General features: G+C 43.2%; 1 protein-coding gene across 1 annotated transcript; it reads left to right on the top strand.

Moving 5' to 3' along the window:
* Positions 1-21,499: 21,499 nt before the first annotated feature.
* Positions 21,500-36,888, top strand: ETS2 (ETS proto-oncogene 2, transcription factor). Its single transcript, XM_054166012.1, has 10 exons — positions 21,500-21,850; positions 25,186-25,257; positions 28,231-28,351; positions 30,525-30,644; positions 31,100-31,300; positions 32,143-32,226; positions 32,872-33,114; positions 33,254-33,517; positions 34,574-34,692; positions 35,575-36,888. The coding sequence occupies exons 2-10, from the start codon at positions 25,186-25,188 to the stop codon at positions 35,788-35,790; spliced, it is 1,440 nt and encodes a 479-aa protein (XP_054021987.1). The 5' UTR covers positions 21,500-21,850; the 3' UTR covers positions 35,791-36,888.
* The last annotated feature ends 32,876 nt before the right edge of the window (positions 36,889-69,764 follow it).

The raw sequence follows: 69,764 nt of genomic DNA, 5'->3' as shown, positions 1-69,764 counted from the left end.
GGGTATCAGGATGTTGTTGCTACAACAACAACTAAGCCTCATGTAATTTAATGTATAAAAATAAACACTTCCTGACCAACGAGCTCTGTCCATTGTGTTTCAGGTCTAATTTTTAAGTTGAACTGAGTATGGAGACATGCAATAGGCACAACTGCATTCATAAAGGGAACAATGGGTAATGACAGGCTCTGACAATGGGCTCTGACAAAGCTTGCTGCTGCAGGTTTCTTATCACCCCCATCTGGCTGGCCGGCCCATGGCTGGAGATGGGCACCCCACAGTGAAGGGTGCCAGAAGCCATGCATGTATGTCTCTCAGTAGTTTGCCTACTGCAGTTCACAGCCTACAACTACCAAAGAGCCTGTTTCCCAGGAAAGCAAAGTTATAGGAAGGCTGTGAAGTGGAGCATGATCCCACATTCCCTTCTGCTGGCACCATTTTGAGAGCAGTAACCTCCGTCAGAGGAGTAGGAGCAAAGCAGCTAGAAGAGGCAAGAACCTCTTAAACCACAACAGCTGTTTTCTCAGGGAGCATGCGTCAGTCTTTAATATAGCCTTTGTGACTTGTCATTATACTCTGGTTTAACCCTAGTCCTGCTGAAAAGCAGCAACAAACTTTGCAGCTGACTTCAGAGGGACCAGAGGTCCGGTCATTGCTGTGTACTACAGGAGACTGGATGCTAAAACTATTGACTTTGTGCTGTTTTCCCTGCCTTCTTCCCACAGCTAAACAGAAGCACCCTTCATGCTTGCTTGCAATTCTAAAATGAGTAGTAGGGACCATAGGAGCTTAAGCAAGAGAGCTTAGGAAGGCTTTATGGCCAGCTTTTGAACGTCTGGTGACCACTCACTTCAGTGCAAACAGCAGCCAGCTGGTTCTGGGCTCTCCTAATCTGATGTTTGCAGTGCTCCTCACTGCCAGATGACATTTTAGGTCTTGGATGGTTTCATTCCATTTGCTTGGTTTGGTTTCAAGTTTACATACAAACAGCCACTACATGAGACTCCAACAAACTTTGACTCAATTCCTCATCAGAAAACAATTTTATACTCCCACACCAATCCCACAAATGCTTCTGAGTCTTAATAAAACAGCATTAAAAGCGTGTTCCCTGTCAAGGGCTAAGTCATGTCAGCACTGAGAACTCCTGAAATGAGAGGGGGCAGAAGGACCCCAAACCACCACTTCTTAAATGAAGCGCCCACTGTTGCTGCTATCTTCTTGCAATGTTGCCTTTTAGTAGCCTTATGGGGCAAGTGAAACCTCAATGACATGCTGCTGTGAAACACCTGCCATTCTGCCTTTTCCAACCCCACAAATTAATTCTTACACTAAAAGACTACTCAGAGACCTGTGAGCATTACCACACACTTGATTGGTACAAATGTAATTATGGCTGAGGTAGAGCTGATCTAAAAATAAAGCTGTGACTTAAAGCTACAGGAGATTTCATAGCAGGAAATAACTGGTCCTGAATGTCAGAGACCAGTTCAGGCAGCTGACCATTTTAAGACTCTTGGTAGGACTTGCAAGGGTACCAGAAGGAGGTCCAGGCTCATTTCTGAGCCCTGTCAGGCAGACAGATAAATTGGTTAGTCTGATTGCCTTCATATCCCACCCGTACACAACACAGTGCTGTTGTCTTCTCACAACTCAAGAGTGTTTATGTGGACCATGTAAAGGCAGATGTGAGCTTGCTCTGCTGAGGCTCAGCACTGCCCACAATCTGTGAGGTCATATAAGTGTAGCATAGCTGGGGAGCCACGACCTTTCTCTAGCTTCATTATTTACAGCTCTCTGGGACAGAGTCTATTTGTCACATGTTTATGTGGCGTGTAGGACATGGGAACAAAAATATCCTTTGGAACTTTCCAGGTGACAATACCCCACAAAAACAGGCCCAACAGGCTATCCATTAGGCAAGGTCTGGGAGGCTGAGGCACAGAGATGCCCAGTATGTAAATCCACCCAGGACAGCCAGCAGTCCCCACTGATTTTTCCAAAACCTAGTCCTCACTTCAGCAGCACACATTCCTGATTATGAACTGAGTCTGTGATTCTCAGAAATACCAGGAATATCAATTCTTTGCCCCCTCCCAACCCCCAATTCCCTGTTAGCCCAGAGAAATAGCCCAGACAATCTCTCTGTCCCTGAAGGGTCAGCATAAGTGGGGAGACGGGGCATTAGTTCAGCTGCTATGTGTCCTGTGTTTCTCCAGAAGGAGCAGGGAGATGGAGGCATTCAGAGAATGCCATCAACAACAAACACCAGGAGCTTTCTAGGCTGTCTCTACACATATCACAGACAAACAAACAAGAAAGGCACTCAGAAGTTCCCTCTAGGTTTTACAGAACACTTTAATGCCAATACGAATAATTCCTAGACACTGTCATGGGGTGGGGGGGAGGGAGGGAAGCATGAGTTTTGTCTATGATCTAAACATCAAACTGCAGATTGGACCTACATCTGTGCACCTCAATTGATAAAGTCTTTCTGGCCCAGGAAACTGAAAAGTTCACCCTGTCCAGATGTTTCCACACAAGGCTATCAGCCCTTCACAGAGAGAGACCTTTGAGAAGACTCAATAAAGTTTAGAAGCGGCAGAATCACATCCAATGTTCCTAGCACTGGTTTGAGAAGCTGAGAAGCACTCATACCAACAGTTTAACACCTTGGGTTCGGAAACAAAGAAGAATAACAGTTTAAACTGAATCCAAAGGAAGCTAGGCAGAAAACAATTATCCAACTAGGATTTGGCCAGGACTGCCTGCATGAATAGTTCTACTCTCATGCTCACACATAAAAAATGCCATGAGAGAGTGTCCTGAATGATGAGTGATGAAGATCTCAATTTTTCATCCCATCCAAAAGGCTGCAGAGTCCTATCAAGGCTTCTATGGGACAGAGTTTCATTAATGGTTGAGAGAGTGTCAACTACTTAATCACCAAACTGCTTCCTGTAGCACCCACGGTCTCTGTGATGAAATCTCGCCAATTATTGATTAGTCCCAGCCCTGTTGAGCATGCAAGATCAGATAAGGTCACAGCCTGAAGTGATTCACTGGTAACCTGGAAAAAAGGCTTCATACAAGTAGCAACATTCATTAGCTACACTACTTAATGGAAAATATGTGTTTTAGGGGGGGAAAAAAAACATTGCCAGGATTACTGTTCTAAATCCAGTTACACATAGCTAAGCATGAATGTGTGCTTACACACAGTTCTAAGAAAGTTTCCATTTTGGAAAAAGAAAGAAAAAACCACATCAAAACCATACTAAAATCTCTGCCCCAGCTTGAATAGAAGATCTGAAAGATGTATACCATTAATACTGTAACACTAGAAGATAGTCTCCAAAGATTGCTGAGACTCTTCAGCAGTATTTAACAACTTCATTCCTCACAAGTACGTGCAATAAATCTCATCAGATCACCCACCCAGTTGTTTATACAAGAAGTCTTCCTTTCAAAAGCATCAGATACTACTTACATTGACTCATCCATCTATTCCTTTTCATTTGTGTGGTGTCTTCTTCCAGATTACAAGCAAAGAACAGTGACTTTGATTAGAGGATCCCCACTTAAACATTTATTGAACACAATATTCACCAGCTATCATAGTAAAAAAAAAATGGTCTCATTGAAATGTATTTGGTGACAATCAAAACGAGTGAAAGCAACAAAAAGTACAACAAATAGCAATATCCAGCAGTAATATAACAGCATTTTAGTGCAGTACAGCTTGTATGTATCCCAAAGAAGAGATATGCCAAGAATGTTTACAAATACAGAGACTGGAATGCTCAGGCTGGAGTTTATTGACACGTGGAGGAATTCTCCGGGGATTACAGTTTTACTGTGGCAGATGTCCTTCACTGCATCACAGGGAAAAGGGAAAGTGGCAAGAAATGTGAGTGTCTCTCTCAAAACAGGAGGTTTTCTCCATTATGTATCATTCACAGGTTATGTTGGCCTGTTGTACCCAGAACTGCACTGTTAATAATGCATGGGCATAGCAGCAGCTGCATTTCTCTGATGGAAGGGTGGGCTCTTTATAGTTTAAGGATAATTCCTTCAGATTAAGACAGAAACTGTCTTCTGCTGCTGTCACAGCCCCTTTGTACCTCTTGGGGACCTAATGGGTCTACAAAACTGACTTCTTTGCCAACTATAAATTCTTTTTGCTATACAGAGTCTTTACATAATGCTAAACACACGTGCATATCCTTGCCATTGTTTTTGCAGTCCCAAAATAGCTCTGTTTTTCTCAGGAGAGGATGTATGGACAAGGGAACTTGTATCTAGGCAACTTCTCAGAGTTTTCTTGCAGGCCACTATTCTTCAGTTTTCTTCTAGGAGTTGAGGTGCCCCTCTGAGCACGCTTGCAACACAGGAATATCATCCTTTCAATATTATTCTTTCTGCTGAGGGTCCATGCAGCTCTGGGGATGAATGTGAATCTTCTTGACTAAGCAACTCAAATAATCTCCCACATGGGAGTCAGAAATCTCAGAGCACTTCTGGGGTCAATGGCAAGGAAAACTGAACTGATTGTTTTGTCCAAGATTCTTTCTCCGCTATGGTGAAGAAATCCACATCTTAAGAACTACCTTCATGGTATGCTTGGAATCTACTGACTCTGGTCTTCCCTGTACTGACCTACAAGCTGTTATACTGAACAGGGAGCATACTGTGGACAGCATCACACTTTGCTTGTCTTCTTGGCAGGTTTAACTGAGGCAAGAGTTTCAACTGAAAAAATACTAGCTCTTTCCTCTCTTGTAAGTGCTGTGAAAAAAATCTGAAATAACACTGATGCAAAATACCTTTATCTGAAGAGCTGAGCACATCCTGCCCTACATCACCAGGATTATTAAAATGTAGAAGAAAAAAAGAAGTGCAATACATTTAGGTTTCTTCCACTGGGTCACACTGGTGTGGACTGGCCAAATTCTATGAGAACAGCCTAACTCAGTTGTCTTGAGCATACAATATAGAAGATGAGTAAATATTGCTTTAAATTTAGATCTGAGCATTTCTGTACATTTTAGTACCTCCTGAGACCCTATTCTCATTGGCACTGAAATTATTTATTTCATCAAACTTGGGCTTGCTTTCTCCTTCTCTTTCATTTTGACAAAGGTGGTCCTTTCCCAGCTCAGCTAGCAAGTCCCAGGGTGCCATTTGTATACACTCACCCCATCCCAAAGAGAACTCTCTGCTCACTTGGAAGCCACAAGACGAGCAGGGGTCACAGCCTACCTCACCAGCTCAGCATGCGTTGATATCAGAGATGGGAACATTTCAGCTCTAGCAAGGTGAATACATGCTTCCTGTGAAAAACAGTATGCCTTACATTCCAGAGAGAGTTGAATTCAAACTAACAAGTGTGGGGCATAGCTGCCCAACAGTGCTTTTCTTATTCCCAGGTACTACCTCTAGATGGAGAAAGTTGAGCCCAACTTCATGAAGTGAGTCTTTGCTATGGTAATGACCACCAATGAGTGCCAACTTCTCCTTAAAAGTAACAGAAGAGCAGCAGAAAGGCATAAGCTGGCAGTGCTTTGTGAAAAATGCTGTGTGACAGTGCAAGGAGACAGGTTTCACAGGCACACGGCCCTGTAAAAGCAGAGACAGGAGACTTTCCCCTCTCTCCCTGCCTTTACACAGCTCCTGGTTCTGCAGGGAGCTGGGCAGAGCCTTTGGGGCTAGGAGGGGGAGAAGCCTGACATCGGCCTCCCTCACACATTCAGGAAGAAAAGTGGCCACTTTGCCAGAAGCAGGACCAGGAAGAGTAGGAGATGGAGGGGAGCTGCCCATGGCAAGCAGTGCACAGGGAGGCACAGCACTGTCTGCTCTAGGAAGGATATATGCTGCATGCTGCCAGGGCAGCTGTGCAGACCAAAACAGCTTTCTCTTGGAACGTCCCCGTGCATCTCACAACTCCAGATGTAAATGGTGTAACCAGCAAAAGCCATTTCTGTAAGCCATAAAATGACCACATTAAATAGCAAGGAAGTTAAACAATTATTCCTGTCGCTTACAGTATGGGCTGACAACATCAAAAGGACTGATAATTCAAAGTACAGTAATGTTTTCCCAAAGTCTCTTCCTCCCTTATTTCCTCTTTTGAGCTGCCTGATTAGCGCTTACAAAGCAACATTTTATCAATGCCTAAAAATACCTCTAAACTGGTTAGAAGCCATCCCCCCCCCCCAGGACACTGAATCATTCCATTTGCTCTTAAAGCACAAAGCCTACTTTGGCAGAGCCTTGGGGCAAGGAGATGAGTTAGGTGCCCTGTTAAGGTCCCATCAGTGCTGCTTTGTGCACATGACCAATATTATGCATGCAAAGCTTCCACACAAGTCACGGTTTCAAGAGTGCTCCATTTGAATAGCACCTGGGGGGGAAGAAAAAATAAATAAAATAAGATAAAATAAAATAAAATAAGAGAGAAGAGAAGAGAAGAGAAGAGAAGAGAAGAGAAGAGAAGAGAAGAGAAGAGAAGAGAAGAGAAGAGAAGAGAAGAGAAGAGAAGAGAAGAGAAGAGAAGAGAAGAGAATAAAAGAAAAGAAAAGAGAAGAAAAGAGAAGAAAAGAGAAGAGAAGAAAAGAAAAGAGAAGAAAAGAAAAGAAAAGAAAAGAGAAGAGAAGAAAAGAAAAGAAAAGAAAAGAAAAGAAAAGAAAAGAAAAGAGAAGAAAAGAAAAGAAAAGAAAAGAAAAGAGAAGAAAAGAAAAGAAAAGAGAAGAGAAGAGAAGAAAAGAAAAGAAAAGAAAAGAAAAGAGAAGAAAAGAAAAGAAAAGAAAAGAAAAGAAAAGAAAAGAAAAGAAAAGAAAAGAAAAGAAAAGAAAAGAAAAGAAAAGAAAAGAAAAGAAAAGAAAAGAAAAGAAAAGAAAAGAAAAGAAAAGAAAAGAGAAAGGAAAAAGAAGACATAGGAAAAACATAGAAAGCAATTATTCAAGTTCTGGAAAATACACGTGTGTACCTGAGAGCAAAATTTGCCAATATCCTTTTAACTTTCTTGGGCTATAAGCACAAAAGCTAAGCTCTTGCAATGAATTATTTCACCAAGCTTTCAATCAGATAATTGACCCAACCTATCTTGTATAATGGTCTCCAGTTCCACAAGCACAGCAGGTGTTAAAAAAAAATCATAAAAAAATAAACACCCAAACAAAAATCTGTGTGAAATCAAGGCTGGTTTACAGCAAGTTCACCTCCCACACACATCCTGGCTGTTGTACATCCATCCCTCTGTTCCTGAAAACACAGACAAAATTCACTAGCCCAAGTTACAGCTTCTCAGCTCAGCTACAGAGAGGAACTAAAAGCTGGAAGCACAAAAGGTGCTAGGCAGCATGTGCTGGGGCAAGGGTATTACAACTACCCATCCTTAATGAGGTCCTTCAGCTCACCCCCAAAGCCCTAGCCCACAGAACTCCCCTGTGCCTGGGCTGGGATTGTGACAGGAGGCTGGTGCCACCACAGCCCTTGGAAGTCCCCAACCCTTTCTCAGAAGGGTGCCCAATTGATACTTGTTGGTATCATGACACATTTTTTCAGCAACTGAGTTGGGAAAGATGCAGATAGTATCACCCATCACCATCTGATGACGACGTTTAGTAAGACAATTGGCCACAGCCCTGCAAGGCTGGGGGCAGGTGCTGCTCTGCCAGGGCTGGCTTGCTTGGACACATTTCCATTTCCATCCCGTTCTGAGTCACCCACATTTCCTCAGGTAGAGGCAGGGTACTCGTATCAGGCTGGAGGGCTGCCCTATCTAGGCCATCTACCTGGAAGCTAAGTGCCAGCAGGCTGGGCTGGGACTGAGTGAGCCCCTTTGTCAGACTCAGCCAAAGTTGGGGAGGAGGGAGAGATGGCTGGGTCTGTTTTCTCTACAGCCAGCTGACATCTTCCTCTTGATTTCTCCCACACGTGGCGTGCTTGCTCCAGCCATAGCCTGCAAATGAGCGCACAGTGACGGGGAGGTGAGTTTGCCAAGCGTGGGTGTTAGATTCCCTCACACCTTCCTGAAATAAATAATCAACAAGGATCTTGCTAATGGAAGTGTGGAGCTTGTATGCAGTCATATGGACAAGAGCTGCTGGCAGCAGGCAGAAGAGCAGGGCATGGAATAAGGACTGTTACTCTGAGTGGCACTGTCCCAACCACACAAATTAGGGATTATAAATAAAAATTATGAAAGCCAAGAGAGGAAAATGTTTTAATAGCTTGAGGACTCATGTGGACATCCTAAATGTACTGTGCATCCTGAAATAATCCACTGAGTTGCACATGATTTACCAGTTCATATGACCTCTGAAAATTTGGGGGGTGGAGGGGAAGAAAAAAGGATTTTATACTTGCATCACCTCACCTAATTCATATTTACAAAATTAAATACCAGGCTGATGTTCTGTCCATCTCTGCCTAGAAGATTAGCAATTATTCCACATTTTCAAGAAGCCATATTACAAACAGTCAGTTCTAGCTAATTGCTTTAATTATTCAACCCCTGATTTAAATGCAAGTTTTTCAGCATACTGCCGGTGACTTAATTAATTGTAATTATGTACAAGTCACGTTCCAGATATATAATCTTTATAAATGATAGACAGATGAGTAAGGATAGGAATCCAGATCACCAAATACAAGTTCAGCCCCCAATTAAAGAACTGTCTGCAGCCCAAATTTAAATGCTGCGTAATAATTATTTCTATATATAATAGTATCTCGAGAAGGAGCTGATGACAGAGCTGTATCCCAATAATTAGGAGTGACTCCAGCTTTGTTTACTATTCCCTGGAGATGCATGCCTATTGATTTTGTTTTCAAATGACCAGTTCATCCAAACATCTCAGAGTATGCTATCAAAGATTCAAGCTGTCTGCTCAAATACCTGCTCTGCAGAAGTACCGCTGTTCCTCAGAGAAGTCATGACTGGGGCTGAAGCAGTGTGTTTCCCCAAGAAGAGAACGAAAACATGGGACAAGAAGACCATACATTAACATTTCTAGAAGCTCTTCTGTTAATCACTGGTTCACCAAGAGCCATTCCTGGTATATTTTTTTTGAACAATAAATTTAAGAGTGCTGCATTTTTCAAGTGAAACATGGAGCACATCACTCCCTAAGGTACATTGTACTGATGTTTAAAAGCTGTGGAGCTAATTCAGATATTTTGCTAATTTTTTTTTTTAATATGTTTTCATAAGGGAGTAAGAGATCATGGTATGCTCCAGGTGACTCTCTGCTTTCTTTTATCAAATGTTGGGCTCTTAGCCAACTGCAAGTCACATGCGACAGAAGACAATAGGGTTCAACTGTATTATGCTCCTACCCCTACCAAAAATGAGTGACTGGGTAGAGGAGAGGGACCTTGTCAGTGTCCTTACTGAAAGAGAACCCTTGTGAAGCTTGAATTAATCATGAATCCACCAGGGATAAACACAGGATAACAGCCTTCATTTGCCTATTGCCAGGCTTTAAACCAATATCCTGCAGAGGAATAACAGCAGACATAATTCTTCAAATGGCCATTTCTCTTTCCTTTGAACTGGGGCAATCTTTCCTCTGTCGCTTCCACCTTCAACCCTTCCCCGCACAAGCTGTACTGAAAATACTGTTGCTAAAGTCATCCTTGTGGTTTGTCACTTCAACACCTTTCCCCCCAAGGCTTTACATCATACTAGCCACAGGCTTCCAGCCATTGCCAGAGACATGATTCATAAGACTTAGTCCTCCCTACATGCCTGCTTTTGTAACTTCTCACCTGGTCCCATTGCACTCTAGATCAGAATGACTTCACTGCTTCTTCCACCTGAAAAATGCAAAGCATTTGGTTATCCACTGAGTTTCTTCTGGAGGGCATGGAAAACACGTTTGAAATAGTGGAGTTGGTATCTTGTACAAATTAATTCACTGCTTCTTCTGCAAATCTTGGGTTAAAACCTGCCACATGCATAATGAAGTACCAACCACTCTTGGCCTCTGCTTCCTTCTTTAAACTAGGTGGCAGATCCTTGGAGAAGGAATAAACTGCTTTGCTTTTACAAAACCCGATCTAACTTGGAGCCTCAAAGGCCTTGGGAGCAAAAACAAGCATGAAAATGGAGACCTAGAGGATGAAAACAAACACAGAACATAATTGGTAATTTGACCTTTGCAGCTTCTAAGGAAGATTAGGGTTCAGAGATTTACAAAGCTTAGTCTTGAATTCAACGTTTACAAAAGATATCAAAAGGAAAACTGGGAAGATGTGCAGGTTCCAAGTTCCACAATGCTAAGCACACATACTTAAATCACATAAAATCATCACCTGCATGATGAGTATCCCAAATATTAGAAAACTGAATGTATCTTTTATCCCATCACTACTGGGTATGGAGAGTATTCTCCAGAATGAACATATATGATGCACTGTTGTATCATAGCTGCATCCATACTGAAATACTGAAAGCATGGGAAACTGGCAAGATTTAGGTAGAGAACACTGAAATCTGGAAGACTGACACAGCAGAGAGAAGAGTGATGAAGGCACTCTGAAATTCTTCCTACTGGAACTTCTAGCATGAGCTGTCCATGTTATATCCAGACTTGGTGCATCAAGAAAAAAACAAACACCACAACAAAACAACCCCAAGCAGAAGGAGGCACTAATGATCTGCTGAAATGAAATAAAAATAACATACCTGATTCACTCTCTAGGGATGGATAGGTGCCCATTTTCCATGCCTGCTCACTCATTCCTGGTAAGATTTGGCAAACTGAAGTATCAACAGTAGTAGCCATTTGTCAAATAGGTTCCCAAATAAAAGTGTCAACTCACTAATTAATAGAGTTTGAAGAGCCTTTGGGCAGTCATGACTTTCAGCCACTGTTGATCTTATTTAGACGTGAAGGGGTCTGTTCGGCTTCTCCCTGTGAAGCCTGGGAGTCACCCAGCCCCACCACTTGTATGTTTGGCAGTGAATTTAAGGTTACTCCTAGCAATTCTGCTCTTCAAGCAACACTGAAACAAGTCTCCTTTCACATCTCACACATATCCTGTCACTAGCTCAGACAGAGCCTGAATAGTGATTAGAAACCACCAAGCAGAAGTAAATATTACACCCTACCAAAGCAACAAGTCATTCTGTGAGCAGAACAAATGACGCTTGGCTCCTGTGACTTTCATCTTAAGGTGGCTTATCTCATCTCTAGTAAGATACAAACTCTTACCTCAAGCCTAGTCACATGTGAGCACTGATCAAAGGTTCTTGTTAGTATCATTTATTTTTTGTGAGATTCTCTGGAAACAAATACAGTTGAGCTCACATTTCTGCCTTCATCTCCACAGGGGCACTAGCTCTGGTGTCTTTTATCTGCTGTGCTGTCTCTTATTTCTAAGAAGTGTAAGAACTTTATTTCACTCAGATCATGAGATCTTTCCAAGCTTTGCTTAAAGTTGACCAAAGGGTTTAGAAGTTGTTTGGGCAAAACAGGAAGCTAGATGAAAAAAATGGCTGAGTGACTCCGTGACTCTCATTTCCTTAAGCTAAATCCAAGCTAAAACACATCCTTGCAGAGAAAGCACAAACCCGTGTAACAAATGCTTGATAAACAAACTTTTTTTTTTAAGGACATGTTCTTTCCAACTAAAGCAGAGGGTATACATACAGAGGAGTGAGAAGGATATATCCTAGAAAAATACCTTTAGGTGTTTTCAATATCTTTGAAAATAGCAGGAGTGAAGTATGCTCATTTAAGAGCTCTTCACACCATCCTCGGTACCTAAACTCTACACCGAAGCATGTAACAACACAGGATACAGAGACCTAAAGACAGCGAGGGAACCTTTTACTGTCAAAATGTCTGATGTAGAAAGCAGATGTGTTACAATTTATGGGACATTTTATATGCAACCTTCAACCTTTTTTATTTTTCTTTTTTTTTTTTTTTTTTTTTTTTTAAACTATAGGAGATAGAGCTGCAGAAATCCTGGCCCTTGTGAGTGAGAGTCCAGCAAGTCCCTTTTGGGAAGTGTCTTTAAGCACTGCCCCACATTGCATTTGTTGCTTAGAAGATGCCAGCAGCAAACAGCAAAAGCTCAACCAGCCTGAGGCAGGGCTGCAAGCTCCAAAAACAATGAGAAGAGATAGAGAGTCCAAGTGCAAGGAAAATCTATTTAAAGATGACTGCCGACCTTAATTCATGGTGTACACTGGGTGTGGGTTTGCAGAAACACCGGGTTTCTGTGAGAGCACAGAAGGAATTGAAAGAAGGTGAGATCAAAATCCCGTTTAAAAAAATCTCTCCAGTTTGTTTCCTGCATGGTCAAAGTGTGTGTTCCCCTGAGATAAGAGCTCCACACAACAGTTAGGTTTCTCCTGGGTTTACTTAGGAACATTACAAGCAACACAGGTTCTGCTTAAAGAAACCAAATGGAAATCAGCAGAGCTCACCCAAGTGGGACCTGAGAGCTTATTGCTTCCAAAGTTCAGTTTCCATACATGGACAGAGTTAACACCGTGATGTGGGTAGCAATCAGTTGCATGACATTGATTAAAAAGCGAATGAGTGATTAGGGAAAAGGTCAGAGTACAATACACATGCTCATTTAAAGACTTTTGGGCAAGTGTCAACTTTCATTATAAATCAGCCACGTTAAGAAAACCAGTTTGTACTGAGAGAAAGAAAAGAGATTGCACCACAGGAAAAAAAAAAAAGAAACTACATGGATAATTTATTTCTCCCCTAATTAAAAGATTTCCAATGCTGGGAAAAGGCACCAGAGCAACAAATTCCTATGGTTGTTTATCTGCCCAAAGCCACAGAGCAATCCACTTCACACCTGCAAGTGAGCAGTGACTCCAGAAATCTTGGTGTTTTCAGCAGGATCAGCTCCTCAGCTATGGAAACATTTGTCTACAGAGGAGAAAAGCACATCTGGCCCACAGAGGGGAATTTGTGCTGGTGGGGAAAAAGCTACATGTAGATTTGTATGGACAGGAACTGCCTACAGTTCTCTCCCACAAGATGAAGCCTTTGCTTGATGTGTCCATAGCTCCACCAAAACCCACTGTTTGTGGAAAAAAAACCCAACACAATTTAAAATTAAAACATGTTTTTAAAAAAAAGGTGAGGAGCAAAAAAGAATGCAAGGGCTTGACCAATCATGGATAGCTTTTGCTTTGTTTTTATATAGCTTGCTCCAAAATGCAGTTTCACAAAGTGGTTTTGAGACTGATTTTGTTGCTCCTGTGGGGGGAAAAAAACCAGTGCCTCAGCTCCAGTCGATTCTCATGTGCTGCAAAAATGATTTCTCTCCTGTTTTATGCCAACTCAGCACAGGCTGTCCCCTTTAGAGGGTTTGTCAGCCAGTGTCGACAACGGGGTGGTGGTTTCAGTACTGTGTATCATTAAGAGCTTGCAGAGTGCTTGCAGCATCTAGGCTTCACGCAGGGCCAGACAGCCACAGTCACAGAGGACGGGGCCATGCGGCCACACAAGTGGCTGACACATCCTGTATGAATCTCTGTTCTGCTGTGGACATTTCTAGCAGGGCAAGAGGAGCACAGTGCCCTCAGATTTCTGCCACTAACAAAGCTGCATATAGGGTAAAGCAAGACTTATGGTTTGGCCCCACTTTGATACCCCCCTGCCATGGGCAGGGACCCCTCACACTAGATCAGGTTGCTCAGAGCCACACCCAGCATGGCCTTTAAAACCTCCAGGGAGGAGGCTTCTACCACATCCCTGGGCAACCTGTTCCAGTGTCTCACTACCCTCATGGTGAAGAACTTCTTCCTAACATCCAATCTGAATCTACCCATTTCTATTTTTTTTCCATTCCCCCTAGTCCCATCATTACCTGACACCTTACAAAGTCCCTCCCCAGCTTTCTTGTAGCCCCCTTCAGACACTGGAAGGCCACAATAAGGTCTCGTTGGAGCCTTCTCTTCTCCAGACTGAACAGCCCCAACTCCCTCAGTCTGTCCTCATAGCAGAGGAGCTCCAGCCCTCTGATCATCCTCGTAGCCCTCCTCTGGACATGCTCCAGCACATCCAGATCCTTCCTGTAATAGGGGCTCCAGCACATGGCAGGGGGGTTGGAACTAGATGATTCTTGAGGTCCCTACCAACCCTAACAATTCTACGATTCTATGATACTCTACCATCCAGTTCCTCCCCCCAAAAGCCAATTATTTCAAACTCCAAATACAAAATTTGCCTACTAGGGTTGATCAACACATCTCTAAGCTCACTTTTTACTCTGTTAACAATATTCTCAGAGTATTGTTTTTGAGATCCATGGTATATGGCATGTGTCATGTTTTCTCCACAAATATTAGATATATACCCACCCAGCCCTTCCATATTTCTCCCTCATTTGATGTTATGACAAATATATTCTTTAATGAATCTTAATGACTCATTTCAAATGTTGTTTTTTTGCATTCTGATAAGCATTAGGTGGGATGACTAATGTACACTACATGCAACACCTAGACAACGTGAGCAACACAGTGTTTGCTTAAGCTATATTAGATACAGATAACAGATATAGGCATTGCACCTGCTCCATGGTGAAAAAAAAAGACAAAGAAAAAGAACAAGAAAAAATATGAGGATAGATACAGCAACTGCTGTTTGTATTTGTATAAAGTGAATTTATCTTGTCAGTTTTCTGGAGAATATATGTTGTGGCTGTTATAAAGCTTCCCTCTCTTGGAAAAATGGCTAATTTGACATTATGCCCCTGGGGAACTAAAAGCAAAAAGACATCCAACTGGGCTAAGATGTAGCAGTGCATCACAGAGGACATAACTATGAATCAAAGACAGGCAGTTTTCCAAGTCCACCAATGTATGCACCAGCAGACATAACAATGTATAATACATTCCCCTATGGCTAAGGCTAGCATTGCCTTTCTTTGCTACTTCTCTGAGACTGAGGTTAAATTCTTTGAGATAAGAAAGCTTGAAAAGGCTTCCAACAGAAAAGCAGGTCAATAAAATGGGATATAGGTCTTGCATAGGTATTATTTTAGTCAAGGCCACTCAGTAGATGATTTGTGCTTCTGACGCTTCAGGCTGAGATCCTCAATGCAGAGTGGGATGAATGATCTTGACTATGATGATCTTGACTATGATCTTGACTATGACCATAAATTCTGGTCGACACCAGAATTTTTGTTTATGTCAAGAAAGAGGATAGAAGCTTTTCCCTCACTCTTAATAGTGAAAAATGCATTTCCTGTAGGTGTCAACATGTAGCACCTGCCAGGCTCTGAATGAATTTCAAAATGTTGTGTAGAGATAATCTATGTTATTCACTGACCACAATGAGACTCACCACTTTATGTAAGGATATGTATATGCACTAAACATGCAGTAGGAGAAACACATGGGTGAAATCATACTGTTTTCCAGCCACAAAGAAAAAACTCTGTGCTCTGTGCTATACAAACATAAGTCAATGAGATTTAAAAAAAGAAAGGAAAAAAAAAAAAAAGACCTGGGAATTTGCTCTGGAAGGGAAGGGATGAGAATGAAGTAGGCTGACAATAAAGAAGGCAATAGAAAACATAGAAGATGAACAAATTCTGTTATGCCGGGGCTTGGGAGTATATGTCAGCATGGTCTGGTAGGCATGAGGTCTTGGGTGACAGGTTGGACTTGATGATCTTTGAGGTCTTTTCCAACCTTGTTGATTCTATGATTCTATGAAACAATATATCCTAGCTTGTTGCAGAAGTATACCAAGTGCTCACACAGACAGTTCCCACTTACAGAAGTACAGAAGCAGTAGCCACAAGCAAGGCTTCCTAACAATGAGCTCTCCCATTCTGTAGTGTAAACATCATTAACAATATACCTAGGGCTAATGGAAATTTTTTAAGAGTTGTGACAACTTACCAAGTGCCAACGTGCAACTTTTACAGCTACAGAAGGGTGATGCAAGACTCCTATGTGTTTTGGTGAAAGAGCAGGAGAAGAGTGGAACTGTACCCACTGCAAGCTCAAGTACTGCCCTTACCGGTAAAAGATGCATGCCACTGCCCACATAAGTGAGAGAGCAAATGTGGTGATGAAGGACACATCACAGTGATTAGTGCCTTGGCCAGGAGAATCATAAGCCTGTACACAAGCAAGGTAATTTTTAAATTAAATCAGTAGTACATCAAATGCAGAGAATAAAAGAAAAAGCTCTGTTGCTGAAGGATGTTCTAGTGTGGTTTTTATAACACAGTCATTCAAAAGCAATTATAAGCCTCTGCTCATTCTGAATACACTTGGCCTTAAAATATTAACATGTGTTTTTTATTCTGTGCCTCAGACGGCATGAAATGGAATAAATACACCCAAAACAGTATGAGCAATCTCTTAAGCACTAGCTAATTTAACAAGTAATCTTCTGCTTTAGTATGAAAGGTAAAGGCTTAGGTTTTCAATCCTACAAGACATCAGCCTGCAACTCATGTGTTAGGCATCTCTCCTGTCTACCGGTAACATTATTTGAGGCATGCACGCAACATTTTCACTTCATTAAAAAATCAGAAACACAAGGACATCAAATTTTTATACTTTACAGAGCTGGTGGTTTACTTAATTTCCTTCAGTTTTATGAAGGTGAAATGCAGTACTTTACAGGCAAAAAACCCCAGCAATTTCTGTTACTGCTCAAACAATGCTGACAGAACTTTGACATACTATTTTTTTTTTCCTCTGCAGTAATTATTAATGTTGGTTTGCATGTGCTCAGAATAATTACATGCACATGAATAATTTGGTGTACTTTGTGACTCACCAAGATGCCTTCGCAGAAATGATCTTGGTCACACTTTGTGCACCAAACTCCACAGGGAGAATTTTTCAGTGGGCATGGTCGGAGGTGTTTTATTTTAGCAGTGAAGAATACAGGTCTGAGAGAAAGGTTGTTTGATAAGCCCCTTTCCTCAACTCTGTATAAATATTTTGGCTTAGTCGTGTTTGAATGGCAGTCAATGAGTTTCATCCTTTGTTTCAACCATAATAGCGTCCTGTTTGAAGTTACTATTTCAAACTGAGATAGCTGGGCCTTTATTTTTCAAAGACATTATTTCCTGAGACCCTTTATGCTGTGATCTTGCATGGTCACTACTGGAGCTTCATTGTTAATTGTCTTTTAGGGGCACAAATACACAAATTCAAGATGACTCTGTTTATTTAAGTTACTGAATGCAAATGAACAATGAGGCATCCCAGGCACTGCAGGTTGTGAGGAGCAGTGAGAGAAGGCACAGGCCTGTTAGTCGCATTGCACCTCTGAGCACAGACCAGGCACCCATGGGGCTCCCCCAGCAAGGGCTGCTCCAGCACAGCATAGCCACGTGGCTCCCCATGGTAGCAGCAACAGCAGATGGAGGAGGAGAGACACGTGCACCCCAAACATACTCAGGCAAAGGAGCTGAGCCAACATGCAGATGAGTGCGCAACACATACTTTGACAGCACAACAGGGTTTTCACTCCTGTGTGTCCTCTCTCGTGGCGCAACAGGAATTCTGGAGGAGTAAGTCATAACTACTCTGGACTGCTGGCTGCAATGCAGCTCTTCCACATACCTGCTGCCTTGCATTCCCTCTCTATGCTTTAAACCTCTACATTTTTAGGATCTTATTCCCTCTCTTTGTTGACCCCAGTGAGAATATGGTGTGCAGACACTGGGTGAATCCCGTCCCTGGGCCACTCTGGCCATCAGCTGCTGCTCCTCTCCTTCTTCCTGTCTTTGCCAATGAACTCGGAAATCAGCATTGCAGCTGCTCAGGTCAGAAATAAAGGGCCAAACTTTCCCCTCAGACAACCATCCATTGCTTTCAGCACAAAAGATCACATACCTACTTTATAAAAATCTAATAAGTTCCTTTACCTTAATTCACAGAATCACAGAATTGTCAGGGTTGGAAGGGACCTCAAGGATCATCTAGTTCCAAACCCCCTGCCATGAGCAGGGAGACTTTCCACTAGGTAGTTTGCTCAGAGCCACATCTAGCCTGGCCTTTAAAACCTCCAGGGATGGGGCTCCCACCACCTCCTTGGGTAAGCTGTTCCAGTGTCTCACCACCCTTATGGTGAAGACTAAGGTCTAATCTAAATCTACCCTCCTCTAGCTTGGATCCATTCCCCCTAGTCCTATCACTACCTGACAGCCTAAAAAGTCCCTCACTCTCTTTCGTGTAGGCCTCCTCCAGATACTGGAAGGCCACAATAAGGTCTCCTCAGAGCTCTTCTCCAAACTGAACCCCAACTCTCTCAGCCTGTCCTCACAGGAGAGGTGCTTCCTCATGACCCTTTTCTGGACACGTTCCAGTATGTCCATATCTTTCGTGTAACAGGGGCTCCAGAACTGGGCACAGTACTCCAGGTGAGGTCTCACAAGAGAGGTGTAGAGGGGGAGAACCACCTCTCTTGACCTGCTGGCCACACTTCTCTTGATGAAACAGAGGATACAGCTGGCTTTCTGGGCTGCAAGTGTACACTGGTTCACTATGAGAAGGTAACTCGTCAGCATTTCTGAGATACCATTGCAGAGGAAGGAAAATAAAAAGACAGAAACAATTCCTTAGCATTCACTTGCAGGGAGACCACTTTCAGACAAGAAATTTATAAGCAAAAAAAGACTGAAAAAAAGAAAAAAATCTTACCCATCTGGACCACCACAGAATCCCAGTACAATGACTTCACAGCAATTCATTCTTTAGCCTTTATCCCTTTTCTTTCCTTTCCTTTTCCCTTCCTAGTCACTTCAGTCTTGAGTACAACAGCTAGTTCTCCCCTATTTCTGCAAAAAAGAAACCACCAGTAGGTCTGCAACAACAACAACAAAACCTCAGAAGTTGGCAGCATGGTGCTGGTACCATAATTATTCTTAAGTTTATACTGAACTCCCCTTCCCCTCTCCATAGCGGAGAGTACACCAACACACGAAGGCATAAAGCCACAGGTAACAGCTAAAGAAATTGTCAGGAGGATGGACAATTCCTGAAACAGAATGAAATGAACATGTACACCACAGAATCAAAATTAAATGAAACAAAACATTTTTTATTTGACTCTCTAGCTTGAAGAGTTACATTTTTAAAATCAGCATTGCAGAGGGATGACAGAATTGCAGGCTAACTCGGGCTGGAGAGGAACATCGCAGGTCTCTGTTCCAACCTTCTGCCAGGGTTGCTTGGAGTTTTGGCCAGTTGAGATCAGAGACTTTTCACACACTAAGCTTTTCCTCACACTAGGAACACTCATTTCCAAATATCCATCTGGCATTTCCCCGCTGCAACTGTACATCTCTGGATGAGTCTGGTTCTTTCTTGGCTATCGGTTCCCATCTAGTAGTTGAAAATAGCAATGAGATTCCCCACTAGCCTGCTCTTCTCCAAACTAATGAAACCCAGGTCTCTCAGCCTCTCCTCATATATCATGTGCTCCAGCTAAGAATGTACTACTTCTAATGGAGCAACAGTATGTTTGTATGCTAACAGTAAGTACTATTCAATAAAATTAAATAATCTCATGTAACAGGAATTACTTTAAATAGAAGAAATTTTAACAGACCAAAATAAGGCCAGGTTAATAATTTTCCTCCAGATCCCAGAGCAGTAATTTAGCAAGAAATAAATAACTCGCAGCCTTTCATCTTATCTTTTTGACAGATGTTTCCCCTACATAAAGGGTGGCATAATTGTTTTTGTCAGTGTTATAATTAAAATTGCTGTGCAGTTGACATACAGTTTTTAATGGTTTCCCTTAGGATTATAGCAGATGTTGCCTTCCTAGATCAAGACTCTCCTGAAGTAAGAAATGTCACTGGCATAATCAAGACACTCCTGTCAGTCTCTGAAAGCAGACCGTCACGATTTGCTTGGTAACATTTGACCCCAAGGAATGAAATACATTCCACTTTCCTAAGGAGAAAGTTTTCTGAAAGAAATACTAGAGAATCTTACTCTCGAGTAACAAGTTGTACGGTCCAGGTTTTGCTGCAGCCAGAAGTAGCTGGAAAATATAAAGGGACGGAGTCCTGACAACTGCATCACCAGCAGCCAAAGAAATTGTGGCTTTTTTTAATGGCTAAACCAATCACAGTTTAGGCATGTGGTAAAGGGTCAGTTGAAATCTGGTGAGGAACTGAGAAGTAGCAGTTACTGGGCTCCTATTACAAGAAGTTACAACCATATGACACAAGTGTTAATTTGAAGTGGGGGTTAGTTTAAATAAAGAAAGGTGTAATAGCAAGCTTAAAGAACAGTGTTTAAAGTGCAGCTTAGGTCCCCAGTGTTCACTAAATTCTAGAAAAGTCAAGTGTGGAAGCAACAAGAAACTGACTCAAAGCTTTTCTTCTTAAAGCTTGGTAACTTATCACTGCCAAGGACTGCATCTGTAACCTGTGAGGTGGGCACTCAAGACACAGGCTGCCAGGCAGGTCCCCTGGGCACCTACAACATCCCAGCCTCTCTCTGGCCAGAAAGTGCAATGTGACAGTCAGCATGCAAACAGGTCTCACAACAGGTCTCACACCAAGACATCATCAGGATAAAGCTACAACACACAACCAGGCCAGGGAGTTGGGAGGCTTGTATGGATGCATCACACAAAAGAACTAAGTTGTAGGTAATGTGGCAAGAGTAAGGAGAGTTGGGGAGCTCCAACAGGCACAGAGCACAGGATGAAACACAACCATAAGCCTCCTGCCTGTCTGCCCAAAAAATTTCTCCACCCTCTTGAGGGGGTGGGGGGAGGGACTCACTTCAACAAAACAAATTTAACAGAATGTTATATTTTGGTGACATACAACTCCTTGCAATTTTCCAAGGGCTACCATTTTTTGTTCAAAGTGTGAGGAGTAGGAGCTGTTTTACTGACTGCGGCACTCAGATCTGCAATTCACAGGATGAAGCTGTCAGTACAGCTCTCACACTGCATCTAGTTTATATTAAGAACTCCCCAAAATAATTGTAGAAGATGCAACATGACATGATTGCTGCATTTCCACAGCAGCAAGTGTCATAGTTTACTTACAAAAATAGACCATATATAGACCAGATGCTTGGATTTTTTAGGTTAATAGACCTAACCTTCTCTATCCAGAGGACAGATACAAATTAAGTACAGAAATGTTGAGTGTGAATTGTCTCCTGTGCAGCCACGCTCGCGTGTGTGTGTGTCTGAAAAATGCATCTCTGAACGAGCTAAAACTCTCTCCCCCGTGCCCAACAGAACCTGACAAGGAGGAGGCGTCGGCGCCGAGAGAACGGCCTGGCTGTAAGGCAGCTCCCGCGGGCCCGGAGCGACTCGGCCGGCACCAGCCGACCCATCACCGCTGCCCCCACCGCCGTAGCGACGGCAACGACGACGACAACGACAACGACGACAACAACCAGCTCCGCGGCAGAGAAAGGGGCCGGGCTTGCGGGGAGGCGGGCCCCGCCGCTGCCACCTCCCCCCGCCCGCTGAAGAGCGCCTGAGAGGGCGGGTGGCACAGCACAGATCGGCGCTGCTCGACTCGGCGCGATTCAGCTCGGCTCGACTCGGCAGAGAACAGCACGGACCGGCGGCAGCAGCAGCTCAGCCGGCAGCGCCCACGCACACGCCGCCGGGCAACCGCCTTCCCCCCCTCCTCCCTCCTCCCCTTCCTCCTCCAGTACTCTCCGCTGGGATAAAGCCGCCGCTGCTGCTGTTGTTGGCCGGCTGTGCCACATCGAGGATATTTTGGCTCCCGGAGGGGCAGCAACGCCTGTTTTTTTTGACTCCGTGTGGTGCTGGTGCCGGTGCCGGTGCCACCGGGAAGGGACGCAGAGGAGCTGGCGACGGCCGGACTCGGAGGCCAGGTGAGGCGGGGGCGGTGGCAGGAAGGGGGGCGGGTTGCCTACACGCGTCGACCCTTTCTGCGCCGCTCCGCCGCCGAAGGGTCTAAGCGGCCGCCCGAGGAAGCCGGGCATGGCCCCCAGCCCCTCGCAGGCGGAGGTGCGGCCGGGCGACCTCCTTCGCGGGCGATGGCGGGAGGCACAGGCGGGGGCCAGGGAGTGGGCAGACCCCGCGGCTAAAGGGTGCGGCGGAGGGGACGGCGTGGTGCGAAGCCCGGCGGCTGGAGAGCCTCGTCCAGGACGGCTGTGGACGGGGATGCCTGGGTGAGGCGCTGTGCGCCGAGAGGAAAGGCAAGGGTTAAGGGCCAGCGCGCGCTCTGGATTCGGTTAGTACTTTAAAGGGACTTAAAAAATGTTGGGCTGTATGATCTCCCCAGCCAACTTTTATGTGGGCGAGTGTGTCATATGTGTGAAAAGGCATACCAGCGCTCAACTATCTCATCCATGCTTGGGGAGCCCGGCGGTTGCACGGGGGATCAGCAGTGCTTCTAAGGCAGGCAGTTGTCTCTTCACCTACTGATACAGATTTTTATTGTATTTTCTATCAGGAGCCTGAATTTGCCATTTTAAAACAATCTTAAAAACAAAACAAAACAAACAAACAAAACCCCCCCAAAATAAACAAAAAACCCCCAACACACAAAACCAGTAGAAAACAGTAGGTAGCTTGCTGACACTAGCGTGGTTTATTTCTCCATGTGGGTGATTCCGAGCTGAATCCAGCTGTGGGCAAGCACCTGGCTATTGCTGAAAAGAAGTTGATCAGAATTCAGCAGTATTAGTTAATAAGTGCCTGATCCTGTTGACCCTGTTCTGGTTCACCCACTCAGCTATGCGGGGGTGTTGAAGAAGGTGTCCTGCCAGTTAAACCAATTATAGCTGGCAAGTCGCAGTCATCGGCGTTAGTGGAGGAGGTGAAGTGAGGCCCAGTCACACCCTGCCGTGCGTAGTGTCTTTTCTGAACTTAAACAGCAGCTTTGTAAGTCCAGCTGAAAGCCAGCTTTAACCCTTTGTGTCATAAAAGTCTTACTGCCTTTTCAGCTTTCTTGTGATACCTCCACAAAGGTTCTGCATCTCAGGTCGGGAAACTTGTACTGCAGATGGAGAGAAATGTGATGTACGACAAGCAGAGGCTATAGAAATTCAAAACAACTTGAGATTTGGTTGGAGGAATAAAAATGGAGCACTACAAAACATGCTAAAGGTCTTCATGTGTTGCCGGACTGGAGCTCAATGTCTAGTTCTTCATAAGCAGTGTAGTGCTGCACAGGCAAGGCCACAGAACCAATGAGCAGCCTAGCATAGAGAAACAGTGACTTGGGTTAATGAGCAATGCCGTGTAATGAAGACTTTGTATAAACTTCTTGTTCTAGGGCCCTAAATATTTCTAAGGAAAACAAACCAACCAAAAAAACCCTAACAAAAAAACAGGATGGAGAGAATCCCAGTCCTTTTGGTCAACTTGGAAATTCCTAACTGGATTTGCACAGAGACCAGGACTGGACCTGAAAGTGACAGAAATCATATTTGTAGCCCTAACCTGGGATCAGATCTAAACTTACTGAAAATATATGTAATGTTTTCACAAGTGCTTTCCAGTTGGTAAGGCTTGCAGCCATTTATCCTAGACACCAGAGCAGATTTCAAAGGGTGTTAGAGATTGCTGTATGCTTTTTTAAAAAAGCTGAGCTGAATGCAAGGCTAAACAGTTGTTTAAACTGTGGCAAATTTAATGAAAAGATTAGGATGCTTGCTGGGTGAGGCTCATGCTGTGTAAAAGTCTTTGCTGCTCAGTGACATGTGTAATTGAGATCAAATATTTGTACACACTATTTGAGGTGAAAACTGTCATTCAGTTAGATTGTACTTTTGGGTAACATTAATGAAGTGTAAGCTGAATATTCCTTTTATAGTCAGTTGATTTATTTCAACAATAAGCTCTATCTGATAATAATGAAGTTGCAGTGGGCCTTTCAGAATAAAGACTCTTGGTTGGTTGGTTGGGGTTTTTTAAGTGATCAACTATATCAGGGGATGAAAGGGTTCCTTGTCTTTGGATGTTTTTATTCTCCTCTTTGCTTATGTGGATGGCTCTGAAGTATGTAGTCCTTTTAAAAAGCTGTGCCTTTTTTGTTAAGGTCCTAATTTGCCGTCTTTTTCTAAGTTTAAGGCTGCATTTTGAGTGCTCCTTGAGTTAACATGTCTAATGAGACAACTTGTTTGTACAAGTGATCACAATTTTGTTAAAAATACTAATAGTGTCCTAGGTGACAATTTAAATACCAATGCATGTTTTCAGGTAGTTTCTATGGAGCAAGAGAATTTAACCCAATGCTGTGGAAAATTATTGACAGAGAACTTGCTTCAGTGTAGTCTGATAAGGCGTTGTTCACCAACACCTAAATTGTTGAGGTTTATCAAGATGCTGCAATGACCATAAAACTGGCTTTATTCCCTATGTTTCATCTCTCCAATAGGTCAGTAAAAGGATAAGACTCTTATCACTCTTTCCTTTAAGTGATGTATAGAAGAACAAGTTAGACAGACCTCATATAACCCTGTTTCTGGTAATACAAGCAATGGCGTTGACTTCAATAGCATGAATGTATTGATCAACCCTTTAAAAGGATATTTTATTATAAGCCCTTTTCAATTACAATTTAGCCCCTCTGAAGCTCTATAAATATGTTAATCACATGTTTACAAAATGTGCAAGATAACATGGTTTGGAGATGCTTTACCTAGTAAAGACAGCAGGTTGCTGTATTGACTTTAATGATTATTCATGAAAGGGTGAAAGGGGTGAATCTTTTATGTGAAGGTGTCTCACATCAAGTGCCCCGTCACTTCTCTTCCTTCCTTTGAAAGCCGAAGTCCAAAGTGAGTCATGGCATGTGAACAGCAATACAGTAATCAAAAATAACACAAATCTGAATCTAAGATAATGGGTAGAAGCTGGAAAATATCTCAAAGCAATAGTTGTTGCACAAAGGACTGTTGTGGGCTTTTCAGACTAACCGAGTAAGATACTAAAAGCTCTCACACTGGGTATCAGAAATTAACTCCTGTTGTTGACTTGTTCCCTAAAACTTCACCACCAGTGGTGCCTGTAAAAGGTCTTCCACTTAAAAAGCCACTTAAGCAAGATGGGAATTCTGTCCTGCGTGGTCGAGGTGTGAGCAATAAGAAAGAAAGCTTTCCCTGTTCTGCAGCCTGTACTGAATCAGGCAACTACATCTATTAACATGCTTGCTTCTTTGGTAGAAAAGTTTTTCATGTGACCCCTCTCTTTTTTTCAGATGAGTGATTTTGGGCTAAGGAACATGGATCAAGTAGCTCCTGTGTCTAACATGTACAGAGGAATGCTCAAGGTGAGTACTTTTGAGCTGTCACCTTCTGAATGCAACTGGGGCATCTTCCACCTACTGTGTTTGTTAATGCTAGCACAGGGATTGTATAGCCATGCCGAGGTGAACACAGATATATGGGTTTTAATTTCTTGCTTGTAACCTCTAATTGTCTTCTGGAGTGTTCACACTGATTACAGTAGAGATGTGTAAAGCAGAACTGAAATGGGAAATGTAAATCTTGTACCCCCAACTGTCTCCCCTAAGGAGACTCCCTCTGTGCTTCAAATGCCAAGATTTTGAAAGTGAGAGGTAGACAAGAACTGATATCAAATCTTTTGCCTAAATAAAGGTTACAGGGTTGTCAGCAGGGGTGGCAGAGGCTGTTCTGATATGACTGGTTAGGTCTGATTCATTCCAGAGCATTGTATGAAAGAAACGTGGTTACTCACTTACTACATGCAACTGTGTGAAATGGAAGTGAAATACATTGTAAGGAAACAGTTATTAAATACATTTTATCTTTAGGTAGGCTGTGTCTGCTGGCAATCTTGTTTTGAGAGGAACTTAAAAACTGAGTGCAAATGAGAAGCAGACTCAAGCTTTTGAGGGCTTCCTTCCTTCCTCCCCATTTATGCAAGTTGCTTTTTAATCCCCGTATCAATGTTTTACAGATCATTGATTAATGTAAGCCAAATAAAAATTAGGAAGACACTTTCTGCTCTCATTAACTTTGAGGAATGTCCCTGTTCTTCAAACCAGTTAGTGAGACTCTGGTATTCTAGCTTTTCTGTTTTGGGTCACTGCTTAGCTTCTTTCCTGGCCACAACAACAAAATCCGGCAAAGATCCCCAGTTTAACCGCTGTGTGCTCTGTTACACAGTAGTTGTTATCTATGCTGAGGTCAAAATGGAGACTTGTCTTCTGCTATTTTGTAGGTGTTCACATTTCTCTTTATTTTCTTCTGTAGTAATTACTTTTAAATATTGTGAAAAGCCAAATTAAATGGGTGCATAACGAATAGAGCAAGCAGAACTTACTCTGCATTGGTTTCTTTACTCTTACTACTATTAAATCAAGAACCAGCTTAAGTGTTCATTTTCTCTTTTTTTGAAATATGAAACTAGCACAGTATAGATTTTACTCATTCACATGCCACAGCATTTTTTCCAGTGACTCAGGATAAGGGTCAGCTATTTACACAAAACGCAGGAGTTTCCAGATTGTGTTGAAAGAACTTGCCCTTTCTTTTAGGTACTAGCGATGAGTCAGTGCTTTTATCTAGTAATGTATAAAGAATCTTTTTACTAGCAGACTTGGCAATTGTTACTGGCTTGTTTCATTCAGATGTGAGCCTTTGCATGGGTTGACTTTGACTCCAGTTGTGGGGGGGACCTGAACCAAATGTATGTAACCTGTCTTTGCTGGCTGGTGCTTAGAGGAGGTTTCTGAACCCAGTTAGCCAAGACATGAAAGGATTTACTTTGCTAGTAAACTTTTTGTTTTATCTTCCATGCAGTGTATGCTTTCATAATGTATGTGCTAGGATGTAACACAGCTTATTATAAAATACAATTAAAAAGCTATGGTTCCTTGTTTCTTAATAGGGTTAATGTAATTTGGGGAGACTGGGGGCAGAAATGACACATGGCATATGAAAGGCACCTGGTGCAAACAGACTCCAAACCATTGAAACTTTGTGGTGACATAAAAAGGAAAGGAAGGAAATGCTAATACACATTTACTATTCTAGAAACATAGTTCAGGTTGGTTTTGCATTGCATACTGCCTTAGAATGAATACTGCCCTTGAAAATATTTGCCTTTGTCGTCATTGAAATCCTCTACCTTGGCATAAGCTGGCAGACTAGTGGAATCCTAAAGCAAATAAACATTTGCAAATTGCCTTTGTCTTTAGCTGCCATGAGCAAGCTGTAGCTTCCCAGAACAATCTTCTATCAGGTGCTTTTAAAAATCTCAGTGGCAACTTTTATCTACCTGTGCCTTTAAAGGTATCACAGATGCAGTTTCCTTGTGACTAACAGGAAAATTCCATTATTTATTGGTGTTTTTAAAGTTATTTCCTCCTCTATTAACATTTCCTGAGCCACTCAAAGACTAAAATGGCTGGGGCATCTGGTGAGGGTACTAGTATTTCTAGCATACAGAACTAACACAAGTCAAGTTTGAAAGAAGTTAGATTTATTTTTTTTTTCCCAAATGCAGCAGTATTTACTGAATGTTGCCAATGTATCAGTAGAATCTACTTTTATCTGCAACCTTTTATCATTCCTGCTTATCCCTTCCTGAATAATGAAACTCAGTGTTTCACTGAGCATCTGAGCCCATGAAAGACTGCAAAGTGTGGTAGCTGGCAATGCAGTAACTCAGAAGTATGGAAGCCACAGCAAAGGAGTAACATCTTTCTTCAGTTCTTGTAAAGCTGGATGTATAGCTTCAAGTGATGTGGTTCACATTAAATTTTTCCTCTAAAAACAAAACCTCAAAGAAACCCCAACAAAACAACAACAACAACAAACACCTGCATAAATACACTGTAGGTTTTGCACTGGCAGTTGTTTTTCCATAATTTACTGGTTCTGCCCCTGCCATCAACTACTCATCAAGTGGATAGTCAATTTAAAGGGTTAAGAAATTAAGGATTTCTTTAAAATGTACCTGGAAATAAATACATGCACACACACAAACACACACATTCTCTATTGTTTAAAGCCTCAATTACAGGAAAACCAAGAATGTTCTTGCTTGACTTTACTGTAACTTGTAGGACTTGCCCCCCAGCTAGCTCTGTGGTCTGATTGTTAATTGTTCAGTACAAGAAGCTACGCTATTATTGTGTTTATATTTCAAAGACACAAGTTAGAGGATTCAATCTAGTGGTTGTGCCTGATCTCCAAATCTTGCTAACAATGAAGTTGACAGTGCTCTAGCATCATCCTCACACTGTTTTGTTTTGGTTTATTCTGTTGCTTTGCAGCGTCAACCAGCATTTGACACCTTTGATAGCTCAAACTCTCTCTTTGCTGGATATTTTTTCTCACTAAATGAAGACCAAACGCTTCAAGAAGTGCCAACAGGATTTGATTCTACTTCTTACGGTAACTTTGCTTTGTTCCTTAGTCCAGTCAGTAGATCAGAAGGAAAGTTCTGGGGTCTAACCAGCATTTCAGGACTTCACTCTTATTACAAGTGCAGCAAGTGTTTCCCTAAAAAGGAATGGTTTAGTATATAGTCTTGGTTTTATCCATGTGAGTTGCTTTGTGGATAGTTGCTGTTCTCTGTGCTGAAAAGGAATGGGAGATGGAATTTAGTAGCCTAATTGACTGTTCATAGAAGAAGCCTTTGTAGTTACTGCTAAGAACTAAGAGACCTTAAAAAATCTGAAAGAAGATGATTACAAGTATATTGAAATGTGCAACATCTCAGCTATGGTTAAAATGCAAGTATTCTGCCAGCTCCTTTCTTGATGTTCTGGTGTTAAATCCCACTGTGTTATACTCCATGCCTTAAACAGGACTAGGGATCTTTATAGGCGTTTTTTATTATTATTACTATTTTTCTATTGCACATAGGACAGTACCTACACACACTACACCTACTTCAGTTCTTAAATCCTTGCCTAAAATCCTTGACAAAACAAGAAGTTGTGTCCAAAATGCAGGTATTTTACTTGATGCTGCATTTATTTCCCCTTAGGAAAAGCGGGGGAAAGAAATTACCAGCTCTCAAATCTCTGAAACCCACCAGTCTTCTGTTCTAATGTGTTTCTAAGCAGTCACCTGCTCAGGTCAGCAGAGCAAGTCTTAGCAGTTATTGAGAATGGGTGTGGTAAAAACATAAGTTAAGCAAGGGCTGATAATGAGCTTCACTTACTGGGTCAAATGGAGTCTGAAAGTAGTCTGAGAATGAGACGAGCTGCACAGCTTCATGAACTGATTTGGGATCTACCAAGTTCATCACCTTTGTATACCCTGCCACTGTTATATGCAGCACTCCTTCACATTCATCCTGTGTATGAGTTCTCAGAGGATCTCAGATATTCAGGGATGCAGGAGCAAGTTGATTGTCTTCAAATTACTCCTAATTTAATGACACCAATCACAAACAAAATATCAGTTTCCTAATCTGAAAAATCTAGGCAGTGTGGTTGGCTTCCTTCAACTTAAAAGCTCTTCTTTCAGTGTAAAATAAGGCATCTTCTGGTCAAAATTGCCCATTAAGAAGGGCTGAGTGGAAGCTAATTTTGTCCTCAAAGTAGAATCTACTTGTAAATTTAAAAATCAGTTAAGAAGAGTAGTAATTTATACTAGGATAGGATGGTGCTGACACTTGGATTTTGTAGCACTGTTACCAGCTTGTTAACCAGTCACACTTGTCTCGTTCAGATGATGGAATAATCTATTGCACCATGTACTCGAGTGATTGAGGGATCCGTGGGAAGGTCTGAAATACAGTTCACTAGAAAAGGAGTGCTAAATAGCACAAGCTGGTTCTTCACAATCCTACTGTTGGTTACTTAGCTCTTAAACTAAAAGAAGGCTGAAATTCCAAGGAATTGCAGATTCACAGAATGTTAGGGATTGGAAGGGACCTGAAGAGATCATGGAGTCCAACCCCCTGCCAAAGCAGGATCACCTTGGGCAGGCTGCACAGGAACACATCCTGGCAGGTTTTGAAAGTCTCCAGAGAAGGAGACTCCACAACCTGTCTGGGCAGCTTGTTTCAGTGCTCCATCACCCTCACCATAAAGACTTGTCTCCTTGTATTGAGGTGGAACCTCCTGTGTTCTAGCTTGTGTCCATTGGTTTTTGTCCTATCACAGGGCACCACCAAAAAGACTATCACCTTCATCTTGACAGCCACTGCTCAGATATTTATAGACATTGATAAGGCCCCCCAGTCTGAGGTCAAACGATAGGGGACAAAATAGGAATAAGCAGCTTCACGTTTCCTTGAACAAAAACCCCAAAACAAACAAAACCAAAGCTGCCCTGCAACATAGCACTTTGTGTAACCACTATGCTAAATGAGGTAAATGGAGTGCTGCAAAGGTTTACTATGGCATGATGCAATTTTATCAAGCTAGTAGCACAGAGATTTTTAGTGTGGAAAATGGATCTGTGGTGTTCATTTCTGTTTTTAAGATACCTAGTTTCTAGCATCCTTTCCATGTTCTTCAAATAGTGCAGCAAAATCCTGTCATTTCTTTCACTGGCCTCAAATTGAATGTATCTTTTTTTTTTCTTTCCCCCTCCACCCCTTTTCTTGTAGAGTCCAACAACTGTGAATTGCCTCTGTTAACCCCGTGCAGCAAGGCTGTGATGAGTCAGGCCTTGAAAGATACTTTCAGTGGTTTCACAAAGGAACAGTGTCGGCTGGGTATCCCAAATAGTAAGTGTTTGCTATTTATAAGCTTTTTTTTTTTGATGCTAAGGAGGAGACTGAATAGAGTCCCTTTCAAAAGAGAAAGAATGATGTCAGAAGGAAATAAAAGAATGGATCCTATGTGAATTTGGCACAGCTTGACATGGAAAGACCAGACTTGCTAGTATTAAAAATGGGTGCATGGGGAGCTCATGCTTTGGCAGCATAAGAGAGAATCAAGTAAGCTAAGGACATCCCTGATTACAAGAGAATGCAGGAAATAAATAGAGGACTCTTGGTTTGGTTTTTTGTGTGGTTTTTTTTTTTGTCTCTTTAATTCAAGAATACATTCATTCTGAATTAATTCAGAGCTAAGTAACTTGGGTAAACAATTTTTGTTCTTCATTCACTGCCTTCTAATGAAGATTATTTGGCAAAGGTCAGGAGTTATCTCTAAATGCTGGACACTTTCCCTCTCGCAGATCCTTGGCTGTGGACAGAGCAGCAAGTTTGCCAGTGGCTTTCATGGGCTACTAATGAATTTAGCTTGGCAAATGTGAATTTCCATCAGTTTCTTATGAGCGGCCAGGACTTATGCAACCTGGGCAAGGAGCGTTTCCTGGAACTGGCACCTGACTACGTGGGTGATATTCTGTGGGAACACCTGGAACAGATGATAAAAGGTAGGTGCAGAGCCAGAAATAGCTTTTGGTTGAAGGCTTTTCTAACAGAAATGGTACTCTTTCAGTGCTTGTTTTATTGTGAAGGGTTTTTATTAGACATGAAAATGCAAACTTTAAAATTTGGTTAATATAATCATCAGGACTATTAATACATCCTTGATATGGAACACACAGATGCAGATGGATGCAGAAATCATTCTGTGCTCGTGCTGTGTACCTATTGTGGTCAGGTTTTGTTTGGATTAGTCATTGAAATAAATGAGATTAGGATCAGGCTACTGTAGTACCCTATTTGTAAAAAGAAAACACAGCACAAATGGCAAACAAACAAACAAAAAAAACATAAACAAAATAAACAGCAAATTAAGCAAGAGTTGGACAAAAATTATTCACTTCTGAAGTTTTTGGGTTTGTTCTTTTTAAAGTAATGTTTTGTGGTCACTCAGTGAATGAATGTAATGAAGTTAGAGACACTTAGAAGTGTCTTAGGTGAACACTGCTGGTATTGCTAAAACCCTACATGCAGTGTCCTGTGAGTTCCATTAGGCATGGAATGTTAACATTCACTAGTTGCATATGTTAAAGACTTGGATCTTAAAAACAGGCTGCAATTATTGCTTCAGAGTCCTATGTTAAAAAGTATGATGCTTTTCAGGCCTATTGGAAGTTGGTTAGGGGGAGTTTTTGTGGATTTTTTCAAGAGAGAGAATGTAGTGCAATGCATTTATAAACTTTATGTGAATGAGGACTCAAAATCCTCAAGAATCAGAAGGTTTTTGCAGCATATAGGTCAGCTCTATAAAACAATAAACCCAAAGTTTCTCTTTTCCTCTTCTCCTCAGAAAGCCAAGAGAAGACACAGGATCAATATGTGGAAAACTCTCATCTCACCTCAGTTCCTCATTGGGTCAATAATAATTCCTTAAGTAAGTATTTTATGAAGCTTGACATTGTGCATCTCTTAGTTTGTTGTAAGCATGTCACAGATCCCATTTTGAAAACAAAATAAAAGCACATCAGTGCTTTGGTATGCTAAAGCCTACATCTATGGAGCAGAATGAGCACTCTCACCTCTAGCAAATAGAGTCAAAACTAGCATCAGTGGGAAGCAGCACACATTATGTTCAGGCATTTTTGGAGAGTATGGAAACCTAATAGAGCTTGAGAGCCCGTGGGATGCAGTGCTAGCTCCCTCAGATTCTTTCCTTCTACCACAGTCAATCTTCAACACAACTTTATTACAGCACTTAATGTTGAGGGTCTTACTCAAAACTTGAGTTTCTGCAGCTTTCTGTAGTTTCCTTGAAGAACAAGGAACAATAGACATCTTTGTGGTTTGCAAATTCTAGAGGGAGGTTTACAAAATGTGATTTGAAGCCCATTAGTTGTAGATCTTCTTGCCAACGTCAGTAGCCTTTCCAGTAGGTCTGTAACATCTATCACTTAGTCAAATTTTCATGGGAAAATTACTTCTTGGTGGCACAGATGTAGTAAAGTGTTGGTGGTGTATTAGTCTGTTTAAGGGTCTGCAGGGAGAATAATCTAATTAATGCTTTTATTTCTTTCTTTAGCTGTTAATGTAGATCAGAGCTCCTATGGTATGCAAATGCCTGGATATCCTAAAGCCCTCAGTTACCCCAAACCCAGTCTCCTCACTGATGTCTGTCAGAATTCCACTGGACCAAGTCTCCTCAATCCAGAGCAAGAGTTTTCATTGTTCCCTAAAACCCAAGCAGATGCCCTTAGTGTGAACTACTGTGCAGTAAATCAAGATTTCCCAAGAAGCAATTTGAACTTACTAATGGATAATTCTGGTGAGTTGTCATCTGCGTGCTAACCATGGGCCCAAAGCCATACTCTGTATGTCTCTTCCTCCTTTGCATAGTTCATATATACAAGCTAGATTGAGTGGGATAAAATAACAAGGCTTTTGTTTGTTTTTGTTTTATAAAGGTAAGCTTAGAGAACATGAATCTAGTGACAGTGGTGCAGAAAGCTATGAAAGCTCAGATTCAATGTTGCAGTCCTGGAACAGCCAGTCATCGTTGGTGGATTTACAGCGAGTGCCATCCTATGAGAGTTTTGAAGATGACTGTAGCCAGTCCTTGTGTCTGAGCAAACCTACAATGTCTTTCAAAGACTATATTCAAGAACGAAGTGATCCTGTAGAGCAAGGGAAACCAGTTATACCAGCAGCGATTCTGGCTGGTTTTACTGGTAAGTAGTGAAGCAAAATGGTTACTCCTCATCTTATGTAACACCAATATGTTCTATAAATGTTTACCACGGTGATAAAGTTGTATCATCATAAGGTATGCCTCACAGCTGAAGTCATAGAATCATATTATGGTTTGGGTCCAGCCCCCCTGCAGTGAGCAGGATCATCCTCTATTAAATCAGGTTGCTCAGAGATTTGTTCAGCCTGATCTTGAATAGGGCCTCAACTACCTCCCTGGGCAGCTTGTTGCAATGTTCCAACACCCTCATGGTAAAGAACTTGTCTCTAACATCCAATCTAAAACTGCTCTTCTCCAATTTAAAACTATTGCCCCTCATCCTATCACTTCAGGCCTTTGTAAACAGTCTCTCTCCAGCCTTGTCATAGAGCTCTTTCAAGTACTGGAAGGCTGCTATTAGGTCTCCCCAAAGCCTTCTCTTCTTCAGGCTCAAGCCCAGCTCCCTCAGCCTGTCCTTTATTCTTATTAAATGTTACTAATGAAAGTCTCACAGGACTTTCTAAAGCAAGAACAGGCAGGTCTGACAGAACATGTGAAAATCAAAAACACTTTTTGATCTCTTTGAAAAAGAGGGCAACTTGGACAAAATCACCCACACTTGGGAGTTTTCACAGGTGTTGGCTTGCCTGTTAAAACCTTGCTCCTGTAGTCCTTACTGAAATTGTTTGGATTGTTTGGGTTGTGTGTTTTTTTTGCTTCAAAACATTTGCTAAGCCAAGGGCTGCAGGACGAGCTTGAAGTGGCACTGATGGGAGGTGGGAGTGAGAGCTAAAAGATGCATGTGAAGAAGAAGGACATAACTTGTGTGAAAGCCTATGTTTGCATGAAAAAGCTTGCCTTAATTTTAATGTGCTTAGGAGCAGATTTATGCTGTAGAGAAAAACCTTAGATTCCTTTCTGATACTAAAAAATGATAAAGGTAAATCAGAGTAATTACAAGACCTCTGTGATATGAACATTGCCACATACATTGGTTGTGGTAAAAGCTTGCAGAAGCATTAATTGTGGTTTCTTCCTGCTCCCTCTCTCTCAACAGGCAGTGGGCCTATACAGCTCTGGCAATTCCTTCTGGAGTTACTGACTGACAAGTCCTGTCAGTCATTCATTAGCTGGACAGGAGATGGATGGGAGTTTAAACTTGCTGACCCAGATGAGGTATGTGGCTCTGATCTTTCATCTGTGGGCCTAGTCCTGAATACAAAGTGTTTACATGATCAGACACTTGCTGAAACCTTCATCTGCAAATGCTTTATTGCATAGTCAGGACTGCTGTGGGGTGTTCACCCCTGTTCTCCTCTCACTCAGGGGTATCAGCATTTGCTGGTGGTTAGAGGAATGTGTTGTATAGCTTGAAACTTACAGGGCAGTGTTACAGAGTTAGTTCTCTTGACAGTGTAATTCTGTAGGTCAGCTTACTGGATATTCTTGAATCAGCAATGCTTGGGGAAAATGCTTTCTGCAAATCACCATTCTTTTAGATACACAACAATTATGGTATTCCTGCATTTGAAATGTTTTGGGAACTTGCAGCTTTAGTCATGCAAACAAATAGAATGCATTTTCACTTTCTGATACTGTTTCAGTAGGGAAGTTACTGTTTCAAGAGACTTGATATAAAGTCCACTGAAACTTTAAATAGGAAAAAATAAAAAAGAAGGAAATCATTAACTGCAAGGACCTTGATATTGTTCAGCTTTCACGTAAAGACTTGTCCAGTGCTGCTCACTAGCAAGTTAATGGTTAAACGGTGTCTTGAGAGAGGAGACTACTTCCATAAACGTGATCCCCTTAAGCATGTTTTGGCCCATCCACCACAAACAGGTCTCCTTTTCTCTAATACTTGCTATCAGCCTCTTTCTCCAGAAGCTGCTGTTGATAATTGTCTTGGAGCATGTTCAGCTGTGGGGTCAATCACCAACTCTTACCTGAGTTGGAGACATCCAAAGCATATAAAATACTCTGCTTTAATAACTGTATTTACCAACTAGAAAAACTTGAATAAACCCTTTGCATTTTAATTCGTTGTTGGACTGACAGGTGGCACGGAGGTGGGGAAGAAGGAAAAACAAGCCAAAAATGAACTATGAGAAGCTCAGCCGAGGCCTACGCTACTATTATGACAAGAACATCATCCACAAGACTTCAGGGAAACGCTATGTGTATCGCTTTGTGTGTGACCTGCAGAACCTGCTGGGGTACACAGCGGAGGAGCTGCATGCAATGCTGGGGGTGCAGCCCGACACAGAGGACTGAGCCTGACCACCTGATACTGCAGGGGTGAAGATCATGTGTTGGGACTGTGTCTGGAAACCGTCTGCAGTCAATTCTTCTGACTGTTCAGATAGATGCAACTGTTGGGGGAAATAAGGACCTTATCTGATTTTGTAACCAGGGAGAGCTGGAAGGAAGTGGCCTTATTTCATCAGTGGCTTCGAGTGTTGCCGTGTCAGGCACTTGAGCAGCATGGAAGTCAGCACAGACCCTGGCTCTGTCATGAAGACATGGAAATGCTCTCAAGTTCAGCATTTCGACTGCCCATACTGCCATACAAAGTGTTTTTGGCTATTTACACTGCCATATAATAATGGGTTGGCTTTAAAACCAAAGGTTGGATGAGGAACCAGTGATGCAGCAGAATTATCGCTCAGACATTTAAAAACACCATCTTCCTTGCTTACATCTTATATCATGCAATTTATTTAAAAGAGACAAAAACCAACTAATTTATTTTACACGAGCAGTAAGGAGAATTGATACTAGTTTCGTTCTAAAGCACATTTTGTTAGTAGTAGTACTCCAGAGGTGTGCTGCAGAGGTACACAAACACTCTGTGTCCAAAACCAGATGTAGCAAACTTTTAACAAAACAACACAAAAGACCCTTGAAAGAAGGGAAGGAGAATCATACCATTTCAATATTCAGTCTGTATATATGCTGTGATTCTTTTTGAAACTCTGTCATGTTCCTATTTAACAGATACTGTATAGTGTAAATTAAGCTAATTGTGTGTGTGTTTTCAAATAGGACGAATGTAAACTCCTCATTTATTTTTTTTCATCCATGTTTGTCTAGGCTATACAACCTTCTGCAAATATTTAATTGGCCTAAGGGACAGCGTAAGCGCTCGGTATGCATGCATATGGTATGCCTATGATATGAAATGGGGAGGGGGGTGGGGGGTAGGGAGGGCAAGCTGGCTCAGTGTTTTGCCAAGACCGAGGCTGGCAATTCTTTGTGCATTTTGGCATTTTTACAAGAAACTAATGTTATGTTCTGGGACATAAAGGGCCTGTTTGTGGTTTCTTCTGTAACCTAAAATGAAAATATTCCTATGGATAAAATGACCTTTTTTTTTTTGGTTTCCCTTTATAAATGGCATATGTTTTTCAACTTCTATGCATGTCCTTAAAAAAAAAAAAAGAAACAAAAACAAAAATTTATATACAAGCCTTATTTTTTCAGTTGACTTGTCTCTTCTTCCTGCAGTTTACCCTGTATGATTAAAATATGAAGTCTATTTTTGGAAATAACTGTGACTCCTTTTCAGAGATCAGGAGGGATTTATGTAGCAGCTATTTTTACTGCAATAAAAGAAAAAAAAAAATCACTGGAAAAATGTACTTTGTAAGAAAGCTTTATTTTTTATCTGAGCTTGATGTACATTTAAATGTGTTGTACTTTGTGAGAGGTTTAAAAATATGAGTCTTCATTAAAACCTCTTGAACATGAAATTAGTATGTGTGCTTTTTAATTCGTAAACTCGCAGGAGTTCCTTTTCTGTTTATGTGTTTGTTCAACACTTGTCCATACCAGCACCCTAAACCTCTGCAGAACTAAAGAAAAATCTCCTTAAAACCCTGAAACAGTACAACCAGACTGATGAGGGCATGGAATTTGCTGGGGAAATGTCACGAGAGTGCGTAGGCAAATGCATGGTCTTGACCCAAATTAAATGCATGCAACTGCTCTGTGTTTAGATATTCAAGTTACTGCCTTTGTGCTGTGCCTCTGAGAGAAAACTAGCAGTTCTGTGCTGTGCTGTAAATTGGTGTGGGGCCTCATGGCTGAAGACAGAGAACAGAAACATGTTAAGACCACTTATGCTTAAACTGCCCCTGATCCTATCCTGTAGAAAGAAATACGACTGTTCACATTGTCTAGTTCATACTCTTCCCTATCCTTCCATCTTACAGAGTATCAGGAACTAGGGAAACATTTGCTCTCAAGCACATTTAAAAAGTGGAAAATGCAGCTATTAAAAAGGTGGTGCTTCCCTAGGCTTCTTGATCATTGTTTCTACCAAACTGCAGCTGTGTCTTGGTGCTTTCATTATAATTATGCTGTTTTGGCAGCATGTTAAAACTTAGAACAGAAGGATGGTTTGGTTTTGTTTGGGGTTTTTTGTGTGTGTGTGTTTGGGTTTTGTTGTTTGTTTAGTTTTGGTTTTGTTTGGGCTTTTTTTGGGGGGGGAGGGGGCAGTTGTTTGGGTGTTGTTGTTTTTTTGAGAATGTACTTTTCTAAATGGATGAATCTGAAAGGGTAGATGTGCATCTTGCAGTAGGGCCCTGGTTTTTGAGTAATTGCAGACACTAGTCTTCAGCCTTGCTTTTATTATCCCTGTGAAGGGAAAGAAGCCTCCCACAGTCTTTCTTCAAATCAGCTGCTGCTGCAGGCCTGGATGCATCTCAGTGGGTGTTGGCCCACAGAATGGTCTCACAGTAGTGACAAAGAGGATGTAAGGGCATGGGCATAGACAACTGCAATCCCTTGAGCTGAGCCAGGACTTGGCACAAAGAGGGGTTAAAAAAAACAACCCTCAGATCAACAATCTTTTCTGGGTTATGGGTAATACCCTTATAAAAGTAGTGCTACTTATTACCTGCTATTGAGCTGTGATCCTAGTGATGGGAGATACCTTATTTTGAAGGAAATAATTTGTGGTTTGTTGTAGGTTGAATACGTTTGGGTTGGTGGTGGTTTGGGTTTTTTCCTTGGGTGTGGCTGTGAAGTGCTAATCATCCTCTCAATCTGTAAATGTTTCATTTTCAATCTGTTTTCCAAGAATGCAGAACTGTTTCTTCATTTAGACCGAAAGTTTAGTTGCCTCTTGCGTGTGTGATCAGTGTTCGTTTCAGCTCAGAGGCCAAAGGGAAGTTGCTTATTTTCATCCCTCAGCAGAATAAGGAATTTTGTGATAGCAAAAGCAAGGAAGTATCCTAACACAAGTAACTCATTCTAGTCTGTCCTCCAGAAGTAAAAACTGATGTCTTGTACTGAGTCAGTTTAACACAGGGGGCTAAACTGTAGCACAATGTGACCCAGAAGACAATTATTAAAGGATATTTTGTGGCAGTGCACAGAGAAAACATCACTCTGTTTTCTCAGCCACCCAGCATCAAAGAGGCTGTTGAAAGTAGTCTGGCTAAATTCCTTACCTTCCTCAGGACATGCCTCCCTGCCCTTCCAGCTGCCAGCTTTCCTCATGAGACAGCAGTCAAAATAAAGTCTTGCACTTGGCACTTGCCCATGCTTGGCATGTCACTTCTAATATCAAAGTTCTACTTCAAAGCCTTCTTTGCTCTTTTTCTTTTTACCCCTAATTAGAAAAAAAAAAAAAAAAGTAGAATCCTATCCTAAATAAAACACCACCTCTGGGTTGGGAAAATCTCTAAGGCACAAACACTCAATGTCCAATTGGCTGCTTTGGGAAACATCTGGCCACTGCACCCCATTCTTGCACTTGCTTTAGTTCTCAGCTGTTGGCCACCGTCAGGTAAAGGGCAGGAGCATGAGAAATGGGGTAGATGATGGGTAACTCATCCCATTTCTACACCTGCAGCAGTGGGAGGAGAATCAACTAAACCTGGCCATTCTCTGCTCTCTCATTCCTGCTGTAATCCCCCAGGATATGCTGTTCAGCCTATAGAAAGAAATATCCAGCCTGTTTGTTTTGCTGCTGACTTAAGGACTTCTTGCCTTGCCTGACCTGTAAGGAAGCACCCTGGCTACTTTTTACTGAGTTGTCCTCAGGTATTGGTAACTAGCGCTCCACCCAGGGACTGAGGTAAGGGTACATCAGTGTTTTGCTCGGCAGCAAAACAAAGCTGCCTTCTCAGTACTCTTCCTCGTGGTACCTAATACTTTTCTGGCTTTGTTTGACAGTCACTGCACATAAAGGCAATGATTTCAGAGAGCTGTCAGTGATGACCCTGAAGTCCATTTCCTGGTAACTACCATTTCCAAGTTTAACACCACATGCAGCTTGTTTGGTTTATTGTTCCTTGGATGTCATTCTGCCCCTGTACTCAGCACTGGTTAGGCCACACCTTGAATACTGTGTCCAGTTTGGGCCCCTCGATTCAAGAAAGATGCTGAGTTGCTCAAATGTGTCCAGAGAAGGGCAACAAAGCTGGTGAGGGGGTCTGGAGCACAAGCCCTATGAGGGGAGGCTGAGAGAGCTGGAGTTGTTTAACCTGGAGATGAGGAGGCTCAGTTGGCATCTACAACTACCTGAAGGGAGGTTGTAGCCAGGTGGGGGTTGGTCTCTTCTTCCAGGTAACCAGCAACAGAACAAGAGGACACAGTCTCAAGCTGTGCAGGGGGAAGTTTAGGCTTGATCTTAGAAAGAAGTTCTTCACAGAAAGAGTGATTGGCCATTGGAATGAGCTGCCCAGGGGGGTGGTGGGGTTAATGTCCCTGGAATGTTTAAGAAAAGCCTGGATGAGGCACTTAGTACCACAGTCTAGTTGATTCGATGATGTTGTGTGATTGGTTGGACTTGATGATCTCGAAAGTCTCTTCCAGCCTGGTTGATTCTGTGATTCTGTGATTCTTTTTCTCTGTGTGAAGAAGAGCATCAATTGAAGTGTGTGTGTGTGTGAGCGTTCCCAGCCTTGTGACTGCAACAGTACTTCATGTGCTAGACACATGAATGCTCAAAGTGCTAAAGAGAGAATAAAAGGCATCTCTGTAAGCAAGAGTGAAAAATTCAGCCCAGGGTGCCTGATCTTTGAGAAGGATATCTAGTATCTCATTTGCAAAGTGTGCCATGTGATGAGTAGTCTGGGATCACATGATACAGGAAGTGTGCTGGCCAGTGACAGCAGAATTTGCTGTGTGCAAACTGAGATTCTCAAGTATAGGTCTTGTCTATGAATAAAAGAGTTTTAAGATAATTCTATGGTTAGAGGAAGAAGCATCAGGTCTTTCTTCCTTCTGTTTGTACCTTTCTTGGCAATTGCTACATAAATGATCATCTTAAGAAAATATAATGAGTAACAAGTATAACAAGTAATATGAAATCCCTGCACAAGGAAAACAGTATGCTCTTTGGAAGATATTCTTACCAGCTGCTGTCCAGGTAGCTGGTAAAATGGCCCTAACTCTCATATAAAAGGTCTGCCATGATTTTTTTGCACCACAACCTAAAATAAGGGTAAATACAAAAGTCCTGACATGCTTCCTCGGAAGCTTGCACACACAAAAACTTTTGGTTCATTATTTTCTTTCACTGTGAGCAGAACCACAAAAGAAAACAGGTTTCTCTGTGCACTGCTTCAGTGCTTGGGCCACAGAGTATAATCCATAGCCCAGAAGGAGGTGGGCAAGCTGAGCTGAAAGCAGATGGTTTGGAAATAGATGGAGCTGTCACACTGTGTGGGGAATCCCTCTCAGGCCACCATTGCTATGTATTGGGGCTGGCTAACCCTGCTGTCCTAGCCCCATCCCAGGTATGTGTATACAGAGCCAAAGGCAACACATAGAGGGGCTAAAATCTCCAGTCCCTCTGGAAAACTGGTGGCCATATACTTCCTTCCCTTCTGGAACACCAAGGCTGGGTTCACCCCTCTGAGGTGTGGCCAAAGGGGATGGTGGTGGAGCAATGTCTCCCTTCCCAATTCATGTACTTGCCTGTGTGGTGAGGTCTGGGTGGGATTGCTCGGCCACAGGAGAGTTTCTAGCACCCATCTCCCACCCTGACCCTCTGAGTGAAGTGCAGAAAGAGTAAAGTGCTTTCCATGAAATGGTGGCAGGTTAAAATTCAGTTTCAGGTGCAGAGACAAGACTTTTCCCTCTCCCTCAACTGAATGCCTGATTATTAGGCTAAAAAGATCTGTTCCTGCTTGTACTGACTCTTTTTTGGCCTGATGAATCTTGAATCAATCTTCTTCTATTTTTTTTCTCTCTTTTTTTTTTTTTTCCCCCTGGCAGAAGGCAAAGAGCAATCTAGCAGATGCACTTCTTCCATTTAGCTTCCTCCTATTCACAGGGAGATTTGGTTCTCTTACAGGGTGCTTTTTGCCCTGCGGAGGAAGAGGAGTTCTTCCAAAAGAAATATAATTCCTCCTACATGTCTTTAAACAGAGCTGTTTGTTTGGGTTTTTTCCCCATCTTGAGTGCCAGCCTCTGGGAGATGCCAAGAACCCACATCTCTTGCATGAAGTTAAGGCTGGGTCCCAAAGCCCCTGTCTCATGCACTGTCTGCTCCTCAGCCAGCTCAAGTGACCACTGCCACTGGTGAGATCGTGGGGACAGTTTCTGTGCAAAAAATGAATTGGTCTCGAACAGTTTCCCCAATGTCATGAGCACAACGCTCCTTTTCTTCCTCATCAGGATTCTACATCAGCTGGCTTCCCATCTTCTTTTTTTTTCCTTTTCTTTTAAACAAATACAGACATTGTTGTTTATGCAGGGAAAATTCCACTTTCTCCTAAAGGGGCTTTGCTAGGATTAGAAGGCTCAAGATGTATCTTTTCCACAGGCAGTGCCATCCACAAGTCACAGATCCCTCCTTCTCTCTTTCATATGAATGAAGGCTTTTCATTACACATTTTTAAGTAATCCCTAAAATCCCCAGGTAGAGCCCAGTGCAATGGTTGTGTCCCTGCCCCATGACTCACAGTTTGTGAGGGGATTCCTGCTAGCAAGTAGCAGTGGGAGCCACCAGTGAGCCCAGTCCCTGCACAGTGCTCACCACTCTCTGCCCACTCAGTTTTAAGCAGCTCAGAAATGGGAGGTTCACAATTTCCCTTGGAGTAATCTTTTGCAAACCTTACCTGTACTCAAACAAACACTTTGGTTTCATGATACCTGTTGCTAAGCCACAATCACCACACTTCTCCAATGGGTCAGTATGGCTTCTTCTTAATGGTGATGTTGCTATCACCTGTATGTTTACTAAGCTTCAAGACCACTGTCCAAAATGACATTTGTTACTGATAACCCCAATACTTGGACAGTTTTGGCCATTGTGATATCATTTTGTCCATATCAGCAATGACTCATTCAAGAAAACCCATCAGTGGAGACCAAAGATGTCCAGATATGCTCCATCTTCCTTTCATAAATGAGCAAATCCTTCCACTAGTTGAAGCAAGGAGATGTTTACCAGAAGCTGAAGCCATGGTGGGCTGCCAGCTCTCTGCAGAGTGCAGCAACTGGGAAGAGCCAGCGCAAAAAAGCCTTGCAGGGCAGAGATTTGCACTGCAGTGTGATTGGGCCCAAGATGTTCATATTTTATTACATCCATTTTTCTCCAAGAAATATTAAAATTCTCTCTGTATTTGAAGGGAGGAGGAAATAAAACACATGAGCTGCCTAGCTTTCCCTAAGCAACCTATCATATAAAGCAATAAACTATTAGCAGGCAGAATGGCTTTAAAAGGACCCACAGCAGTTTCAGATCATCAAGGGGAAAATAGGACTGGAAATGGTTCTGAAAATTATTAGTAGTACCTTAACAGCAGCCCCTTAGTATCTCCCACACTATTCTCAGTCATTAGCAAAGCCTAGCTGCTGCTCCGTGCCAATTATGGCCCCTGCATTTCCCTCTGCTTGAGAGGGATTTGCAGAGGATCCAGCTAAATGAGATTTTACTTAGTCTACTGCTTTTGCAAGTCTGCAAGAGGTGGTGTTGGGTGGAAGTTCTTCCAGCCCTTCCTGTGAGGCATTCTCCAGAAACAGCATTTAAATGTACCTCAGGCAAGGAATTGGCCACTGTTGTTGCATTTCTACAGTTTCTTCACTGTAGGGATTGACTTCTTACTGATGGAGCTGAAGGAGACTGATGGGAGCCATTTATCCCACACAATTCAAACACTCTACATTTTGTCCACTTTTGGTTTTACTTCCTCTTCCACCCTGTGGTATCACAAAGTGCCAACAGCATGTAACTCTCTGTAGTAATGCTACATTACCATCAACAGGTCTGCCTCCTTACTGATGGTGTGTAACCTAAGCTGGCCCTGCTTTGAGCAGGCAATTGCAGCAGAGATTTGCAATCTCAGTCAGCCTCAGTTGTTGTATGTCTTAAGTCTTTTGCTTATAAAGACCCTACTTATCCATTGCTCTGGCATGTCAGGGTCATGTCACAGCAACAAGAACAGAAACTGATAGTGGCTGCCCATCTCCTGACATTGCCTTCACCCAGCTGCATCAGGAGCGTTTGAGATAGAGAGCTCACAAATTTTCATGCTTCAGCACCTCCCCAGTGGGTGGAAAATTCTGAGCCAGATATCTTGTAGAGAGCCCTGCCCTAATCTGAGGCCTGACCTAATATGGGGGCTATGCCAGGTACTGAGGTGCTGCTTCAGCAGTGCTATTCCTGCTGAGCAGCTGTCTCTGCAAGGTGGAAGAGGTCTAGCAATAAAGTCAGCATAAGAGACCTGTACAGTTTGTTCTCAGATTGTTCATAGAGGCCCTTGTTTTGCTGTGTTTTTAAGTCATCAGGCTAGCCCAGACTCTTCCACCCAGGCAGCCAGATGGAGAAAGGCAAACACTAACACAAGGCACAGAAAAGGGGAAGCATGGCTTCTACCTTGTCCCTACAGCTTGGCAAAGGCTTTCCCTGACCCAGCCACCACCATCTGATTTCTCTGTTCCCACAATTCTTTTTTTCCACTTCCAGGCAGTGTAGAAAGGGCCAAGAAGGAGTGGAAAGCTTGTTTCTTGTGCCTGTGGGTGGTAAGGGAAATACAAGAACAGCTTCTTAGCAGGCCTCTTTGGCCTGACTATAAATCAGAGCAGCTCCAGCAGCACAATCTAGGGAACACCCAGAGCACATTATTGTTCCCTGGTGGCTGTCCCCTCCTCTCCCTGAACCACTTCCAGCTCTCTAACCATCCTCCCCAGCTCATGCCTGCTTGTACCTGCAAGCTGGTGTAGAGCGCACAAAGGGAGGAGAGGGGAGAGTCGTTGCCTTCAGCCACTTCATGCTCCCAGAGCATTCTGGGGACTGTAGAGTAGAGCTTGGGTCTGTCTGCAGGGGAGGGAAGGATTTTCTCATAAAAGAGAGTTTGAATATCAATTTGGATTTGCATTCTGGGGTAACCCTGCTCCTAGATTGGGATAAACAAAACCAGGGGAAGGCACAGGAGACTATTGCACTGTTGCTCTCCTGATTAATTTTCCCATGTAGATGAGTGGCAAAGTCAAAATAGCTCCATCTTTCCTCTGGGCCCTGAAATAGGGGGGCAGAGCCAGCAGGAAGATGCATATAAGGTGTCCTTATGGATACTTTGTCCTCTTCTGTCTCTGTGGGACACACAAGGTTTGGGCTGTGGACAGGACAATCCTTGGTATCCTAGGGAAGCAATAGCTCCCTTTGATTTCAGGATTAGTGATGAAGCCATCATCCATTGCAGAGGAAGAGCAGTGCTGGTCAGCTGTGTTTGCAAAAATAAATAGAGGAACAGAAAGTTGCACCCAGATTAAGTCATGGGTGATAACAGTGTGAGCACAGAGTTCTCCACCAAGTTATGAAATACCAGCTGAGCTGCTAGGAAAGGATTTTCACATTGCAGCATAGACTGTGCACTGGACATTGCTGCTGTACTATTAAAAACCAAGGAATATTGCAACATACAACCACATTTACAAAATGTGGGGAGAAGGTTACATCATTGTATTGTAAATGTCTCTACTATTTTGGCTGCAGCAGGCCTGCATGTCAGGAACAAGTGCTGAGGTCTTGAGTAACTATGTGTGTCAGCATATGGAAAACATTGCTAGACATTCAACAACATCACATGCAGGATTTCCTTACAATATTTTAAGTTATTTTATTGTTTTAAGGTCACTTTCTCTTACTTCTTACCTGTAGTATCAGGCTCCAAAGTACAGGTGGTTTTAAGTGCAGCCACTTCTGGTAGCACTCTCAGGAATGATGCTTTGTGAGACAGAGATCTTTCTTGGTTAAATATTTTCATCTGCCTAAAAATGCATGTACAAGTCTGTGTTGATTTGGTTTTGTGCCAGACTGATCACTGTTTAAATGGGGGTGGGGGGTGGGGGGTGAGGGAAGTATAGTATGCAGGGCACAAAAGCTAAATCTTATGTTTCAAAATGCTCTACTAAAAGAGCCACTTTTTCACTTCAGTGTTTCTGTCCCTCATCAGTTTTGCCTAAAACAAGAACTGAAAACTGAACATCACATACTTTATGAATGAAAAGTTTTATCTGATCAAAAGCAAATTGTGTATTTGCAGGTGGGTGGAAGGCAATCAAAGCAAACAAACAAAATAGTAATTCTAGTGTTTTAAACAAAGAATGTTAGATCTCTATCATCCCTTTCATTTGAATTACTTAGGAGTCCATGAAAACCAAGATAAGGTGGTTTAGATATTTCCCTTGCTGCAGATGGGGTGTTTATGCATGCAGTGTACAAAGTAGTTTGGGCCTTACATCTCAATAGGACATACTTACAGAAGAAAAACATACTTGCATCATCGTGCCTTCAGTTCTAATGCAGATTGGCTTTTGTATTGATGGAAAAGACAAAACCAAGGCAATATAGCTCAACCCATGAAAGTCTTAGCAGCATATCCGTTCCTCAGCTGCATTCATCTTTCTCATCTCCCCTGATACAGTATCAGCCATTGTTACAGGCTCCCAGTCTAGACAAAGCCTGAATTTCTATGGAGAAAGACAAACAAACACTGATAAACCTAATTTAGGGAAGTAGTCTGTTCTGTGGTTGTTTGCTCATTTAAAAGCAAACAAGCAACTGTGTAGCAGTTCATAAGAAAAATTTCAACAGATAGCTAGCAGGAGGGTTTAATTGCTTTCTCTTCCTAGATCTGGAGAGTGCTAAGTCTGCTTTTTAGCTTTCTGAATCAGGTTTGTGATTATTTTATTATTGTTATTATTAGAAACTTCAGGTGGAATTATAATGAAATCCAATTACTATCCATGACTTCAGTCACAATACACAAGGCATTGCTAACAGGAAAATTACCTGGATTTGGACGCAAGCACAAGGGTAGATTCAAAACTCTGATCATTTTAAGTGGTTTTGAAAATCTATCAGCTTGGAAAATAATACCCTGTTCCTGAAATGAAACACACTGTGACAACACACAGCTACTACTCAGAAATACTTGTGAAGCTAATTCCTTGCTGTTCTGGAAGATGTTGGAAGCCAAGACTGAAGATGTGTCATGGACATGGCAACCATCTCACAGAGCTACACAGAGACATCCAGACCTGATAACACGTCTGTACAGAGGGAGCAAACAGAACACCTCTTAGAACCATGGTAGAGCAGCCTCCACGGTCCAGAGGCTGGGAGGATGGACCTGCAGCTGGTGCTTATCCCCAGATCTGTGACCAAGCAGCCCTACCTCTATTTAAAGATGAAGGTGCAATGACAGCTGTGCAAGTACTCTGTGGACTATATACCACAGGCTCCAAACTCCCTTATTTCTGTATCCTCCACCACAAGCAGCCTCCATGTGGCCTGACTGCAGGTCCCATTTAACATGCCTTTGTGACAACTAGTGCTGCCTTCAGGCAGCCTTCCTGAACATCCTGCCTCTAACTGCTCTGGGTGCTGATGGAGCAGCCAGAGGCTGCAGAGCCCATCAGGCTTCTGGATATGTCAGGAAAGGGCATCTCAAGTGCCTGAAGCTCAAAGGGACTGGAGCTTTCCTCTGCAGAATAGCTAAGTGGGTCTCCCACATTTGTCCCTAAGGAAGGTCCTAGTTTGGTCCTGAGTTCACCCCATACCAAGTGCTGCACAGCATTATGGGCATAAACCATGAGATCTGCTCCTCTCCAGGTTCTCCTCTGAAGCCTCTCCCTTCTCTTACACAAAAACTTGTTTTCAAGATGAATGCTAACTGCAACAGGTCTTCTTTGGCCTTCCTACCCTTCTGGGAGCCCACTAATGAACAGAGTACCCTCCTTGGCAATAGAACTAGAGGAAATGGTTTCAAACTGCACCAGGAGAGGTTCAGAATGGCTATTAGGAAATATTTATTCATGGAGAGGGTTATCAAACATTGGAATGGTCTGTCCAGGGCAGTGGTGGAGTCACCATCCCTGGAGGTTTTAAAGTGGCATTTGGACCTGGTGCTTTAGGACATGGTTTGCTGTTGACTGGGTGATCCTTGAGGTCTCTTCTAAACAGATGTTTTCTGTGATTTCTGTGATGATTTGGGTTTTATGTTTGCTTCATCTAGTAACCCAGAAGAACTATGCCAAACATCAGCCCTAGGAGCAAGTCCCACTAGCCATTTAAGGCTTAGAGAGGACCCCAGATGTGACAGGCCTGCTGAAGTTGTGTCACATAGACATCACATCTGTCAAATGGCAACAGGTATGACCCAACACTAACACTTGCACCACTCATCCCTTGAAACCAGTGTTAGGCAACAGACTGCTTACAGTACTTGTAGCTGCCACCTTGTAGTACCTTCTGCATTTCTCCCTGAGGAAGGAAACAAGTCTGGTGCAGAAAACTCAGCCTTGTGAGAGCTGATAATCATCAAGGAGAATGACAGAGAGGACAGATTACTGATACAGAGACAGCTGGTAAATTGGACACTATAAAGTGCATGTAAAAACATAAAACATGTAAAAACATAAAGCTTGGTGGGGGGGGGGGGGGGGGGGGAAGAAACATAAGCTAGGGAAGCAGAACCTTTGATAATGATGATTTTTTGGTTTTCTTTCTGTCAGACATAGATGTGCACCATGTCATGGTATGACATTTGACCAGATAGCTGATATCATCTTTGGATCTCTATTTAGGAGAACGCCAAAAACAAAAACAGAAAGGCAACATGACCTCTGTAGTTAGGGTTTCAAAAGCACTGGCACTAATGGGAGATATAGAGTAGTGGCAGGAACAGTGTGGCAGAACAAGAGGACACAGTCTCAAGCTGTGCCAGGGGAGGTTCTAGGCTGGATGTTAGGAAGAAGTTCTTCACAGAAAGAGTGATTGGCCGTTGGCCAATGGGCTGCCCCGGGAGGTGGTGGAGTCACCATCACTGGAAGTATTTAAAATCACACTGGATGAGGCACTTAGTGCCATGGTTTAGTTGATTAGATGGTGTTGGGCGATAGGCTGGACTTGATGATCTTAAAGGTCTTTCCCACCCTGGTTAATTCTGTATTCTGTAACTGCTTCATCTCTTAAGGGCTTCCAGGATTTCTTCTGTAAGTGATACTCTGAGACTCTGTAATGCTGTGGATTCTACAGCACAGCAACAAAGGACTTCTGGGAGGACTTCTGAGATCCTCTGCCCTCTGCATTTCTGGAATCTCATTGCTATACAGCAAGGGGGGTTTGTGACTTCTTTCATCACCCAATGGCAGCCTGAACTGGGAAGAAAAACAACAGCTACCCTTTTCTACTGTATGGATAACACCATCCCATGGCTAAGCCCTCAGCAGGGGCCAGTGCAATGCTCTTACACTGGCATGCACAGCCAGCCTTGGCAAGACTGTGTAGGTACAGTAAATAAAAACAGTAATGGCAGAAAACTGCTTGACTTCTGTCCAGCTTTCTAGGAGAGACTTTGCAGAAGAACTGTGATTATCAATTCAAAAAAATACATACCATTTTTAAACTGAAACAGGTGTTTCCTTCAGAAGAACTTCAAGAATGCAGTCAAGCTTTCTTAACAGAAGGAAAAAAAGGAAGAGCCAGGGGTTAAGAAAAAATGTATCCCTGGAAAAATGCATATTTAATGGTAGCATAGCTCATGAAGATACAACAAAATTCAGTGTCTCAAAATTAAAGCCAGGTATGAGTGTTGTATAGAAAATAAGCAGATTTCACATAGTGAAGGGAATTAACCAGTGGAAACGATATTTCATGTTGTGCATTGGGTTATTCACCTCTTGAAAAGTCATCATCAAGACAGGATGGTGTTTTTCAGCTGATGTACTGATGTTCAGGCAAGAATCCATTCAAGGATAATTCATTTCCTAGAAATCCAGGAGATGACATGATATATCTGAGATCAGACTTAGCAGTCAGGCTGATCCCATGATCTCTTTCAGCAGGAAATCTCCCTGTCCCCAGCAGGCACTGAGCTTTAGCCTTTTAAGGCTGACAGTCACCCAGCCTACAACCCATCAACAGGAACTTGCTCTTAGGGAGCAATGCAATAGGAAGAGAAGAAGAAACACCTCCAAATCTTCTTTTGTTGTCATTTCTCCTCATCCATTACAGCTTCACCGATCCCTCTGGATTCTCCTTGTTTTGCTCACCAAATGGAGGTTTCAATTTGGTATACAATTTGATGCAGTTTTGTTTTGGAAAATGCCTGGAAAGACCTTTTATAAACTGTTCTTACAAAAGAAAAACAAATAGCACCTGAGCATGTGGACAACCTCTTGGTATTGCTCAAGATTGTTTAATGTGCCTTTAAAGAGACATCACTGTTGAATCCTCATCCCTTCCACACTTGGAAAATAATGGCATTTCAAGAAAAGGTGCAGGTTTTGTTTCTGGAAGTGGTTGCACTCTTCAGTATCCTGCTGAGTTTTATGACAGTTTCACCCTTAATAGTTGCAATTTTGAGACTGCATAACCATGCTTGCAGCCTTATATTTATGTGTTTTGGGTGTGTATCATACAAATTGTAACTACAGCTGAACCACTGGACATGGGAGTACGCCTAACACTATGCCAGTGTGAGACACCACCAGGTTCATTAACTTGTCTTCCACCTCCTGGCCACAGTGGAGAGGAACAGCAAGAGATCAGGAGCCCACTTCATGATCAGCTTAGAAACAAACTGCTTACTCTTGCTACCGCTAGTAATTTAATGTGGAAGGATCATAAGTGGGATAAGCCACTAGCTATAAAACAAAACCAGGCCTTCCATACCTGTGGAAGTCAAAGTCAGCATTTGGCACTGATGCAAGTAAGCAACTGCAGCCTAGTGAGCATATTTCTGCAACTTCAAGGCTGGATGCTTTTGCTGTGTAAGCAGTGGAGCCTCCAAGGGGCTTGATTGTGCACCAGAGGATGTTGATGTGCTGAAACCCCCTTCTCCACTTTCCTATCTCCATATCACCCCTGTGAGTTACTCAGTTGCTCAGTGCTTAGCAGACACTGGAACAGGCTGCCCAGAGAAGTTGTGGATGCCTCATCTGTGGAAGTGTTTAAGACCAGGATGGATAAAGCTTTGAGCAACCTGCTCTAGCGGGAGGTGTCCCTGCCCATGGCACAGGGGTTGGAACTAAATGATCTTTGAGGTCTCTTCCAACTCGAGCCATTCTATGATGATTCTACAATTCTATGATTCTATGATTCTGTGATTCCAGCCACAGGTGCTGGAAGGAGAAGGCAGCTTGCCTAGTCTAGGCACTTGGATATCTACAACATTGCTCAGGAACTCACATGGGCAGGCAATATAAAGAGAAGTAAGATATCTATTTGCAGATCAAGCCCTCTTTATACTGACAGTGGGGGGAAGAGGAGAAATACCAGAAAAGGTGGCACTCCCAGGTGAGCATGGCTGCACGTACCTTATGCTCAGCTCCATCTGGACAGGGCTGAACAGCCAGCAGAAGCCATGACACATACTCAGAAGTGCTCTTTGGTTTCATTTTTGTATCAGTTTTCCAAGTCTGGGGCAGCAAAACACGCAGCAGGAGTATCTGTGCTGCACTCTGAATCCAAACCATATGTCAAAAGGGTGCTGGGTCATTTCTATTGCAAGACTGAGAGACGCAGCAAGGTAATAGGATTCCATGTCCCATAAAAATCTACTTTTCTCAGAAAATGACCATGTGTGTCAACATCTCTGTCTCTGAAACAGGCACAGACAGCCACTGTGATTCATCACTCATGGACCCCCATCGGCCAGGGATTCAAAAGGCTGACAAATCCTTCCTGATAGGGGAATAAATTGTAATCAGCTGTTGTTACAAAGATTAGACACACATTTATTACAGATGTATCTGCTGGGGCAGCACACAGCACACACCATGAGCTCTTCTAGTGACAAAGTCATGTTCTCTCAATGGAAAATTGAGAGGACAAGGAAATAAAAAAAAAACCCCAGCTTGTGGATTGCATGGTATGTTTCATTTCAGTTATGGATCGCAGATCAAATGGATTACCAAGGCACAAACGCTTCCTACACAGCACAGACAGATTTGCCCTTGCTCTGAATCTCATTTCAGAACTTCATCACTGCAAGCTGCTGCCACTGTTTGAGGGAGACATTTCTGTGCTTTTCTCTTGGGTGCAGATGTGAATTGTGAAACAGGAGTATCTCACTGTAACAGGAAAAATAATTGCCTGGGAGCTGGGCTGCAAATGTGATGTCTCAAGTTGTTACCTCTCATGAATGACTTGAACTAATTCAAGTGTGTTAAGAGGGAAAAGCCCAAAACCATAAAAAAAAGGTCTGTAGGAAATAACCTTCTTCCCTGTCTCTATATCCTCATAGCAAGGCACCCACAAAGCACACTGTGGAGGATTGCAAGGCCTTTGTTGTAACTGGGGGATAACTCTTTGCTTACTGTGATGTCTGAGAAAGAAGAAAAAAGAAAGAAAAAACACCAAAAAGACAACGAACCCAAACAAAAATCCAGTCCACACAAGGGACTTTTTTTGAAACCTCCCCTCAGGTGAAACTAGGCTCTGACTCACTGCTCAGGTAGCCAGCTTAGGTGGAAGCCAAGAATGTGTGAGGTGTCTCAACCAGTGATCAGAAACTGAGGTCATGAAAAGACCACAAACACTTTTGTCATTGAAATGGAACCGAAAGTCTCCCAAATCTTTCTGAAGCCATTACCTTTGTGGCTGCCTCCCAGAAGGGAACCAAACCCTGCTTTAGGCTACTGTCAGGCTACAGTGTCCTGAGTTGGATTGGCTTCTCTGCCCCTGGAAGAGCTCCTTCCACTTTCCTCCAGGCACAGTAGAGGACAAAGCTGAAACTCTTCCAAGACCGATTATGAAAAAAATTACTCAATTACTCAGTCAAGAAAAAAATAATTAACAAACGCCAAGCTGGGGGGAGTTCAGGCAAGGAGGAGGGGGAGGAGAGGGAGGGGGATGGGGGGGAAGGTGTGATGGGGGAGGAGAGAGCCACACTGAGTTAATGCTTTTTCATCTCTGAATGGATTTTGCATTAATAGATGTTAACTAGAATTGCTTCAACATAGTGTGATGTGTCCTCACAGTTACAAATGTATGATTTTTAGAAAGCAAATGATGGTGTATTTAACCAGTGGCTACTTTTAGAATTAAAAGAATCTTAGATAGCTCAAAAAAAAAAAAAAATTAAAACTAATGAACAAAAATAAAATAAGACAAAACCAATAATAAAAATTATGAATGAAAATAATGAACAAGAGGCAGATTTTGCAAGCTTCAGTTCATTGCACTTTCACAGATCCAGGTAGAAATAAGGAGAAATGTTTCTGCATTTAGTGCTTAGTAAATAGCATTGACACATGAGCTGGAGATAAAATGTGGCCTGCAGTTTAGCTGCAGGAGTTAGCTGTAGATATGATACCAAACTGTTCTGGGACAGAGTTGAATTTGCTGTCAGGGTGTCCTATGTTTCTTTTGGTTAACTACTGTTTTGTTTTTTAAGTGGTGCCTGTTAACCCATACGATTTGCTGACTGAAGCAGGGCTTTCATCTGCTGAGTCCTTCCTGCAGCTTGCCATAAAGCTGCGAAGTAAAACTCTTGACTTTCCCAGATGAATTCTCTTGGTGCTGAGCAATCCAGTAAACAGCTCAGGGACAGATTTCTAAACCTTTGATCTGTGGGTTGCCAGTAGGAATGTATGACTGGAGATCCATGGACTGCTTAGTATGTTCTCTCTTGCTACCATTTGAAATATGGTTTAGAAATAATAATAATAAACCCTACTTAAAAACTATTCACGGATAGAAAGAAGTTGTCCCACTATCCTGCTGAAAACTGTCTTTGTACCTCATTGTTTTGATGAGGCAGAAGTATATTGATTCCTGTCTACATTCAATAAAGGCAAGCTTGTATGCATTTATTCCCTTGCTCACACTAGCTTTCATTCAGTTGCTCATTCCCTGCAGGGATGAAGAGACCACGTGCTGCCATCTGCACTAAATTCTTATTAGACATATGTAGAGTCAAATGAGCCCTTTTTTTGACCTCTGGGTTTATGTGTATGCATCAGTCTGATGAAGGAAAGAATCAGAAGCACATTCCTTTAATTTTTAGTCTTCTTGCACTCATTCAACAAATATATCATGGAGATAAGCTTCTGGGGATATACTGACTGTAGAGAAGTGGCTAAGACAGAACAGTAACTTTCTGTGGAGGCCAAGGGAAATGTGTGATTTTTGTAAGGGGATACTGGCAACTGCAGCCCACATATTTGTTATGAGCTAAGGAGTTTGCAGAGGGATCTGGAGCATGAGCCCTATGAGGAGTGGCTGAGGGAGCTGGGGTTGTTTAGCCTGGAGGAGAGGAGGCTCAGGGGAGACCTTACTGCCTTCTACAACTACCTGAAGGGGGGTTGTAGCCAGATGGGGATTGGTCTCTTCTCCCAGGCAACCAGCACCAGAACAAGAGGACACAGTCTCAAGCTGTGCAAGGGGAAGTTTAGGCTTGATCTTAGAAAGAAGTTCTTCACAGAAAGAGTGATGGGCCATTGGAATGGGCTGCCCAAGGAGGTGGTGGTGGTCAATACCCCTGGAGGTGTTTAAGAAAAGCCTGGATGAGGCACTTAGTGCCATGGTCTTGTTGATTAGTTAGGGTTGGGTGATTGGTTGGACTTGATGATCTTGTAGGTCTTTTCCAACCTGGCTGATTCTGTGATTCTGTAATTATTTGTACTGCATCAAGAGTGCAGTGGGTGTTATCACCGCAGCTCATGAGGATACGCATTAGCAACAACTTGTCTCTCACAGAGACTTGGTGAACTCTGGGTGCTTCAGCTTTCCAGATGGATGAGCAAAATGAACCATGTAACCATGAACAGATTTTGTGCTGCAATGGTATTTTGATGCTGGCAATGGTCCAGCAAGCACCAATTCTCTGCAAACAGCTATGCAACGTGTTGCAAGTCCAGGCAAATGGCTTCAGCAAACCAGCTGAAATTCTTCACACATTGCCCATCAGCTGAAGATTTAAGCCATGTGCTGGTCAGAAGGTACAACATTATGCCAAAGTCAATGCCATTAAGAATGAGCAGGCCCTGCAACACAATTGTTTAAATTGGTAAACTACAGAGATATTTCCTGACCTAAATTTGGTCTTGCTCCTGGATCTATCCCTAAAGAACTTTGGGGTGTGATTTGGTAGGTAGAACATTTCAGGGTCTGTTCCCAAAAGGTGGCTTGCACAAAGCCACCTGCTTTGGATGGCGAGCCAGTTTACCAGCAGACACAGGCTGGTGTACATCTTCTGCTGTCAGTGCTTGGCAATATTCTGGTCATATTAAATTTACCAGCACAGATTCAGTCTGTGTTGTTTAGAAGCGAGTTCAGTCCTTCCATCCATTTGGTGCTACTGTCAAACACGGAATACCCTATTGTCTTGCAGAGAGATGAGCAGCTGAGAGAGATGTTTATGGCTACTGAGTTTGCGCAGTTTCTTCCTCACACAAAGCCAATGTCTCAGTCAATCCACTGACAAAAAAAAATATTTCCATGTTGGCTAAAATAAAAAAGTAATTTGGCAGTGAAATCCAACCAGCCTATAAGGTCCTACAGAAAAAGGGACACTTTCTTCCCCTCTTTTCTTTTCTGGTTTTATTTGTTTGTGTTTTATTGAAATCAGATTTGTTTAGTCAGCCATTGCAGAAGGGTGTAGGAGTGACCAAACACAAGGACTAAATATTTAACAAAAACAGTGAGCAGGCTTTGATAACAAAACTAAAATGAGATAAAATAAAATGTTATATGGCTGTTTAAAATTATATTAGGATGCCAAATCAAGACTCTTAGACCATGCTCCTCTTTCATAAACTGAAGAAGTGAGTAGGAACAGCATGTGATGTAAATGTAGACTTACACAAAGGTTGCTAGAAGAAGTGAGTAGGAACAGCATGTGATGTAAATGTAGACTTACACAAAGGTTGCTAGAGGAAACTTTATTTATGAACTTCAGTGATTTCTTTGGGTTAACAGCTGAAAGGACTTTGAACAGAGTCCAGTGTTTGCCACATTTCTGAATTGATGCCACAAGGCCTCCAAGAGGTGTAAGTCCCATACACCACTGTGTTTGGACAAAGCCAGAATTCACACCACATATCAGGGCTAAAAGCACACATGAAAATGTGTATGAAATACAAGTAATTTGGGAGAAGAAATATGCTGAGGCCTCAGTGGAAGAGGTGTAAGCCCACCTGTGAATATCTCCTATTCAAAGCTGTGTGAGGCAATGTTCAGACTTGACATACAGGAAACATTCCTTTACAAAGAGAGGGGTCTAACACTGGATCAGGCTCCCCTTTGAGAGGTGGTCAATGCCCCAGGCCTGTCAGAGTTTGTGACATTAGGACAGTGCTCTTAACAACATGCTTTATATTTTGGTGAGCTCTGAAGTAGTCAAGCAGTTGAACTAGATGTTTGTTGTAGGTCCATTACACTGAACTAGTCTAGTCTGTTAGGATCAGCAAATACAACAGTATGTAGGCTTACAGTTAAAAATGGTTATCCTGTACCATGTGGGATTTCCGTCTTGGGAATGTTGGTTTTGTCCTAATTACAAGTAAAGCTGAAATTACAAGTAACTTCTGAAGAGTTATCCATTCAGCAACATTTTGATGGTTTTGATCCCAACTTTTAAAAAAAAAGATGTGGAGGAAACAATGAAAACAGTCTAGTTGGAGGCCTGTATCTAGTGGAGTCCCTCAGGGATCAGTTCTGGGACCAGTACGATTCAATGTATTCATCAATGGCCTGGATGAGGGAACAGAGTGCACTCTCAGCAAGGTTGCTGACCACACAAAACTGGGAGGAGTGGCTGCCACACCAGAGGGTTGTGCTGCCATTCAGTGAGACTTAGGCTGGAGAGCTGGGCATGGAGAAATTGAATGAAATTCAACAAGGGCGAGTGAACAGTCTTGCAACTGGAAAACAACCCCATGGACCAGTATAGGTTGGGGACTGACCTGTTGGAGAGCAGCACAGGGGAAAGAGACCTGAGTGTCCTTGTGGATAGAAGGATGACCATGAGCCAGGCATGTGCCATTGTGGCCAAGAAGGCCAATGACATCCTGGGGTGCATTAGAAGAGGTGTGTTTAGTAGGTCAAGAGAGGTTCTCCTCCCACTCCACTCTGCCCTGGTGAGGCTGCATCTGGAATAGTGTGTCCAGTTCTGGGCGCCTTGGTTTAAGAAGGACAGGGAACTTCTTGAGAGAGTCCAGCACAGAGCCACAAAGATGATGGAGGGAGTGGAACATCTCCCTTATGAGAGAGATGGGTCTATTTAGCTTGGAAAAGAAGAGACTGAGAGGTCACCTCATTAATGTTTATAAATATACAAAGGGCAAATACAAATGTCAGGAGGATGGAGCCAGGCTCTTCTCAGTGATGTCCAAGGGGCAATGGGTGCAAGCTGGAGTATAGGAGGTTCCACATAAACCTAAAGAAAAGCTTTTTCACTGTGAGGGTGACAGAACACTGGAACAGGCTGCCCAGAGAGTCTGTGGAGCCTCCTTCTCTGGAGACTTTCAAAATTGCCTGGAGGGATTTCTGCATGACCTACTCTAGGTGATCCTGCTCTGGCAGGGGGGTTAGATTAGCTGTTCTTTAGAGGTCCCTTCCAATCCCTGACATTCTGTGATTCTTTGGAGAGTGGTCACAAAGGAAGACACCACGGGACCCAGAAGTTGCCATGCCATGGGGGAGCAGTGGTTGGCCTGGTGCAGGGTTATGACCAGCCCTGCTTTGAGCAGACTCTGAGCCAGGTGAGGATCCTTGTAGCCAAAGGTGTTGTGCGAGCCCAGGGGAGGTGTGAAAGGTGCAGCCTACACCTCTGCTGTGGAATTTGAACTCTCATTGCTCCTGTGTCCTATGCTGCAGCAGATAAGCAATGTTTAGGACTTAATAGCAGCCAATAACTTTTTATTGTCTTCAAAGTGCTTTCAGGAAAAGCTGATTTTGAATGAATATAATCTTTCCGGGAAAACCAAGCCCAATCCAGTAATTATCTTTGACAGTTAAATCTGCCTGTAACTCACTTGAAAGTGGTGATGGAGGAACAAGCCTTTGCAAGCTCTGGAGCACGTGGAGCCTGTTTCATGCCCTCTAAGAACAGCATCTCTCCTAGTGAGTGCTCCCTAGAGACTCAGAACATAACCAAAAGAGACCTGCAGAAGCAGCACACGTCTGTGTGTGACAGGCACTGCACCTTTGCCAGCCTACCTGCTCAATCAAGCTCTGGAAGATCATTAGAACCTGACAAAACTTGTTACAAGCTGTTTATAATGTCCAGAAGTATTTTTTCATTTACAGTAGACGATGAGAGACAGGAGCCCTGCAAAGATGTGCAGCACTAACATCCTGCAGTGACCCACTGCCAAGAGCTGGCATGGCCAAAGACTGAGTCTCTTCCATCACCCCACTACCCACCTCCCTGCTCTCCAGCTCCCCCTCACCTGTGCAGTACTGGAGGTGGTTTCCCCTTGCCTGCTCCAACCATGCCCTGGGGGCTGCTCTAGCACTCAATTTTCAGTGTAGGTCACAGCTTCTCCACTTTGCAGTTATTCCTTTCCCACCCTACTGATTTCAGCAAATGGTATGGAGGGTTACAAAGCTAAATCACAGAAGGTGGGATTGGAAGGGTCCTCTGGAGATCATCTAGTCCAATCTCCCTGCCAGAGCAGGATCACCTAGACCAGGTTGCACAGGACAGCAGGTGGACTTCGAATGACTCCAGAGATGGAGACCTCACCGCCTCTCTGGGCAGTCTGTTCGAATGATCCACCGCCCTCAACGTAAAGAAGTTCCTCCTCATGTTTAGATGGAACTTCCTATGTTCAAGTTTGTGTCCATTACCTCTTGTTCTTTCACTGGGCACCACTGAATAAAGACTGGCACCAAGAAGATTTCAGTTGTCTGCTGGAAGCCCTATTTACCTGTCCAATCCCAGACTGGGCTTTCTGCCCGCTGAGCATCTCCCTTGCTAACACTAAGATCGTGCACTGAAAAGTTGCCAGTAGGAATAAAAACACCCAGGCAGCCTAATAAACTTGGCCTTCATTCCCAGTTCTGGAGGCTGACCTCACGCTGGCAGGAGCTGAGCCCTCCCTGGCAATATCTGGGACCAGCTAGGTTTTGTGAGGAGAATTCACACTGAGAGGTCACTCCAGCAGAGCTGCCCTCTCCCAGAACATTTTCTAAAAGAACTGAGAAAAGGTGCTGAAGTCTCTTTGGATTTGAGGCATACAGTTAGATGCCATCCTGTCCATCCATCATAGAACCTTTTGCCTTTCAGTGGCCTTGCTGCAGGACTCTGCAACCTGCTCAAACCCAGCTTCATGTTAAAACCCAGGTAAGACTATCTGTGCTCCCCTCATCCAGAACTGGCTCTCTCCCACCTGCATGACACAAGCATGAGTGGTGAAGGAGGGCATCCTCTATTGCTGGTAACACATTGAGGAGATGCTTATGGGGTGAGTGACCAAGTGCCCATGCTGGGGTACCCTGGCATGCCATAGGTAGCAGGGGCCATGTGGAGTGTAGCAGCTCTAGCCAGATCTCTTTACAAGGTAGCAACTAATGAAGCAGCACTTGCCTAGATATAGTGCATAGGCAATTGTGTGTCAAGTTTTACAGTAATCCCTGGCTTCCATAAATCAATTTTATGAGTTGGTCAGAAGCGAGGCTTAGCGTCTGAGGTCTTGACCCATGAGTAAATTCAGGACAGAGAGCAGCCTTATCCTCAGAGAGGCCAAGGGTGGCTGGGAGCACAAAGTGTACCAGCTTTCTGTTTCAATGCCTGATGGAGCAAAGGTTTCAGCACTCTACTAGGGAGCAGCCCTCATTCATGACCTGAATCATAATGCTATCACCATCTGGGCTTTTATCTTCAGCCAGTCACATACAACCTGCTCAAGCCCTCTTTGAAGTCCCTTCCTCACCATCAGTCTGGACACACCTGGGAGGTCCAAGTTCCAGACTACAAGCAGGTGTAAAGGGAGGCTGGGAATGGCCATCCCAGCTGCAGCTCTGCCCTGGTCCCTCAGAGGGAAGAGCTGGGCAAAGGTCGGGGCAGAAGGAGCGGAGTCTCTGAGCTGCACAGTCCCCTTCTGCTGCACATCCTGGGACGTCCATGTCAAGGTTTAGGGCAGGCACACATTAATAATGTTGAGGTGTTGAAACCATTGTGGAAAGAAGTGCAAAGCCTGCCCAAGCTGGCATTTAGCTGACATCGGCACCTGCCTGTTGCCTGGTGAATGCCTTATAACCAAGCATTAACAGCTATCATTAGAGATTTGGCTTTTCTTGATGTTATTTACAGGTTGGAGAAGGTTTCAAATGGGAAGGAAGTGGACAGGCTTCTGGCAGACAGAAAAAAGAGTAAGAATGAGATCTGGCAGCAAAATTGAACTGCTTTCAAAAGAAAGAGAGAGAAAAGGGGGGGGAAAATCCAGCCAAAATATAAAACCCCAAACCCTACAGCCCAGAGAAGGTCCATGCCAGGAGAAAGATGATTTCTTTCATCTTGGTGGGGTGGGCTCCTTGTGGGCACAGCTCCTGGCCAACTGCCCAGCAGTGTAGGTGGTGCTCTCTGTATAAGAGCTCAGGGCTGCCAGATGAGCTGTATCACCTACAGAGGGAAGTTTTTGCTTTCAAGCCACAAACCACTTGCCTCTCTTGAGCAGACAGAGGTGTCCTGGCTGAGCCCTTCTAAAGCAAAAACCAGGAAGCTGCCAGTGCAACTTGCCCTGACAAGGAGTGATGTTAATCTCCATTCAAGGTGGAGGACAGAGCCGCCTCAGGGTGCATGGAGAGCTGGGGCAAACTCATGGGTGGCCAGAGGGGACAGAAATTGTCTGTGGAAGTGGGCAGATGGGGAACAGTCATTTTGTGAGCAAGGCCCAGAGGCATTTTACATCCAGCATAGCAACACAATGCTCACTGGTACTGTATATACAAAGGCCAGACATGAATGATCATAGCCATGCCCTGAGCTAGTGGGGCATAGGTCAGCACAGCTCCAAGATGAGTTTTGTTATCCAGCTGCTCATATTCACATACGTGTCACCTTAGTTCTTGATCTAGGCTTATTTGGCTTGAAGTAATGCTGCAGCCTGAGTTGGGGTGGCTTCTGTGCTTAGTCTTCTGCAGCAAGGAAGAGCAAACTAAGAGCTTGTTCTCAGAGCCTCAGATTTTCTGTCTGGTGCTTTTTGTACTGTGTATTGATGGTGCAACAAACAGATCACCAGCTGTTACATTGCACAGTCCCAGTGCTGCACCTAACAGGGTTTATAAGAAAGGAATGCCCTGTCACACCTGTAACAAAGAAAACTGGACTATGATCCTGCTGCCATGCCAAGGTATACAGGGCAAGTACTATATATGCCTTTTCTGGATCTGAAGGAGGTGAAACTGTGACCTAACCTGCTTTGTACATGTCATGGGACCGTGCTAAGTCATAGGGGTTGTGTCATTTCATTTTTGTATCTTCTGTGATTCATTCACTCCTAAGGAGGCACATCGAAATGCTCACCGCTCTTTACACCTTGCCAAAGGATAGTGCTCTCCATGAGATGCAACACAGTATTTTCAGCTGAACAAGCAATCTATGTGTGTAGAATCCAGGAACAGGCTATGTAAAGATGTAATGAGATTGAGAAAACCTTTATCCTCAGTTAGGAAGGCACTGGAGTAGGTAGGAGTCAAATCTTGCAGCTGGCTGAGGCTGCTCACTGCATAGAGGAAAGGGAGACCTTATTGCCATCTACAACTACTGAAGGGTGGCTGTAGCCAGGTGGGGGTGGGCCTCTTCTCCCAGGCAGCCAGCACCAGAACAAGAAGACAGTCTTAAGCTGTGCCAGGGGAGGTTTAGGCTGGATGTTAGGAAGAAATTTCTCACAGAAAGAGTGATTTGTCATTGGAATGTGCTGCCCAGGGAGGTGGTGGAGTCACTGGAAGTGTTTAAAAAGAGCCTGAATGAGGCACTTGGTGCCATGGTTTAGTTGATTCGATGGTGTTGGGTGATAGGTTGGACTTGATGATCTCAAAGGTCTTTTCCAACCTGGTTAATTCTGTATACTGTATTTTTTAAGGGAGGCCAAGGGTGGCAGTCTCAAATGTTTTCATTTGCTGAGCATATATTTGTAATGGCCAGAGTCAATGAGAACAAACACATCTGCCATGAAAGAAAGCTAGGATGAAATTCCTGAATAGCTCTGCTACACACTTATCCCAGAGCCCATGAGTGCAGCACCAAGCACTGTTCTGCTTCCCCTCCACTCAGGTCATGGTGCAACACCAACCCACCACCCAAAACTAACTGAAAGAGTGTTTTTCTCTTTCCACATACATGAATAACAATGTCCACCTAAATGCCTGGCAGCTCACACAGGTGAGTAATAAAGCTCTCAGAGGAGCTAGGAGAAGCCTACAGTCACATATGGTCCAAAGAAATAAAAGCTACAGCTTTCTGGACTGAAGTTACATCCCACTCACTGGGTTCTTTCTCCTTCTGCACATGTGGCCATGCACTTCCCTGAAGCCACACATTTAGATTTGAGGGTGGGGACTCTCAAAAGGATTTTAAACTCTTCTTTCAGCCTGGATAAGAACTAAAAGTCAACAATCTCTTATTCATTTCTGTCCTATTCCTAAATACTTGGCAAGTGTGCCACAACACAGAAGGAAAGAAATCCATAGCCCAAGTGGTAGCTTTTGGTCTCTGTGCAGCACTGTTGCCCTGAAGAACATAAAGAAAGGTCCTGGGGAAAGCAGTGCTAATGCAAGTGGTGACTGCATGGGAGAGAGCAGGGCCCTGCTGGCTGTGTCCCTGAATCCCTGTGGCATAAGGGCTGTGGCCAAGGTTGGCAGGGGCCCACCAGCTCCAGCACAGGGCAGCTCATGAGGCTGGCAGAAGGCCTGCTCCTGTGGCTACATTGTCACACTTGTGATTTTGCTCTTTGACATTTCTTTTTTAATCATTTACAAATAGGCCCTGGAAAGAAAAATAGCTGATGCCTGAGATTCCTGCATTCCTCCTGAAGGCTGTGCTGACAGGAGGAGTTATCCCTGCAGCCAGATGTGTAGCACATAAGGGACACTAGGATACAGATACTGGTTTTTCAAAAAGCAGCTCTGTCTCTGCAAACACATCAGATAGGTCTCCACTCAGGCTATATCACCAGTAGGGCAAAAGAGCTGTTGTTTCTCCCATTTCCCCTCCTGTGTACACAGGGGTGGGCTATAGGCAGGATTTCAATATTTCACAGAATCACAGAATGTTAGGGGCTGGAAGGGACCTCGAAAGATCATCCAGTCCAACCCCCCTGCCAGAGCAGGATCACCTAGACCAGAGCACACTGGAAGGGTTTGAATATCTCCAGAGAAGGAGACTCCACAACTCTCCTGGGCAGCCTGTTCCAGTGTTCTGTCACCCTCACAGTGAAAAAAATTTTCCCCATGTTTGCATGAAACTTCCTATGCCTCACCTTCCACCCACTGCCCCTGGTCCTGTCATTGGGCATCACCAAGAAGAGCCTGACTCCATCCTCTTGGCATTCACCCTTCACATATTTATAAACATTAATAAGGTCGCCCCTCAGACGACTCTTCTCCAAACTGAAGAGAACCATTTCCCTCAGTCTCTTTTCATAAGGAAGGTGTTCCACTCCCTTAATCATCTTTGTGCCTCTGTGCTGGGTTCTCTCAAGCAGTTACCTGTACTTCTTGAACTGAGTGGCCCAGAACTGGACACAATACTCCAGATGCAGCCTCACCAGGGCAGAGTAGAGTGGGAGGAGAACCTCTCTTGACCTACTAACAACAGCCCTTCTAATACACCCCAGAATGGCATTGGCCTTTTTGGCCACAAGAGCACACTGATGACTTGTGGTCAGCCTCTCATCCACTAGGGCCCCCAGGTCATTTTCCCCTTCACTGCTCTCCAGCAGGTCAGTGCCCAGCCAGTACTGATACATGGGGTTTAGAACATTTACAGTTCTAAACAGGACATGCATCTCTAAGTCAGGGCAAATGAGTATCTAGGTTTTCAGAAATGTCCACCAGAGCTAAAGTCCAGTCATCCCCTTCTGCTCCTATCCAATGCTGAGTTCCTAAATCCTTAAGCTCTGCATCATCAGCCTTAACCCTGATTTTCAAACATGTTCATAAAAGTCCAAGGCAAGCCTGACATCTTTTAGCTGCTTTAAGGGGCCTAAAAAACCATCATTTGAGGGGAAAAAAAAAAAAGTTTAAAAAAACTGCTGGCCTCCAAAATCTCCACTGGCTGAAAGAGTTTGCCAACACTCTTCAGCTGCCATCCAGGGAACATTTAATGACAGTTTGCTTTGCTCTGTGTGCATGGGTAATACATAATCCTTGTGCCACCACTTGCTTTGAGAGTTCTTCATGACTGGAGGCTTTTTTTCTCCTTCTTGCTTTTGATCTCACTGAGACTGTTATTCCTCTAGTAGCAAGGCTATTTGTCCTTTTAAGTAAGCATGTGGTAATCCACAAAATTCATGATTCATAATGAAATTGGCTTCAGTCTTCAGGAGTTTAATGGTTGTCTCAACCCAGTACAACTAGCAATTTTGGCACAGAGCAGTTGCAACCCCTCCTTGAAGTAACAACATCTGAAGTGTTGGACAAACTGGGTAGTTGAAGATAACCAGTATAAAACATGATATATATATATATAGCATAGCTCTGGGTAAATTAGACTGTGCTTTAATTTGAGCTTGTGCAACCATGTTTAGCAGCAGTTGATGTTTTGACCGTGTTAGTTATTATTTTTGGATCTGACTCTCAAAGAACAGCTTTTAAGACCTCCAGCCACGGTGTGTACTGAATTAGACCAAAACACAATGTATTAATGGTGATGATCATTAATTGAAGAACAAAAGGTGTTCAAACCTGTGCTGCATGGGGAGCTGTGACATTTTTAACCTATAATTTCTTTTCTTACATGCTATATATATACACACACACACACATGTTTCTCTTGTATTATGTAGCTATATATTGCTGCAATACTGTTACAATATATTTATGCTTTTATTTAGATTAAAAAAATGAGAACATGTGCTGGCACTCCAGTCCACAAAACCTAGCCTGACACCCTTCTAGGCAAACACAATCCCGTCACCATGCACAACCTTAAATGTGCTTGCTGTGCTCGTAGCACTCTGTTAAAACATATGTTTGAAGTGGCATTAGTTTCAGTCCACTGTCCCATAGTGTTTTACTAAACCTGCTGTGCAATGAAGCCACCTGCTAACCCTAATCTGCCTCAAAAAAATGTGCCCCCTGATTCAGAGACTGTTACATACCTTGGTTTATAAATGGTAGTTGGTTGAGGCATTGTTTTTACTTGCAGGGGAAAAAAAGTCCATTTCTAGCTGTTACTGAGCATATACAGCTTGCTGGGTACGGTGAGTGAAGCTGAGCCAGTCCTTTGTTTCCTTTGATCCATTAAAGTCTGAGCCCATTTCCTCCTGTCGGAGCAGTATCACATGCAGCAGCATTCAAACCAATGTTTTGTTTTCTCCCCCCACCCCTCCCCGTTTATGCTTCAGCTTTCTCAAGGATGTTCCTGTTGGTTTGAAATTTCCCATGATTAATTTTAGCTCAGAAGTGATTTGTTTTTTTCTTGGAAAGCCATAACCAGCAAGTGCCTTAACAAGTATTCTCAACACCCTAAGAATAGGCATTTCTTTAAAAGACAAAAATGCCAAGTGACCGTTGTGCCTCAGCTACTCCATGGAAGAAACCAAACAAACAACACAAAGCAAAGCAAAGTGACACAAAACAACCACACAAGCAGCCCATCCTTAAATAAACTTGGGTGAAACTGGAAAAGACCCATCAGCATAGTTAAAGGGAGACTTGGGAGGAAGAAGGGAAAGAGTATAGGTGTTGAAAATATCTGTGCACAAAGAGTTTCATGGTTTGGGTGTTTGCATTTTTCGCAGACTCAGCTGAAGAGAGAGGGAGCAAAATATATGTCTAACACAACATAAACCCAGCTCTTCCTATGGTGGCTCTAGGATAAAAATGACCATATGCATCTCCTTGAGGCTTTAAAAACACCATGATTTCTGTAAGTAAATATAAAGATTTACCCAGAGACTGCTATTTTTGGCATTTTCAGCTTCCTGCAAAACAGCTTTCATCTGAGCAGTGCTGGCTGGTCAGTGCCTGCACTAGACTCATGCAGCCAGCACTCATTTTCATTGCCCATTTCAAACTCACCACCTAAATTGGAAAGAAATGTTGGTGCTTCCAGGAGGCACTGAAGGAGCAGTACATGCAGATGCTCAGCACTCACACACAGGCAACCTAGGTCTGGCTGCTTCTGCCCATTCAGGCAGCCAGAGTGGAGTTATAACCCACAGCATCTCACTGGCAGTGCTTTCCTTTCCATCTTACTTTGCAGTGTCAAGTCTTTTTTCCCCCTCCACTGAATTTTCTAGATGGCAATCTCAAATGGGAAAAACCAGAAGACATCTACCTTTCCCACTGTCTTGGATGTTGCAGCATTAATGTGGCTACCGCCACACACCTACAGACTTCTAGCAAGGGGATGTTGTGAAAAAAGAGAAACTGCATCGTCTTTTCCAGGTGTTTTCCTATGAAACACTGTGGTCCCCACCTTTTCCCTAAATCTTGGCCCTTGTGTGGCTATCCAGACCACAGCCCAAGGAGATGTCCCTGATGAGGCATCACTGGCTCTCCTACATCCCTGCATTGTGAAGAAGTGCTCCTGAGTGTACAGCTCACTGCTAGGTAATTAGAGCCTTTAATTTTCAAAGATTATGTATTTCAGCCATCTATGAAGGGATGCTTTGTACCAGCACTCCACCCAGGAGCAGTGTATCTCCATCTAGATAGGGCTGAAAAGGCACTTGAGGCATTTGCCAGCGTAGGCAGATCAGATAAAAGTGATTTAACAGAGAAGAGGGCAGAAGAATCGCCTCAGCTGTCACAGCACCGGGGAAGAAAGGCCGCCTGTGCTGCTGGACGGCACCAATGCATCTTTTGGAGATCTTTCAAAATAAACTCCCAGAAAATGCTGGCCTGAGCAGATGCTGCTGATACAAGTATGTTATGACATAGCTGCTTTTCTTTTTTTTTTTTAATTTACTTAGGCAAATAAATAGCTTTGTTAATTGCCATTCCTTTCGAAACCTTGGAAGATGTAAACAGTGCTTGCCAGATGAGTGGGGAAATATATCTGCATTTCTGTGGTGGCAAGGGACACTATGCTACAGCAAACACCACTTAGAAAGGGCTTTGCAGTGCTCAGAGTGGAAAATTGTCTGGAATTGCCTTTATTTTTTACAGCTTGATCTTATCATGGGTTCTCAGACCCACAACACCTGCCATAAAGCCCCAGGTCCTAGAATTATGGGGAAGCAGAAGAACACAAGATTATGTTTAAAACAAAAAGGTAGCACAGAGTGGACAAAAGAAATTTGTTTCTCCTGTGGCTGCAGAGATGATGTGGCCTGGGCTCTCCCAAATGCTCAGGGAATAAAAATGCCTGAACAAATCTGCAGCTCATCTCAATTTCAAGCTGTCTGTCACAGGTTGAAAACACAAGGATGATGTCCCTGTGCTGGGTGTCACAAGGTGTCTCTCACAAGGAGAGACCAGCATAATACAGTGAAACAAGATGGCACATGGAGACCTGTCCCTCCAGCCTGCTCCTTAAGTGGGGCTGAGATGAGGGTTAGGAGAACCCCAGTCAGTTCTTGCAGGCTGAGAGCCATGAAGTATACAGAGAGAGCAAGGGACAGTTCTTGGTGAACCAGCCAGAGGTGACTGCAGGGTCTCAAATTTGCTAGTGTCAGTGGTGGGCAACCAACACTGTTGGCTAGCAGTGGGGTGAGGCCTTTCAGGAGTGGGTGTCCCATGCCCCATAGATACTGCTAAAGAAGTACCCATCTGTATTTCAGGTTTCTTAAATGCTAGCTCAAAAGGGTCAGCCAAATACAGTTACCATCACAAGATTTATCCCTAGTTCTGCTACAAGAATATTGCATGTTATTTGACCCTGCTCTGGGAGGGAGGAGGGGATGAGGTTGACCAGAGAACCCCAGAGGTTGCTTCCAGCCTACATGATCGTACACCCTTGCATGCCAGACCTCCCAGCCCTCACTGCCTCTCTGCTGCAGTGAGGGAGAGGTCCCACACATACTCCCCAGAGACACGCAGCTGCCTCCCTTGCCACATTACACATGCTTTTTCATGCCAAACCCACAACCCTTTCACACCGAGTATGGATCTCGTGCCATTGAAATGGAAACTGCACTCCCAGGATGCTCCTTCCCTGTGAAGCAAGGCAGCCACTGCCTCCAAGGGTGCGGCTGCTTAGCCGCCTGCTGCTCTTTCTCGCTCATTAAGATTGCATCCCTGTCAGTGAGGTGCATGAGTAAGGCTGCTACTGCAATTCATGGAAATTGCATACAACACCCCTTACAGATATGTATTTTTCCCTCTCGACGTACATGGTGTCACGTCTATGTAAACATACACGTTCGGTTTATGAGTCATTACTGAAGGCAGAGGTCCTCTCCAGTGCATGCTTTAAATCCTCACATATCTCCATCACCTATTCTTCCTGTACTCTATCAGCTTCACCTCCTTTTCCTATATTCATCATCTCCCTTGTACAAAAAACATCAGCACCAGTACAGCTGTGATCTCTCTACCACAATATAGCCAACTCTGGGGTGGGGGGGTAGTGGTGGTGGGGGTTTGGGGGTTTTGTTTACTTTTTTTGGGGGGGGGGATTTGTCCTGTTTTTCACAGTGGATGAAATAAAACTTTCTGCAATCAGGACAAAGTTTACAGAAGCTGTTCTGACACGCAGCTCTCACTGACTTTTTGCCAGCCTGAAAAAAACACCTCCATTCCTTAATCTATGTCTCACCCTTGACAAATGAAGCAGAGAGAGAGTAAATAGAGTTTCTAATTTGACAGCATGAAGTTTTGCTGCTTTTCCTGTATGTCAGACAGCTGAGCTTGAAAAACATCCCAATTGGCAACAGCAACAAAAAAATTCCAGGTAAAAGATATCAAAATCTCAAATTCTGACAGGAAAGACACGCTCAGTTGAGCTCCTCCCTCCATCACTGACAGCAGGAGTTTTGATACTGGTGTGTGTCTCCCATCGCTGCCATCTCTTAGACATTTTGTCTTGCACAACCCTCAGATGCTGACCAACCCATTGCCCTGTAGCCAAAGCCACTTCATTGTTCTTCTCTCATACACCTTGTATTGTAAGCATTTCTCTCCCAGCATTTATGCTTAGGCCTTAAGTTTGGGAGTCAGCCTTACTCACGCTGTTTTTCTTTCTACATTCCCTGGCTTTTTAAGTCTATCTGTTCATAGTGTTATTTTGGAGCTATTATTACTTCTTGCTTGCTACGTGTGGTAGTTTTAGGCTGTGCCTAGAAAATTTTCCACCGATCTTGAACAGAAAGTAGTAGAAAGTAAATAAATTACCATTGGATGCAAAAAGGAAATAATGATAAGGTCTAAATATTCCTGTTGGTCTGGAAACCAACATAAAGTTAGTTTCATACATTAACTCTCTTTTTGGCTTCCTTCTCTCTAGCAGACACTAGCTCTGGCTTCTGCTGGCTTGGCTGACCCTGGCTGTGTTCTTTGTTATGGTTAAGTACTAACAGCAACTTTCTGCTCTTCTCTCTCTTTTACCTTGTACAGGGCAAGGGAAGAGAGCAGGAAGGGGGAAGCTGTTGGTAACCCCTTGGTTTTCTCCAGGGAGGTTCTTGTGTTGTTTATAAATTGTAAATACCTGTAAATATTGTAGATT

This window comes from Dryobates pubescens, chromosome 12, assembly GCF_014839835.1.
Source record: "Dryobates pubescens isolate bDryPub1 chromosome 12, bDryPub1.pri, whole genome shotgun sequence".
NCBI lineage: Eukaryota > Metazoa > Chordata > Aves > Piciformes > Picidae > Dryobates > Dryobates pubescens.
This window is presented reverse-complemented; position numbering and strand designations above follow the sequence as displayed.

Coding starts and splice junctions, on each gene's coding strand:
- ETS2 (XM_054166012.1), top strand. CDS start 25,186: ATGAGTGATTTTGGGCTAAGGAACATGGATCAAGTAGCTCCTGTGTCT. Junction 32,227..32,871: donor GGTCAATAATAATTCCTTAA/GTAAGTATTTTA, acceptor TTCTTTCTTTAG/CTGTTAATGTAGATCAGAGC. Junction 34,693..35,574: donor AACTTGCTGACCCAGATGAG/GTATGTGGCTCT, acceptor TTGGACTGACAG/GTGGCACGGAGGTGGGGAAG.